Source organism: Thunnus thynnus, chromosome 21 (assembly GCF_963924715.1).
Source record: "Thunnus thynnus chromosome 21, fThuThy2.1, whole genome shotgun sequence".
Classification (NCBI taxonomy): domain Eukaryota; kingdom Metazoa; phylum Chordata; class Actinopteri; order Scombriformes; family Scombridae; genus Thunnus; species Thunnus thynnus.
The window spans coordinates 9,966,832-10,035,606 of record NC_089537.1 but is presented as its reverse complement, the minus strand read 5'-3'; the positions used below and the strand labels follow the sequence as shown (position 1 = coordinate 10,035,606).

At 38.4% G+C, this 68,775-nt stretch overlaps 1 long non-coding RNA gene across 1 annotated transcript; it reads left to right on the top strand.

Moving 5' to 3' along the window:
• The first annotated feature begins 49,887 nt into the window (after positions 1–49,887).
• Positions 49,888–51,673, top strand: LOC137173294 (uncharacterized). Its single transcript, XR_010925145.1, has 2 exons — positions 49,888–50,003; positions 51,135–51,673. It is a non-coding gene; the product is annotated as an uncharacterized lncRNA (long non-coding RNA).
• The last annotated feature ends 17,102 nt before the right edge of the window (positions 51,674–68,775 follow it).

Here is a 68,775-nt window from a genome sequence, read left to right as displayed (position 1 = left end):
AAGCCTTAGCCCCAGGTTCCCTGCTTCTAGCCCAAGCCTCAGCCCCAGGTTCCCTGCTTCTAGCCCAAGCCGCAGCCCCAGGTTCCCAGCTTCCAGCCCAAGCCTCAGCCCCAGGTTCCCAGCTTCCAGCCCAAGCCTCAGCCCCAGGTTCCCTGCTTCTAGCCCAAGCCTCAGCCCCAGGTTCCCAGCTTCCAGCCCAAGCCTCAGCCCCAGGTTCCCAGCTTCTAGCCCAAGCCGCAGCCCCTGGTTCCTAGCTTCCAGCCCAAGCCTCAGCCCCAGGTTCCTAGCTTCCAGCCCAAGCCTCAGCCCCAGGTTCCCAGCTACCGGCCCAAGCCTCAGCCCCAGGTTCCCAGCTACCAGCCCAAGCTCCAATTTCCCAGCTACCATTACTAGTTTTCCCTGGCCTGCTTTAATAAATGCCTTGTCCTAATGTGCCCCTGTGTCCTTGCCTCTGTGTGTCTGCACTTGGGTTCACCTGCTTTGTCCCCAAGTAATAATACAGTTAAAAATTCATACTAGAATGTGACCCAAAAGCGATATCCCATGATCTAAAAGGTGGATGTGTTATTAATAGCGCTCATTATGGCCTGCATGTTCTTGGGGAGACATTTTCATCTGTTCACAGTGAAAAAGCCCTCAACTGGTCCTGAATTTCATCAGCTTATATATCCCAAGGGTATGTAGTCAAAACAAACATCTACCCGGAGGAGAAAAAATTCCCCCCAAGCCAGCGTTTTACCACCAGCTGTCATTTTGACCTAGAGTGTAAATTACACTGCATTATAATAGTTGAAAAGGAATAATGGAAAAAATGCCATTTAAAAGGCTGTAATGAAAGTCTCAGTGAGCTCGGTCTAATTACGTCAAAAACCTCTTTCCATGCAATGTTTAATTGAGACAAAACACTCATCACCAAGATGAGTGTTTTCCTCTTCTTTCCTCTCTGTTTTGCAGGGATGAGAACTTGCTCATTATTGGTCCATTCAATGCAAGGGTGTTATAGTGTCAAATGAGATTTGTCTCACCATTACAAGAAGTAATTGGTCAAGGCTCTCTCTGTAATTTACTCTCAGCCAGCGCTACATTGCTTTATGGTGAATAATTGCTCCTGTCTGGCTCCCTACTGTTATGGGCGACATGAGTGTGGAGCCCCTGCAGCTGAAGAGACAATGATCCACAATCCACAGGGCTCGTCTGCTCTAATCTATGGTGATGTCTTGTTTGGAGGAAAATATCTTCTAGTTGTTAAAGCCGGTAGGGAGGCTTTCAAATATATGAGAAGAGTGTGAGAAAACGAGTAAATATTTGATGAAGTGATGAAAGGATTTATGCTTCTTTCTGTGTTGTGTCAGGTTATTATCTCCCCACAAAACTTAGCTCTCTCCTGGGAAGTTTGTGCTTATGAGGCCTGCTCCCTTTAACCACATGAACAGCCTCTTGGTGATAAACACTGAAGGTAAATGATTCCATAATCTCATTTAATGGCCATAATGTGTTCACAAGACAAGCTCACAGCACTATGGATAATACAGGCACACAGGCATTTTAATAATCCAGAGATGTGGTGCTTTTTTTTTTCTCCTGGAGCACCTACTTAAATAACCTCACTGTATACTGATGAGCTGATGTGAGTCTTGCCTTTAATATGAAAGTTGAAAAATATAGGAGGCGGAAATTCTGAGCGTTTCATGCAGTTTTAGATCAGCTTTAATCACCTTAATGTTCCTCAGTGTTTCTGTGTCTAATTGTATGTAATGTTATGTATTAAATCACATTTTCAGTCAGTCTTTCATTACAACTGAGAAAGTGATCCATAGTCTTTCATATGTAAATGTAACATTAACATACGCTACATTGTATGTATTATTATGTATAGAGAAAAAACAGCATATTGAAAATTATTCCTGTGACTCCATGATTTTCTTAATGTTTGGATGAAAAAAGCAGCTGCTGATCCACTGCAATAATATTAATATAACTTTATTTGTACAGCAACTTTTATGCACAGATGCAGCCAAAAAAGCTTTACAAAACAGGATAAAAACATATGTTCACAAATTATTTTGGGACCAGCGTTCTGTTTCTGTAATTATATATGAATTCAGGAAAATTCCAGTTAATAAAATACATCTGAGATGGCAAAAAAATGCCAAAAGAATCATAAATTATTTGAGTGCAGGCATGCTTAATATAAGACAGACCAGATGCAGTTAATTCTGTACACTTAAGGAGAAAAACTGCTGAAATACCTACAAAAACGAGATATAATTCACTACACAACACTACACTATCATATGTCATCAGTTAATATTACAAGCAACATATCAATTTGGATTAATAGTGGCCAACATTTCATTAGGGGTTGTTCCCTTTCAGGTGACAGACTTTATTGCACTGGAAGATCGCAGAGCACAGTGTTGATAAATAACATGGAAAAAGCCTCTTCGACTACAGTACATGCAGTATTGTCGACTATAAAATCTTTTCTTGTGATTCTGGGGCTTTGATACTCCTCTGTTCATAGCAGAAGAGCAGCCACAAACATCTGAAGAAAAACTGAGATGAAACAACAGACTTCAGTCCTGTTCAGTTGGGGATTTCACTGGAAAAAAAACAGTAACTTAGGGTGTGATCACACTCTGTTTTCTTTGCTGATACCTTTGTTAGTTTTCTGTAAATTGCTTGTTCTTTAGACAGTTTTGAAGGCCTGTCAGACTTTTGCAGCCAGGAGACTGTGGTTAAATTTGTTAAGATATAGGCTTTCCAAGCACCTTTGGCCAACTTTCTCCTTATACTTAAAGCAGCTATAATCAATATTTTTTATAATGGCAAGGTCTAATGTCAGAGGTGTTGCTTGTAATGATGAACCTACAGAGAATTATCATCCGACTGTTTTGGATCACTCTCACCGCTTTCATAGCGTCGTTTTCCGCCGCAGCAGGCAGCTGTTTTGAGAGAAAAAGCTCTAAAGATCGACTTCTAAGCAACAAACAGACACAGTTAGCAACTAGCTGGTGAACATAGTGGAGCATTTAGCAGCTAAAGAGCCAGATATTTCCTTCAGGATATGTTAGAGATCAAAAACATAGCTAAAAGAGAGTGAATATTGGACTTATAATCATCGGCGGACAAAAACACAACTCCAAATGAATTATAATGTTGCTTCATAACTGCTGGATGTGTAAATAAGCGACTGTTTGCTAATAAATTCAACATATCAGCTCAACAAAGGTAATAATGTGTCACTATTCTGTTCTTTTCTTGGTCTGGTATGACTAGTGACCTGTGGTGGCTAATGTTAACACACTGTAGAGAGCCATTACTGAGTAAATGACATTACTAAGTCAGTTTTCTGACTTTCTGACTACTGTTACACTAAGTTTTGGCATTTACCACTATCCTGTAACTGCCACTTGTAGTCACAGTTGAGAAGAAGTTATACTGTTGCTCTAAGTCTTCACTGAATCATCTCCTGACTTGAAATAAACTATGTTGCAGTAAGTTGGCACCATTGTTCCCACCTGAAAAAAGTAACTTTATAAAAACTCTAACATTCAAACAGTCCAAACATGGCAGACACAACCCTCCAAGTATTCAGCCTTATATGACTGACTTGTTAAATTCTATTTTGAATGTAACATGAGTTTCTTCACAGAAGGACAGAGATCTCTACCTCTTCTGGCTCCCGGCCACGGAGGAAACAGGCCCCTCATGGTATATTGATGGCCTTGGCTCAGATCGAGAGTCCTTCACTGTCTGCTAGCGGTGTCCTGGTTATACATGCCTCACAAATTTTAAGCTTAGGGGTAGGATTTAAATAAAAATGTCATAAATGATTTAGCGATAAAAATGTTCCTGTCCTTATGACGCGCGCCCTTCTCTGTGTGAAATAATTAGGCAAGGCTTTCCACAACGAGGTTTACCTCCGTTATGACCTTGCTGCATCTCAGAAACACTATACTAAAGATTCACCTGGAGCAGCAACTGGAAGGTGTGATCTCTGGGAATTTATATTTCAAAAACACATAAACTTAACAACAACTGCAATGATAACACGACAAAGCAAACTAACTACAGAAATATTAGTGATGGGTTCTGTACCACATAATGACAGACCCTGCTACTTTTAAGGAGTCCGCCTTAATTCCACTCACAATGACAATAAACTACAAGCATATATGCTATTTTAGAGTCTCCAAACCAGCTACGGATGAACTTTTTTGTATAATCAAAAAGTTAAATGTGAAGGGCACAAACTGCTTGCATGGCTTCTGAGCTGTGATTGACAGTTTTGGCTGGCACCTTAGTGTTGAAAAAGTTATTTTTGCAGTTGTAACCACGGGCAGCGGACACCTGCTTGAGACGTGGCATTCAACGTCAAGAGAAAAAACTGTCTCTCAGCTCATCTGTCTGGGTCTTACTGGTAAATGTTGGAAAACTCTCACTTCAAATCTTTGAATCTGAGGATGTCAAAGAATTTGCAAATAGCAGATTTGCTAATTGTCTAAATGTGGCATCAAATTATGCTGCAGTATTGTTCTCGGGGATAATTAACCTAAATTATGTTAATATAAGTCTTCCTCTGATTTTCAAGAGATTCAATTACAGATACAGCTAATTGGGCAAAGATCTGCCCTTATAATATGTTGAACAAATCTTGTAACCCTGAACAGAGTAACAGGTTATGCTTTCCATCTAAAAGCCATCAATTAAATAATACATTTCATATTATTAAATGAGTAGCATTGTGAAATACAGCAATGCAAGTATTATTATTATTGCATGCTGAAAATGCAAATCCAGAGCGGCGGAGCTGTCCGTCTCACCACATCCGTTAATCTCTGTGACACTTTGACACGTTTATGAGCAACATATCTGTTCACACGCTTGACTTGTTCATGGTGGCTGCAGGCCATGCTTTAATACCACTTCAAGATCAGGTGCTTGTGGAGCTGGATGAGCAACGGTGAATTTCCCTGATGGAGCAGGAGGAGGGAGAGTGGCATGTGAGGAGGGCCATGACAGCAAGAGGGGCAGTGTAATTTGCTCATGTCCATTCATTACCTTCATTAAAGTTTGAGGGGCAGACACATGCTCCCTGTCTGATTTATTCTGTCAATCACTGCAATGATAGGACAGTCAATTACGCTCCCTCCTCCAATCAGATTCAGGTTCACGCTTTCATTACGCTGCATATCAAAATATGCAGAAGAGATGCACCACGGACTGCATGCTGCATTGCAGACGACGTATTCTAGGCTCATCTCTATTTAATTTCTCTGTTGAATCACCATCCGATATTCAGTCTCTAATTCGTTAACTGAAGGTGACACCGACATAAGAAACCATTTTAATGACAAAATATTTGCACAATCCATATTTATATTAGATGATATGAGTTTCTTTAAAAAAACAACAACAAAAAACCCTCCACCACAATGAATGCTTATTTGTAACACTAGTAAAAGTCCATCATTATCTGTATTTCTCCTTCATGCACAAGTTATAAAAGCCATTTCTGTGTCTGTATGCTCAAGAAGTTAACTTTCATTACTTTGTTCACTAAATGTTAGAAAAGTATGTATAACTTTGTACACGTCTCAAGTATTTGTCGAGATGATTGAGAGGTACAGTGCAGTGGTATCCCTGTGCAGTTCAGGGAACAGACAAAGGAGCACTGATACTAGTAGAGAACAAGTTGTCCCCCACTTGTGTATTAACAAACGAGACCTCCAAATGATTAACAACAAAATATAATTGGTCGCTGGTCCATGCACTCCAGAGCGACATAAAGAAACGTTCTCTGAACTGAAAAACATTAACGGAATCATTTGTCTGTGCGTTACAAAAAACGTTACAAATCACTGTTGCAAAAATGTATATGTTATGTGACAACACCACAGTTAAAGGGAAACTTCGGGATTTTTCAACCTGGACCCTATTTTCCCATCATATTGTGTCTAAGTGACTAATGGGCAAGCTGTCCAAGCTGCAATGTAATCCGACGGGGAAATAGCGCCCCTGACAGGCTCAGATTGTTATTAAGTGTCTGACAACATTATGAAAAGGACCATACAGAGAAATAAAACTTTTTTCTTTACCTTTTGCTTGATCCAGTCTGTTTGTTATTGTGTCTAACCAAGACTTGCTGAAGGAGATGTCTGGCTCTGAAATCCTGCAAGAGTTGAGTTGTTGCAGGAAGACAGTTAAATATTCAGCCATGACTTTGAAAATCTTTTAGATAACACTAAGCTACGTTTTCTGTACTTCAACACAACAAACTCTTCCTGGTACTCCTCTCTCCAACTCTCACTCACATTTCCACTGTTGTCTTCCTGCAACAACTAAACTCTTGAGAGATTTCAGAGCAAGACTTCTCCTTGAGCAAGACCTGTAGGTATTCATCCTCTGGGGACCATAAATGTCGGTCCAAATATTCATGGCAATCCATCTAATAATCGTTGAGATATTTTAGTCTGGACCAACGTGGTGCACCAACCAAACAACATTGCCATCCCTTAAACCATGTTGCTATCTTGGCTAAAAACAATGACAGTCAGAGTAAATTAGCAATACAGGACAAGAGCATCACCAAATATTTGAAACACTGCACATGTTAATTATAAACTACCTGAGGAACATTGGGGTTTAATATATTGACTCCACGTCCTGTCAAATAAACCTGTGATGGTTTATTATTCCTGCCCCTAACATCAAACATGAAGAACTTTCTCCCCATGTTCTTATCCATTCTGTTTCAACAGGAGATAAACCGAATAAAGGATGCATGTTGCTCTCAAAATACTATTTCACCGTAAATTTAAAAGAACAGAGAAAAGTAAATGGCGCTAGACTATATTTTAAAGCAGTTATAGTAGTTGCCAGAAGGCACTAAACACCACAGACTTCCACCTCAAAAATTAGCACTGCAGTGAATCAACACCTCTGTGACAGCCTCAGAATCTCATTTTTTTGTCCTCCTCCTGTTTGATGGGTATTTATAGACTATGAAAGACTTCTCAGTTCTGCTCAGTGTCAGACAGAAACCAGCTAATTAGAAGTTACAGTGCAACCTCAAATGAGGGATGAAGGACAACTTTTTGTTGCATTAACAGAGTGCTGTGGAGTGCTGTCTGTCCGTTTGAACTGAACCCTCTTCTGCAGGGTAGTGATATCAAAATTTAAGTTGCAGTCTTCAAGGATATAAACATTTTTGTTATTATTGCCAAGCTGTAAGGTAAAGAGTAGGAGTAATGTTTTACAAACAGGAATCTGTGTTCTAGATGCACGCCTGCAGGTATGATGGCCTCGAGGCTGGGCTGGATATCAGGTTGTGGAGGGGAGAGCTTGATTGGAATTAAGGCTCTGTTGGTGGAAGACCCAGCAGTGATGGCCACAGGAGGCTAATTGCTCTTTGGCATTTAGCACATTGTCAGTCGTGGTGAACGGACACATTTCTCCATGTGCTTTGACTTCCAGGTTTTCATGAAAGAGCAAGCACAGCATGAGAAGAATCAATGTTTCCATACATCCCAATCAGTGCAATTAACAGACATGGGCACACACTATATTTTTGATCTTATTAATCATCCTTCGTTGTCATTGCCAGGGGATTATCTCCAACAATTTGCTAGTTTCCTTGAACATCAGTAGGATCTCAAAAATTGATTTCAAAAATTTTTTTTTAATCTGAAAATTTGGTAATTTTTAATTTTTTTTTTTACTTTCCAGAGCTCCGGCAATGTTTATAGAGTCAAGAAATCAGTTTTACTTTTTTTTACTTTAAATTTGTGTTCTTTCTAACTCATGCAGGTCAGGATGAGCAAAGAGCTTCTCTGTACAAGATTAAATATCTCACAAAGAGATTCACCGTGAAGACATTAGTCATGTTTATGATGCCTTTTACATCTTTATGTTAAGAGTGCAAATATAGTGATCTGTAAACAATAAAGGTCTCCATGGAAAAAGTGTATTCTTTTATGTTTCTCTCCTCAATAAACTAAACTAGAGCTGAAATGAGTAGACAGTCAACTGAATAGTGAAATGAATCATCAACTATTTTAATAATCAATTAATTGATTCAGTCATTTATCACTATGAACCACCAAAAACTCTCTGGTTCCAGGTTCTCTCTGATTTTTGCACATTTTATATCTTTGGTTTTTGGACTGTTAATCAGACAAAACAAGCTATTTAGGCTCTGGGAAATTGCAATGGTTAATGGGCATTTTCTGACATTTAATAGATGAACAAATAAAGTCCTTGACGGATATGAATATACAGTAAAGGATATGGCTGGTGATTTTCTATATTTTTCCTGTTGTCAACAAATCTTATCTGCAGAGCCAAAGCAACAATGACTTTATCTACTTACAAGTATTGTGTGTGTATCCAAAGCCTGATATATCTTATTCCTCTGTGCCGTAGACCTCTGTTGTCCAAAAACTCACAGCTGCACTGGGTAACAAGTTCATTGTCCCCAAAGATTATGGCCACCTTAGTTTTTTTTTAGCAATGGCTTCAAAGACTAATAACAGATCATGTTTTCAGTCTCAGGAGAGTAGTTCTGTGTAATGCAGAACCCACTGCACATACGAAGCAACACATTTCCATTTACAGAGCTTCACTAGCTTGTTGTGCACCATATTACAACCTTTTGACTTTGCACTACATTGTACAATGTAAAGAACTTTAGTGAAAACGGGATCGCTGATATTAGTCTTTGGAGCTCTTTCTAAGCAATCTAACTGCAGCTCAACAGTTCACCCTTGTTCTATGAGTTTCAGGTGGTTTCCTAGGTCTGGTGGACCTTCTCAAAGCTGGTGTCTCAGTTCTTGAGGAACTTGAAGGAGGCTCAGCGTGGTGCAAGTCTGGTGTCACATCAACTCGCTTTCCAGACTCAGTCTCCTGGGCTTGTTCCTCAATGTCCTCCAGAGTCTTCAACAGACTCTTTCTGTTTCTCCTGAGCACTTGTCCGTTCTCCATCTTTACAGCAAATGACCTGGAACCTACTTCGCTGAGGACAGTTGCCTTCCTATTCCAGGAGTCAGGATCCTCGATTCTCACGACATCCAGGTTCCTGTCTCCTTGCTGCTTTGTCATAGTTCATTTTCTGTTTGAGTTTGAGTTTCATCGTCTTATTAGTCAGTTCTTTGTTGCTGTTGTTGTTGTGTTTTTTTGAAATGTGCCATAGTGTGGTGCGCAGCTTGCGACACATGAGGAGCTCAGCAGGGGATGCTCCACACTCCAGAGATGCTGCCCTGGAGTGTAGCAAAGCCTGATAAGGGTCATTTTTACTGTCACTTGCCTTTTTCAACAGTCTTTTTAGAATCTGGACCCTTATTTCAGCCTGTCCATTAGCCTGTGGATACAGTGGGCTAGAGGTAATGTGTTGAAATCTATACTGCTTAGCAAACTCCCTGAATTCCCCACAATTGTATTGGGGACTGTTGTCACCGACCACACATTGTGGGATTCCTTGTCTGGCCCCTTTCATATGTGTGATGACACACTCTGCTGATGTACTGGGGAGCTGAGCTACCTCAGTGTAGTTTGAATAATGATCTATTTCCAAAAAATAGTCCTTGCCATTCAGATGGAAAAGATCAGTTTTTGCCATGGTGCAGTTGGTTGGTCTGCAATCAGCATTGGCTCTTTTGTTTGTTTATAGTAGTGTTTTTCTCTATCAGTTTCTCAATATCCATGTTGATACCCGTAACCGACCAATATACTGCTCTTCTTGCTCTCCTATGACATTTTTACATGCCAAGATGTCCCTCATGAATACGACAAAGCATGTCCTGGCGCATGGATTGAGGGATGACAATCCTGTTTTGTCTCTGTACAAGGCCATTAGCCACACTCTGATCTACTCGTACAGAGTAGAAATGTGGGCAGCTTCCTTTTGACCAACTACTGTGGATATGTTAGGCCACTTTCTGTGGTATAGAGTCTTTTGTAGTTTCCTGCACAATTTGCTGTAACATGACATCAAACACAGGGAGTGAAGTAGTCACCATGTCGACGTGTGTTTGAACATCATTGGTTGTAGAGCTGACCAGCATGTTACTGCTCGGTGCTGGTGACCTAGACAAAGCATCCGCCAGCAATATGTATTTTCCTGGTATGTAGATTAACTCAAAATCATATTGCTGTAGCTTCATCATCATGCGCTGAATTCTAGGGGACATATCGTTGAGGTTCTTTTTCTTGATTGAAATCAGCGACCTGTGATCAGTCTCAGCTGTAAAGGTCGGCAAACCATAGACATAACTATGAAACTTTCCAGACCCATAAGCCCAAAGTCTCTTTTTCTATTTGAGCATAGCATTTTTAAGTCTCTTTTGATGCGTCAGTGGAGATCTTTGTTGGGTTTGAAGGATCAAAGAACATGAGGACTGGCTCAGTAGTTAGTTTCCTTCAGTTTTTCCCCATTCTTTCTCAGCAGTCCACTCAAACACCTTGTTGTGCTGAAACAACTCTCTGAGGCATACTGTCTTGGAGGAAAGATTAGGTATGGATTTACTAAGGCTGTTTTTTATTCCCATGGCTCACAGGATTCCTTTTTTGTCAGTGGCAGGAGGCATGTCCAGGCTTGCACTTTTGAATGATCAGGTTCCACCCCCTCTCCTGAGGGCTTATCTCCCAAGAAGGTCATTTATGTGACACCAAACAGGCATTTTTTTGTTCAGTTTCTGTCCACTCTCTTGGACTCTCTGTAAGGGTTTTTTCAGTCTTTCATCACATTGTTGACCTGTTGTTCCCCAGACCACCAAGTCATCTATATATACTGTGGTGCTTTCTGGGTCTAGCTTCAGGTGCCAGAACCCCTGTGCATCCACTACAGGCTTGGCATCACTCTTGAGCTGGACTTTGTAAGTGTATGGTAATGTCCCATGTCCTTTGAAAACAGAAGGATTTTTTACAATGTCTGTCATTCTCTCCCACTGTGGGTGGTTTGGTTGCTGTTTTTTTTGTCCATCGTTCTCACTGTTCATCTGATAGATCCTCTTAACCAATCCTTGGTCCTCAGAAGCTTTCCTTGATAGCATCAACTTTTGGGCCATATGTGGTATTGAACTGGCACATGTGTCTGAGATATGGCATGGCAAAATGCATGTGGGCCAAATCATAACCACATGTGTTTTGCCATACCTTCAAAATTGGAGGGAATTTCACTTCAGGATCACCTCTGAAATTTAGGTACCTGGCCCAGATAAGAACTGACAGCTGGGGACCACATGTGGTGTGGTAATAATAGCAATCATGTGAACTGACATGCAAGTACTGATGGCAAAGTGGCTTCACCTGGCTGGTGACAGACAGCGGAAGGAAACAAAGACAAAAAAAAGCTGATGAAACCGACAATTAAGAGACTATACACTTTGTTCTTGTTGGTCTTTTTATTTGCATCCCATTGACGCTCCAAGTTCTCAAAGGCTTTTATCAGGAATGTCATTGACAGTGGGTTGGCTCACAGATCTGTGTTGAAAGGATTTTGTAAATAAATCACAAAAAAAGACCCATGTTTTTTTTTTTTTTACATTTGTATTAGTAGCCTATAAAAGGGGTCACAAAATACCACATTTGCCAAATTGGCAGTAAAATACTTTTATTAACCAAGGCTTAATAGACTACTACTTTTAATAACCTTTGTTTTATTAGGGAAAATCATATAGAAACAGGTAAATTGCCAATTTGACATATTAAATTGACATTTAAATTTTTTGAATTTCTGGACTGTTTGCCTTTGGATTCAAAGTATAGACCGTCTGGTAAAATTCTGGGATAATACTCATGGCTTTGTTATGGTTCAGTTAAGGCTATTATAGTCTTGGGCCAGATTTGGCCCATCATTCACTTCCTAATGTGGGCCAGATCACAGGATTGGTGTAGTTTAGATTAATTTCTGGGCAAAGTATGGATTTTGGTCTGTCATCCATTTGTAGGCCACATAAGGCCTTTGGTACACAGATATTCCACATTAGGCCCAAGTATGGGCCTTATTCTTCTGCCACAGTTTTGGCCATGTTATGTTTCAGTTGAGTTATGACAAACCAGATTTGTGGGCCAGATCACAGGTGTGGTGTAGTTTAGGTTAAATTGTGGAATAAATATGGATTTTGGTCTGTCAGCCATATGTGGGTCACATAAGGGCCATAAAGCATTAACAGAACTCTGCCATACAGATATTCCATATCAGGCCCAGCTATGAGCTATATCAACTATTTGTATTTGGCTTACTCCTGCTAGAAGTCTGGCTTTGTTATGATTCAGTTATAGCTGTCATACCATTGGGCCGGATATGGCCTGTCATTCACTTCCAAATATGGGCCACATCTTTGCTGTTTATTTGGTCCACATCCATGCCAAAAGACATTTGCTATGAGGGTTGTCTCCTGGGAGTGATTCATGTCCATTAAACACGATGACAAACAAGAGGTTGTATTGCTTCCCTTTCATTGTCATCTTAAGTCTGCATCCTCCATTTGTTTCAATTAACTGTCCATTCTATGCCTTAGCGGTGTGTGTTTTTCTGTGAATCTTTTAGGCTTCTCTCTAAGTGCCTTGATATCATTCTCATTAATTAAGTTAGCTTTAGCTCCTGCTTCAATCTCAAATGGCACAATTGTCCCATTGACCAACAGTGGTGCAATCCATTTGTCACTTCTCACAGTACTTATAGCCTGACCACTGTCCCTAATCTTTAAGGACTGTGCACAGTCATCTTCATCACATGACACCATCTTGATGGAAAATGTTTCACTCAAATCGGTCATCTGTCATCTCTTTCACTGTGTGCACCAAAATGTCCCTTCTTCTTATCTTTAGAGACACATTTTTACAAAAAACTTTGCACATGTTTTCCCATAAGCAGGTCATTGTTTCGGTTGGTGCTTTTCACCTCATCTCTTGGAAGTGAACATCTCTTTTCCTTGTTTTGATATTTGCTGCTGTTGTCCTTTCACCAACAAGGCGTTCGTCGCCTCACTTTCTTGGCTCGCTGTATGCTGTATTGAAGAAGACTTGAAACTAGCAATTGAGACCATAAAGACATCAGGAAAATGTTTACTGAGGTAATAAATCGAGTGAGAAGTAGGGTCATTTTCTCATAGACTTCTACACAATCAGGCTTGTTTTTGCAACCAGTCGCCCCCTGCCGGCCATTAGAGAGAATGCAGGCATTTCCTCATTGACTTCACTTTTCAGACCCAGAGCTACCCGCTTGTGTACACCTGATGGTTCTCTGAGCTTCCTCGTACTTCCTGTATCAACATGCAATAGTCAGATGTTATACTGCCACCTACAGGGAACACATGTTTTAACACCTATCAATACAACTATGACTGGGATCATTATTGGTAACTGCAAGGAGCCTACACTGCCAAAGATTAGGTAACAAATTGAAAGGTATGTGTCTATAATGATACTATACATGTCAAATGATAAAAGATGAAATAATACACATTTTCTCCACCTTCAGTGACAATTCAGCAATGCAAAACCTTGCCTGGTGTGTACCCTCAAGCCTCCAGAGAGCTCTGTGCAGCGATACACACTGAATATAATAAATACATGATATGCTAAACAAAAACAGTTTTGGTATCAGAACAACATTATGCATTCTACATGTGTTATTCTCATGCTGTGCACAACTCATGGCCATAAATGTGATATTCTCAAGTCATACATCATGTACGGACTGTGATATTGTATGGAGACAGTGAGAATAAGCTTTTTACATTTGTATATTTTACTATGATAGAATATGCAAGGTTTTATTTTGCTCCAATAAATGCACAAAGAAGTATTGACTCTTGAATCTTAAAATCTGATTTTATTCTGCTTCAATCTTCAACAGCCTTCAGCCACTATTTCAACTATTGTTGCTGTATTTCATCACAGAAACTGCCAATTAATGTTAGAGCTGTGTACTCTTAAAACCTCTCTTTTCGTTTTTTTACTCCAAATGCCATAAAACACGCAATCATTGTAAAACAAGATTGCAAGTTTGGAATGAAGTCCAAATTTCCAGAGATGACATGATGGACACCAGGAAGAGTTATTGTCTTTTTCTGTATTTTTCTGTATTTTGTCTGCAGCCTTTTCGTGCAAGGATGTGATCATGGATTCAAGGATTTTTGATGCAGGTAGCATTGGACGCTCTTGAAGATAGGCTGCAAATCTTTTTTTTTTTCATTAAAAAAGCGTTTATCACAAATCTTAATGGTTTTCTATACAGAAAATACTTACTGTATGATCATGATGATGAAAGAGAACTTTTCTTGAGTTACAAATAGTTTCGCTGGGTTTTAATAAGGCTGAGCTGGAAGACGCATAGCATCTCATTATGTGTGAAGAGGACTAGATGAGTTAAGTTGGATGTCAGCCTGTTCTCTCAGAGACAAAAGTTCAAACGTTGCTATCTTTAATTAATGGATTATGTTGTTTGGATTGTATAGTGCCAAGGCCAGGAGATATAAATGCTCCTCTATAAAAAATGGCTTTTGCATCACATCACATGCGGCTGTGGCTCAGGAGGTAGAGCGGGTTGTCCACCAATCAGAGAGATCGGTAAGAGCACTATATAAATGCAGTCCATTTACCATTATCAGAAAAAAATGTTTTAAAAAGTTCATAAAACAGTCTCCTAGAAACAGATAAATGACAGAAAAAGGGATATGATGTTTTTAGTTGCCACTAATACTGGTCTACTTTGGCTCAGTGTCACATTAGTGGTCATACAGTTATAGATTATAAAATAAATTGTGCAACCTTGGGTTACTAATTAAATTTCTTTCCTTGTAATATATTTATATATATATATATATATATATATATATATATGTATATATTCAAGTTCCTTTTCTGTTGGTTCTCTGAAAAGCCAAGGGATCCATTTTCTACATTATAATGACTGGACTTTTTTTTTTTTTAAGTAACTAGAATTAGCCTGTTTTTTTTCTTAATTTTTCTCTAAATATAAAATTTCTGATTAGCTTAACTGTCAATAAAGATAAAGCCAGGGGTCATATTGTGACACTTTTATATAAACTGAAAAAGAGTGAAACACTGTCATGTAATCATTAGCAATCACATTAAAATGTATCAAAACATTTCCCTTGTGATCATTAATGCCTTCCTTGGTCAAGTATCTTGTTTCATTAAGCCGTGTCCACCCGCCACATTTTCCAGCTCATTAGCAGCTTGCTACTTCAACCTGCTACTTAAGCTTGCAGTAAGCGTTGCACAATGGCCTCATGGGAGAATGGGTGACCAGTCCAGCTCTGCAAACGAGATGTTGTTGCTTACAGCTGAATACCAATTAGCACATAGGTACATCCCTTCCATTTTAAAACTGTAATGTGAGTAAAGACTGTAGGAAACCACAAACACCTTTAAGACAATGCATACTGTTATAACTCAAGTACCTTTAAGAGATAAATATGAATATTTGTGTTAAAAGAACAGCTCTCAAAAGTTTAGGAGTGAGACCCACTTGCATACACTTAAATATCTACACTATTCCTGCCTTCTTCCAAGCTGATGAACCTCAGGCAAGGCTATGAGATTCAACATTTTATGCCTCTCAAAGAGCACATTAGAAGCAACCAATTAGTAAAGAAAGGAGATGGCAATGATTTCCATCAAGACTGGGCTGGGAGAGCTTTAAAAGAAAAGAAGACGCAGCGCAGTCAATTAACATGCATTTACTGATGTAATGACAGCATCACCCCACTAAACCCACACATGCTCATCCATTCAGTCAAGGCCCACCGCTCTCTATTGATCTGACCACCAGAGAATGTTGTGCATTATAGGACTGCACTTTCACTCTTATTTATCTCAGCTGAATGGATGTATTGCAGTAACAAATTGTGGGAAAATAAAGAGAATAGGAATGTGTAGGAGGTGATGCTGGGGTCTATATACCTGTCTGTATATGCCTGTATAAATGAATGGGTTGACATATACATGGGAATTGCTTTAAATTGTATAAAGAAAATTACATCAGCCCTACAAAGCAGAAAATATGTGGTGAAAATTAAGGCAAGGCAATAATCTGACTTTCTGGCATCTGTATTAATAATAATAATAATAACATAATAAAACTATTATGTTATGTGTTGAGAGTAGAGAGCTGTTTAGACTTGAACAAATTAGAAAATTCCCACACGCTGTCACTTACTGCTGGAATATTGATTTAAAGATGTTTTGGTCCGTTCAACTTTCATCATGTTTATCTGCTTGAATGTTTACCAGTGGATGTACATTTGAGCATGTTTGATTTAATAAACAGATTAAATGAACTGCAGAGCTGATATTTCAATTTCGAGTCTCATAGCATAATGATTTCAGAATGGTTGATAGAAAGAAGAGAGGAAGGATATTCGCATGAGTTCTATAAGCTACTTTGCATCTATGTAAAACACTGTGTTTGTGACTAAAATATTAGGTATGTCCTCAGATATCCTTTTACTCTCTTCTCTCTGTTCACTCTCTTATATTCGGCAGTTGTAGCTACTGAATTTCGGGCTGGAAGAGCACACTAGCATTTCTTTTTCTTCTATCAGAAATGTTTCTCGTGAGGAGTCAGTATGAGACGTGGCTTCATGATTTAACAGAACAAATGTGGACAGACTGGATAAAATGTAAAGAATAGAAATAAAATATGTATTCACTTGCATGCAGAAGAAAATGAGGTGGTAGAAAATAATGTGAAGAGTCTTTGGGGAAAGAAGTAATTAATGTGAGCAGAGCAGACAGAATTACAAACAAAGTGGTGGCATCTAGAGTCTTTAAATTAAGTTGGGCGACGATCGGGATGGAGCTCAGGTGTGTTTAGTGATTGTTGAAAAGCAACAGCTGAGCTCCCTGATCAAGGCCAGAGCTGCAGTGAACTCCCATGCTGTCTTGTCCTTGACGGCGCTGGAAAATGATCAACAACACAAGTGCACCTAGCTGTTAGGTTAATAACGCCTGATGTTGCCAAAGGAGAGTTTACAAGTGTAACCACTTGGTGTGTCGCCAAGTTTCGCAGGTGTATGTAAGTGTCTTGGTTGTAAGAGGAGAATGGCGTACGATGAAGCAGTGAAGTACACAATGACATTACTTAATCCTTCCCATAATAACTCACGCTAATATCTGAATACCTTTATGTCGTATTTCCTTTCAGTTAAAACAATAACCTTGCATATGTTATTTCATTTACAGCACAACATTTTTCATTTTGTTACAGGGATCACTGAACTTGTTGAACCTCTCAAGCATGAAACAAAATTGCACAACCAGGACCAATTACAACTTGAAATGATACAAAATTCCTATTATTGACAAATTTATAGTCAATTTTCACAGAAATCTTAATATGGCTAACTAAATCATTCAATATGGCAGCCAAATTTAGCTAGGGCAATTAGGTTCAAACCCAGTGAACTTCAACCACAATTTTTAAATGTTGAGACCCAACAACAACAACAAAAAAAATAACTAGAGCTTTGAATGAAACAGCCTGTACCTTTTCATAGAAATAGCCAAGGGAATATGAACTCTTTATGTGTCTTCAGCTCTGTTTCATGAGTTTTTGTGAGTGCACTCGAGCTCCTACCACCACCCTAAGTGAGGAAAACTGTCCACCCTGGCTGCCAAGAGGATGGAGAAGATGAAGAAGGTTGTATCTGATGAGTAGTGGAGATGAGGACTGAAGATGATGAAGGCGGTGAGATGATGGTGATGATGGAGCTGGAGACCAGAAGGCAGTGGGATGACAGCGTCTCCAGTAGCACAGTGGTATAGTCTCGACAAAAAAACAACCGACAGATAATATCCTTACATACTACATATGTCAATAACTATACATTTTAGCAACATGTCTCTTATGCATTTTAGCGTAGAACTTAATCTCATCTATGCAGCTTAATGGACTAGTTTACCGAGAACACAAGTCAGAACAGAAGAACAGAAAATATATAAAACATAGATTGTTTCTGCCTATAGGTGAATAAACCAACCATTAACTTAAAGGACCAGTGTGCAGGATTTAGTGGCATCTTCCAAGCATGTAGGAGAACCTATGGTGGCCGCAAAACTCGCAAATAAAACAATAGGTCCTCTCTAGAGCCAGTGTTTGGTTTGTCTGTTCTGGGCTACTGTAGAAACATGGCAGTTCAACATGGCGGGCTCCATGGAAGAGAATCCGCTCCCTATATAGATATAAAGGGCTCATTCTAAGTTAACGAAAACACATCGATTCTTAGTTTCAGGTGATTATACACTAATTAATACATATGAATATTATATTCCACTTCTGCCAAGTCCGTTCCTCTTGATGCCGCTAAATTCTACACACTGCACCTTTAAAATGTTTTCTAAATGCACAGTATTCAACAATTTCTAGTGAAACCATAACATTGGTAGGTTCATCAGATTATCAGCATCCCGACTGTTTTTTAAAAAAAACATATAATAAAGCAAGGTTAGCAACAACCAGAATGCTAATTCGTTGTTCAGCTAGCAGCTAACCCATCATAAATTTAGATACTCACGCCACTCGGATGGGGTCAGCAGCTCCATGACTGTTGTATAACTTCTCTTTCAGCTTTCAAGAATCTCTCCTCATTTATCGTTGCTAGTTTTCTACTTTGAACAAAGTGGTTTGACTATTCCAATTTTCTGCACAAGAGCTATCTGCTGGCGCTACTATTGTGCTTGTGTCTGTCTCTCTCTAGATATGTGTTCTCACTTCCCTCTTTAAATTACACCACTAGGCAGCACCAATTTACCATAATAACTGAGGGAGTAGTTATTCTAATATTGTCATACCTGCTCAGACTTCCTGGCTACACAAGCATGTAAAATCCAGGCTCTTGCTGTTAATATCAGGCACCACACTTCTTTGGAAAAGTCTGAATTTCTGGTTTCCATGGCTACTAATATTTATCCTGCTGATAATAAAACACTAATCCTGAAATTATGGGTTTGAATACCAACAGTCGGCACGAAGCAGAACGAAATGGAAATCATATAAAGCTGGCTAAATGTGATTCAGCCTGAATCAATACAGGCTCAAGGTCAGCCCTCTGTTGGGTATTGTTGTGAATGAAAAATGTCAATGTGCATATAGCGTGTTATTCAGAAACAAGGCATCCAACAGATTTGAATGGATCGATGGATTACATCACACAGTGAAAGATGTCATGTCTGACTGAGCTCAGTGACACTCCAGGTGTTACTGCAGTATGAGCAACAGGAGGATATGATCTTTGCACCTCACAGGTGACCCGCCAGTCTCTAAAGTACTCTTGCACTGAGGGGTCTTTGATGCTTCCTGCGCCAGAGCTGACATCACTGGATTTTAGTGACAAATTCATTGCATGAGATCAAAGGCTGTGAAAATAATGCAACATGAACAGGATGCATGATGTTTGTGAGTGGCGTGTCCTCACAGGGAATAAACCTAAAAAAATCTGGCAGATTTATCAAAAAATTCAGACACACAGATGTAGAAATGTTTCAAGGGACATGGAAGATGGTTTACTGAAAAGACAATACATTATCACTTTATTTAAAGAAAATCTACATTTTTCACATTTGATATAAATGTATATATATTATTTTGGGAGGTTATGAGCTTAAATTTTAGCTTTAATTATAAGGAAAAGATAAATAAGTGAACTAAGTGAACTAACCTTCAAAAAATACTAAGGAAAAGAAAATAATTGCAAGATACAAATGCAGACCATAATAATAGAGCATTCTTCACTGAAATCCCCAGAACAGTTATTGTGGACATTGTAGTGAGATTGTTTTTTTTAACCATTGTACTGTTTCCAGGTAAAGAATGAACTTTCAATCTAAAATTTTAAGGCAACAAGGACAAGTAGTCCTTGAAATGCTCAAAAAAGGAAGAAGTCTCTTTAGTAATTTTTAATCATAAAGCCTGTGTCATCATGGAATTATAAATTCCATGACGACACGGGCAAACCCATCTGCTACGGAAGATCATGTGACGCAATCGAAAGATTTCATCTTTGATTCACTCAATGGGTTCTCTAAATAAAACGGCAAAATATATGTGTCCTCCAAAATGACACATAAGTGATCTGACGCCACTATCGATAGAACAATTTGTCACTGCCTTTGGTTTGCAACCAAACTCTCTTGGAAAAATAGATCAGTTTCATGATCTTATGAGTTTTGGTTAGCTTTAGGCACATTTACAACTTGGTTAGGTTTATGGAAACATTGTGGGTTAAGGTTAGAATTTCTATTTCATTAAAGCTGCATTAACAGATTTTTTTTGGCCACTTGGGGGCAGCAGAGACAAGTTGCAAACACAACACTAACATATCATCACCTTTTGGGTTGATATGTTGGACTTGTTTGCAAACAGTTGCTTATTAACACATCTGGCAGTTATGGAGCAACATTATCATTGACTTTGAGTCGTGTTTCTGTCCATCTGGTGAATATAAGTCCAATATTCACTCTCTTTTAGCTGCGTTTTTGGTCTCTATCAGCTCCTGCGGGAAATATCTGGCTCTTTAGCTGCTAAACCCTCCACTACGAGCGACACCTCTGACATTACACATTGTCATTTGATTCATTGTTATTTTGAAAGATATCGATTACAGCTGCTTTAAGGTTAGGTGACCTATGTCATCATGGTTACAATAACAACCACGTTCGCTTTTTTTTGGCCATTAATCCATTATAGACACATGTGGCATCATTAAAAGCAGAAAACTAAGTAAATTATTGGCAGTTTAGCTGAAAAATCAATGTTTCCAGTGTTCAGGAGGAAAAATATGACATTTTGGGTTTTTTTTTGTTTTTTTTATAGAAGATTCCTCATTTCATATCAGAAGTTTTAAATTGGAAGTGGTTGTTATAGAACAAGCTGCTTGTTAGTGCTTATCACAATGACACCGTGAACCTGTTGTGTACTGAGAGGAATGTCTCTAAACTCAGCTTCCTGTGGAAGTATTGATGTGTTTCCATAGAAACCCTGAGCTACTTTCCGCTAAAATAAAAAACATTTCTGAGAACAGACACACAACATTAATGTGTCCTTGTAGATTTAACACAAACGGTTGTAACGCTCACAAAGGCTCAAGGACTCCATACCGTGTACTTGACAGTGGAGATAAATGTAGACACTTTGGTCAGCGTAATCACTGCTGGCATCATCATCAAGACAGAGATTTATTAGGTGATTTTCTCCCACATAGGTAATAGTGTTTAAACTGTCAAAGTTAACACTTCACATGCTGTTCAAAATTATAGCACTTTTAATTTTTTATTTTTTTTTAATCACCTCAATTGCATTTCTGTTTTTATCTTGCCTGGCACCTTTCCTGTCTTTTGGGGCATAAGAAGTGTCTGCAGGAAGTGTAACATATGGTGTAAATTGAGGGTAAACCACACTGAACCAGGAACACTGAACAGGCTGCAGCAAGCCTCCACATTTAAAGTACAGGTTCACAGTTTTAAAACAACAGTCAGGAGCCCAAAAGAACATCAAAACAGGTTTTTCTTGCCATAATCATTCCTCCTGTTCATACTGGCCATTAGAAGATAAATAATGTAAGTGATGGGGGCCACAATCCACAGTCCTCCTCCTGTGCAAAAATGCATTTAAAAGTTTATCTGAAGCTAATATGAAGCTTCAGTTCTAAATGAGTCAAATCAAGTAGATATCTTTCAATATTACAGTCTTTTCAGTGCCAAAGTCCCTCTTTTTGTTACTATACTTCCACCACAGCTCAACAGGGAAACATAAAGAGGGAATTTGATGCTAAAAAAGACTGTAAATGTGGCAGATATCCACTTGATGTGACTAACCCAGACTGGTGAAGCCTCATATAAGCTTTAGATAAACTTTTAAATACATTTTTGCACAAAAAAATGTGTGCACACACTGTAGATTTTGGCCCCTTTCACTTACATTGAAAGCAAATTGAAGGGGATCTTTTAATTGCCAGTATGAACAGGAGGAATGATTACAGCAAGGAAAACCTCTTTCAGTGTTCATATGGACACCTGACTGTTGTTTTAAGACAGACTTGAAAAAAGTTGAACGTGCAATTTAAGATAATTATTAGAATAATAATTAGACTGCTGTTGAACTTGTTTCAGTCAAGTAGAGAGAACAAAAAAACAGTCAAACAATCTAATCTAATTAAGTGACTAAATTTTAAATTTATTTACAGAGATATAATTTCAAATATAAACTCGACATGACTATTATTTCATCATAAAAGAAAACGTTCAACCTGGAATTCTTCACCCGTTATCTCTAACATTCCCATTACTTAAGAAACTTTATTCATTCAATATGACTTCTCGTCTAATTTACTTATCCAAATATAATTTGGCTAATACTTGTATCAAATGCAACAGGTTAAACAGCAATTAGGTTACTTCAAGTAAAATGAATGCAGTCTTTTCATGCACATTTAAATGTTAACAGATTAACTACACTATACCAGTCAACAGGGAGCAATGTGGTCACATGGCGATAAATGTATAATGTATTGAATTCTATTATTTCATCCCTAGATCATCATACAGCTATCAAAATTATATCATTCTTTTTACAATTTTACAAGAAGCAACATGGTATGGTTCATATACTGATTATACAGTTAATTTCACAATTATTAAAGCTTGGCTGACATACGAAGAAAAGCAGTGAGATATCACTCAGGAATGTGACCTGGAATTCATGACGGTGGTCTGTGGAGGTAAGGACACCAAAAGGGAGTTTTCTGCTTTTAGTTCAGGCAATAATTTAATTATTTTGTCAACCATCTGGCTTTCCAAGAGTTTTTGACACCGTGTTTGGTCTGTGGTCAGTGTCATGCTGCCAGACCCCCACTTGGGTGAGGTGAAAAGGGGTCAGGTCACCTCTTGGGAGTCTCTGGGATTCACTCACCTCCTCACTTTTATCCAATGGAATTAAAGAAAAATAGTCAAAATGTCCTAAACTACTGTACAGAGATTATAGGATATTTCAAATATGATTGATTCTGTCATTAAATGTCATTTAAAACTACTATGTGCAGCATTTTTGTGATTTAATCAACTGTCAAATTATTCTGATGGTATACGATTTGTTGCACAGGTCACACACATCATAACTTACTGGGACACTTGAATATAACAGAACCATTGTTAATGTTATCAGTTACATCTGTGATTTTCTTGCTACATGATGAGTCAAAATATCTGCTATAAAAAAAAGGGCCTGGTCTAATTGCAAATCGGTGCAGTCTGCGTGTCAGAAAATTCCACACATAGTGGCTTTAATGGTCTGAATATAAAATTGTATATGTGTTTGCAAGTGTCCTTGAGAACAGAAGTGTTCTCCGTAGAATAATGTCTCTGTCTTTCTTTGTTCACTTTGTCTTTTTTGCTCAGGTTGATTTAAAGAACAGGATGGGAACGATGTTGAGTGTGTCTCACAACATTTTCATCCATAATTCTGTCTCATTTTGGACATACTGACATATTTGCGGGTCAATGACTCTGTAAATTGCACATTAAATGTTGTGAATGTGTAGTAGCCTACATCAGTGAGCGAGGGAGAGAAAAGAGGTGGAAGTTATTATTGAAAGTCTTAACAGCTCAGGCAGTACATGTCTGTACTTCTAGTGGGGATCAAATACATATAGGTCTCATTATCTTCACAGATCTCCTCACGCTCATCTCCAGTCTCGGTAAATGCCTCAGCGGACTCAGTAATGCCTACATTCAGTCATAAAGCAGGAGATTCAGACCCGCTGATTGTGCTGAGATCAAACTGTAGATGACGTTAACCGTTGCAGTCGTAGAAATGCTCATGCAATACCTTGAATCTGCTGTGAGCTATGTTGCTTTCTCTCATCACCTTCTACACAGCAGCATAATTGCTGGACAAAAGAAGCATATATGCTGTCATTGTACACTGTTTGGTACTCTCTGTCTTCCTGTTTATTTCCCACCTGTCATCCCAAAATGGCCATGCTGATTAAATTTTGATTATGCAAGTTGGTCAAACAATTGAAAAAGGAAAACTTTCTGAAATATTAATGACAAAGTTGTGTTTGCCTTGCAAGCACGTAAATCTTTATGTCCTTGTACCAATCCTTATTCTGATTCCCTCTTCATACACGAGACCAAAAGGCCAATAATCTGACCTCCACCTGAATATTTTATGCTTGTTTGTGCTTCCTCTTCCAGGGCTTTGAAGGAAGTTGTTGGGGAAGAACGCCCCTCATACATTATTCATGAGGCATGCTCCCCATTGATTCATCCCCTGTTTAATCTCAGCGGTGGCACGATATTTTCCCACGTCAAAGTCACCATCACTATTCCCGCTGCTTGGGCTGTCTCACAGAATTACCTGCTCAACCCTCCACCGGCTGAGGTGAGTTCAGGGGTACGGTGACAGTTTTCTGAAGCAAAGCAATTTCAGATTTGTATAAAATGAGGAAGGATGTTGTTACTTCTGCTTACTTTTGACACTTGAGAGTGTTTCTATTTTAATTGAACATACAATATGTGACTTCATACACCTTTTCATTCTGGGAAATATCATATTATTTAATTTCTAACTTTTTTTGGACCTAAATGAATAATTTGAATTTAAAATAAAATAGGATAGCTTAATTTTTAGTCATACTTTCACTCAAATATTTGACAGAATGAATGAATGAATTTATTTTCCCACATCTTAATCCAGTCCTTAATCTACATACAGTATATGTAATTTTATATTGAGATATTGATATGTATCATGATACTGCACATTTTTCTGGAAAATCGATTGAGAATTTCAACATTATGACACAAAAATACAATACAATATATATAAATATATATATAAATCCAATATTGCCATAAAACACTGATTTGAAACATCACACCCCGAAACAGTTTATAGTAGGGATAATAGGGATAAATGACATGGTATAAACAATATGTACGGAAAAAAAAACATGCAAAGTAACAGACAAAACAGACACAAAACTGTCAAACTAAAGACATTCTGTAAAATTCTCATCGCTCAACTTTAACAATGTTGGGGCAATTTATTTTACACTGCTAGAATCTTATTTTTGGCAACCTGTCAAATTGAACCGTAACGTGCATCTAGAGGAAAATACAAATATTATTTTATGACTCTAAAACCTGGTTTGAATGTGAAATACAACAGAACAAAACATCACCATTGTGCTTTAAGGAAATGTACTTTTTGCTCTCAGTGCTCCTTCCCACCCTGACAGAGACACTGACACAGCCTCGCAGTCGACCACGACAGTGCGGTGGTCACATATTCAGCAGCGAATGCAGTCATAGCAGCAGCTTCGACCGCCTACAGCTTGGCTAATTGGCAAAGGCTCTGCGCCTTGAATATTTCATATCAGACATTAGTTATAAGAGCAAAATGAGTTTCTATTTGCCTATAATGACCCCCAAAAGGTTAAGGATTGGCTTACAACTGAGGCACTCTCTGCAGCGAGGGAGTACTCACACAGCTAATGACATTCACAAGTCCATCAGCAGCTTGGTGCAGTGGTCACAGTCAGACCACAGTTGGTGGTTAGAGGAGGAAACGCTACACAGCAAAATTTTATTGACTAAATCGGTCAAATGAGTGAAACCTGTTCTCTGTAATTTATCATATTTACTGTGGTTCTCAGTCACCATATTATTGAGGCAGTCAGTAATGGTGAGGAAGTGTTCAGAGCTTTTACTGTAGTAGTGGTGATACCACAATGTCAAAATACTCTGTTATGAGTGAAATTCTTGATTAAAGTTTCATTTTAGTGATAGTACATCAGTATTATCAACAAAATATACTAAAATATCAATGGTAAAAGTACTTACTATACAGAACGGTCCTTTTCTGAGTATTATATAATTACAGTAGATGGTTATTACTCATTTCTGGTAAGCAGCATTTTTATGTTGGAGCTAAGGTTAACCCTTAAATTTCCTGTGTAATTTTCAGGTATTTAATGGTTAATTTTTAGGACACTTGACAGAAAGGATGGTGCAATTTGTGACAGTTGTAGTTGGTTTAGTTGGTAAGTGCCCACTCATTATATTTGGATTCATATGTAGTTGTTAATTGGCAGAAAGTCTTAATAAATTAGACTTTACAATTCTTAAACTGACAGAAAAATAAATTATTGTGTAGTTTTGTGTGCCAAACTAGATATTATCATATTAGATTATATATATAATCACCATTTCCTTCTCTACCAAATTACATTACCCTTTTGAGCAGTTGCACAGAACCTACTTCCATGAAATTGTTGAAAAAACGTCCTAGAAATTAGTAGGAAACTAAGGGATCCATAACATAAAGTGTTACCGATATTATTCATAGATGCTAAATCATTATAGCTCATTATGAATCCACATATAAACCAAGGTTTATTCAGGTTTTTTTCTTAATAAAAACTATATTTAAGCAGAGTACACAAGTGAACCACTGATAATGTTGTATACTCATTCAGACAATCAAATAAGCAAACATATAAAAGTTTATTGAGTTTTCAATGATTCTCAAATAAGTCACACATGGTGCACACTTTACATTTATTATAAACAGGAAATTTGAAAGTGCTCTCATGTTCCCTTAATATTCTGTTGACCTAAATTAAGCAAACATTGTGAGGCTAACAGCTGTAATATAAATATAATTGTTGCTATCAGTGTCACAATGAAATATAAGTACAGAGCATGTTGAGGGTTTCCACTAACAGAGTGTACAATTGTGGTAGGCTGAAGGTTACAGGTGACATCTTTATTGCAGGGCTTTGTTTAAAACTCATTTGTGATTGGACATCAATCCCTCTCAATCTCACGTCTGTTCTCTCTGATTTCAGACACTTCTCCCGATCCACAAGTGCAAGACAAGTCCAAACACTTTGTGCGTCATTCACATCCAAATATAGTTTACTCAGAAATAAAAAAAAAAAGAGTATCCTGTCAATGTTGCCTCTGGCATTTCAAAGGAGATGAAAGAGCTGCGTGGCAGAAATGTCAATGTTTACTAAATATTTCATCTATTCAACGTGACCACCGCCAATACCGACCAATAGTCATGTAGCGGGTGTAATCTCTCCAGAGTAAAATACATGACCAAATTAGCAGATTGATTTCCATATCAAAAGCCGTTGTAGTTTTGCTGCTCAGGATTGGGTGGGGTTGGAAACCAGAAGGGAAACAAAGGAAAGGCAAATCCTTGGGTTGTTCCTGTGCGATTGATATGCAGTGTGATTTCGCTGTGATGTGTTGTCGCCACTTCACCTCCAACATGTGACATCCTGTAAAATTTGTGCTTTGGGGCAATGAAACAGATTTTATATTAAATGTAATGCGTTAGATATCACACCCTTTTTCTAACTCTTGTTTATGTGTTGATGAAGCATTTTTTAACTGTGTTTGCCACAGAATTAGGTGCTTAAGACCTCTTTTACTGTGTTTCTTGTCATTATTATATTAACATAGTTTTGGTGTTTTCATATCATGTGATTTTCTGTCATGTATATACGCTTATGATGTTGGATGTCTATGTTAAATATACAAAACTTACAAAACTTGAGGTGAATGTATATAAAAATACCATCTTCAAGTTACAGGCCAGGGCTTAAGCCTGCTTTGAACACTCAGTTTCAAAGTTACCTCTACTTTCCCATCGAACTGATGTTCATAGTCTTTGTTGTTAAGGTTGTTCACGTTGCCCATTTGCATATTTCAGATCAGATTTGGGTTCGAACATGTATGGATGTATTTGAGAAGTTTATATTTCGAGTAAAGAACGAGAAAAAGAAGCAGAACCCAACTACTATTGTTTCTTTACGTAGCCTCTGTAGCCAGCAGGAGCTAACCAATCAGAACAGAGTGGGCTCATCAGGAGGGGGGTCTTAAAGAGACAGGAGCTAAAACAGTCTGTTTCAGACGAAGGCTGAACTGAGGGGCCGCATAAAGAAGCAGTATAAGATAAATTAGTAGTTTTTTGAACTGTAAATTATTAAAAGATATTCCAGTAGAGCCCCAAAATATAAATATAGACCTGGAAATGTGCATGATACGTCCTCTTGTTTGTTTTATTCCCTGTTGACAATGATCCTGATGAACTTGTCCAACATTATGTTGCCATGAGCTGATCATGACAGATTCTAGTCATCGACTTACAACAACACGGAAAAATAGACGCTTAAGACGTCCGCTCAATGGAGAATTTAATATCTGTCAGTGGAGATGGTAATCAACTGAGCTCAGTTCAATATAATGGTGTGCGGTCACTTAGTGAAAGCTTTATAAATACTTAATAAGTGGGATGAGGGACATATTTATCATAGGTCACGAAACATTAGCGACACAGTATTGATTCTTAATGGTCTTGTAGCCTGAGTGACGTTCAGATGCTGTCAAAACAGTAATTGTTTTGTCCAACACCTCCCACAAAAAGAAACTGGGAATTCAATAGATATCGATTTGACTTTATAATGTATAATAACTTCCAAATTTGTCACTGAGAGGAGGCATTAACTTACACAGTGGCAGTACTGAAAGTACAGTTTTAAGTTTTTTGGAGTTTACTGAAGCAGTTCTCTTTGCAAATCTGTCAGTAGATTCCTTCAACTCACATTCGTCTGGAATAGTTTAATAATTTAAAAAAATTACTGAGATGGATACTGTATCACTCTCATGTCTGGACTAGCTTTGTCTGGCTGTTTCCCCCCTGAACTATTCCTGTACTTCAAAGCATCTTTAGTTAAATCTACTGATATATTTGGGCTTAAATAACACAGTCTTTATATCGCTATCATTAGCTTTCTATCTGTAGATTGTAAAACAAGAGCACTCTCCTTCTCTTCAGCTTCATGCAAGATCTGACATGTTTTTATTAGATCAGTAACACTCCTGCAACATCACTTCTCACTTTTCAGCTAAAGACATCATAATCATTTCAGGGATATGTCAAATATTGCCAGCGGTGTTCTGTAACGAGGGAGAAAGACTTCCTCTTTCCCCCGGCATGCTGCAGCAGTAATGTGTGTGTATGTGTGTGCATGTGTTCAGAGTATCTGATCTGTCATTGATTGCTGACGTGTGGTGGAAGCAGGGGACAGAGTCAGGCTAAAGTATAAGAAGCTGAGCTATAGTCTGAGCACAGGCTGTCAGTGAACACAGCTGACCTTATAGTAGGGAGACCTGCAGAGAAAGTGAAGCAGCCTCTCCAGTGCTTTGCTCACGATCTTGATAGTAGCCGGGAGGTTTATTTTAGTTTGTTTTTCATGTCAGGAACCACCCAGGGATGCGACTCAGCCTGGTTGTTTTTAATTGCACTCACCACCTTGGTTAAGCTTTAATTACTTTAGTGTGAAGCTCATTGTGCTGCTTCATCTTTTAGCAGAGGTGCTGGATTCAAAGATATGCTAATGCTTTCGTGTGGTTTAAAATAAAACCTGGGGTACTCTTCTCAGCCTCATGAATAAAAACACATGCTAAATGGCCTAGTTATCCCTCAGATTTGCGACAATAGCAATGAATTTTAAGACACTGTAGCCATGGGAGCGTGTGGTGAAACAAGTTACAGCGTTACTACTTTCTTGTTACTACTGTATCCGGCAACCTGTGCTTTAATTGTCCCTCATACACATGCAGAAGCTGCCACGTATGGAACCTCTCCACTGTGCTCTCCAAAGATGAACCATCTCAAATTTCATAATCCCACTGTTTGCATGTATGAGCATGCCCCAGGCCAAGCACCAGAGAGCCAGCGCTCGCCTGATCTCATTGATTGTTCATGAGTCTCTCAAAGAAAAAAAAAAGCAATTTGTTTTCCTTTTTTGATACTCTGGAACGTGATGAACGAAGTGTGTTGAGAAATGAGATAAATCAAGTTTTGATTAGAACGGATGGAATTATGATTCATGAAAGAGTGTCATCGAGTATGAAAACTGTAGATCATCATGTTTCATCGCATGCTGAAATACTGTAGGCTGCACTTTTGACAAGTAACATGCAAAACCAAAGCTTGTATACATGTATTTGATAGTCTGGTGGATTTATAGAGCAGAACTGAATATAGCTGAAATCCATAACTTGCCACAGTGTTGACCAAAAGATGACAAAGGCTTTACTAATAAGATTCAAAGATATACAAAACCAAAGCAAATCTATGTGTGTACATCTATGTCAAACGTTGAGGATAGTGAGGCAGAGCTTCGCCTCAGTGAGCATCAGTTCCTTTGAGGAGAGGGAAAGCAAAACATATGAAACAGAGCGAGAAAGGTCATCGGCAGAATAAATTTAAAGGCGTATTGTGCAATTCTTTATTTTATTACGACAATCATAGTAGCACCCTTAAAGCCTACAACACCACAATAAGATGAAACTTAAGACGGCTCTTGCAATAATTTTGACTAAATTAGTTTAGTTAACATTTTAGAACCATAGAATAGAGAAGGAAAGTCTGATACAGAGGTAGACCATTGTCTCATTACTACAGTGCGACAGAGTTTTGTTACTTACAACAACTGGCAGATATATGAATATGAATATTATATAGAATAAATAATTGTAAATATTACATTTTTCAAACTCAGCACCTAGAATTTTAGATTTAAGAGCAGCTTAATGACAGAAAATCTCGTTTTTACTGACTTCCAGTGGTTTAACGTCTCATTTTGCTGCAGTGATGTCGACGTGTACTTGAGGGTGTGTCAGTACATTGTGACATCACTGTTGGGGGTCGTTAAAGGAGCAACTGAGCACACTTCTGACCACAAACAACTAACTACTATTAAGCATGGCATTAAGTTACTCTTTAACTAAATTGTTTTAATTACTGAACTGTAACTTAAGCAGATCAGCAGACAGTCATATGAATTAGTTTTTAGTTTTTATTTATTTCTTTTTCACAAATAACAACACACACACAAACCAAAACCTAAATGCGTTAAAGAAGCAAAAAGGATTGTACTGGTCATCTATAAAAAAACCCAACATCTAAAATTGAAGTTCATCATAATTCTTGTAACAGTTGTGTGAAACGAATTTGAAATGTACTGACAAAGACTGTCGTTGTGCTAATAGAGGAAGCAGATCAGGAAATTCTCATACTGGTTGTTAGCATTTTCATTCAAACAAACTATTTAGATTTAATATATGATCAAATGAAAATGCTGCAAAATGTCACTATTAATTTGATCATGCACCATTTTATAATCAGTGTTTACTACGTACAGGGACTCAGATTCTAACATCCAGAATGAGTAGTGGATAACGACTTGTTGTTTGTTGTTTTTGTTGTGTTCCAGTCTGCCATGAACACGGAGAAGAGTTCATGCAGAGCAACCTGAGCGAGTGCTGATTGCGTCCAGTGAGACTGAAAAACCTGAAAGTAAATGAGGCAGGGCTGCGCGGCTCTTTTACTTTTTTTTTTTGAGACATGTTCACTACTTATTTAGTGGTGAAAGGTGAAAAATGGTCTAAAATCACCTCATGTACCAACACTTCTTTGAAAAGAGCTTAATAAGAGGTGTATCTGCTTGTTCTAAAGCTTCATTCAAGTTATATCACACCCATATTCGCACCCAAAGATGCCATTTTTATGGCTAAAGCATCAAATGAAAAGGTGTGGATGTCTCAGTAATCATTTAATACACTTTTTAAATGAAACGTAGCTGATATATCTGAAAACCGGCGGGATGTTAAATAGAATTTTAAATTAAATTCTGTTGTTGTGAATCACTTGGAAAGACTTTTATGTTTATTCAGTTTCAGATTTTATTAAACTACCATTTATTTCCACCCAGAAAACTATGGAAAATGCTCAAATACTCAGTAATTTCCTTTTTAATCTTGTTTAAACAACTACACTTCATCTTTGCTGCCCTTCCCCGGAGAGACACTTTGTATCCCACGTATCCTTTTTGATGTCAAGACGCTGGTCAACACTTTGTTTCTCTGCCTTGTTATCTTGACATGTGTTTAATTACCGATATCACATTCACACTCCTGTGTGCATTTGTTGGCTTTCTCTCCATGTGGTGGTGAGTAGGTGGAGAACGCAAATGTCACCGGCGATATGGTGAAGCTCAGATAGCACTATACACACAGGGAGAGGCTTATACATATGCTGTGATACAACACTGACTGAATACAACAAGAAACAAAAAGCCATAACATTTCTTTATTCTTACAAAGACTCAGATGAAAAATAGGCATAACTTTGACCATACACTAATGTCATGGTGCACTTTGTCTTCGGCTGTGACTGAAAAAAAACCCAGAATGACGTATTTTGTGCTGCCCCACACACCTTTAAAGCACCTTTCACCTGCCAATTTCTTCTCTGGTTTTCTGGTCTGGGGCTGTTAACACACACAGGCACAGCGATGCACCTGGGGGAGCAGAGATGGGATGGGAGTAATAAGGCTTCAGGGGCTAGTGTTGACCTCAAGCTAGAGATTCAGAACATGTGAAATGAGAAAGGAAGCCCCACACTTGTAGGTGAAAGCAGGGCTGCCAGAGCACAAAACAGACTTTGTCAAAAACACTTGAGGTTCTTTTTTCTCTTTCCTTTTTCTCTACTCTTTAGATTAGGTGCATTTCCATCAGCTGTTTTTATTTGTATTTTCAATTTGTGCATAAAAAACCAAAGTGAAAATGCTGAAAATTAGAAAAAAATCAATAGTGATAACAAGGAACATTTTCCAACAATCTTTCCTCAAAGGCATTCACAGTGTTGCACCTGGTTGTGCACATGAAAAGTGACAGAAGTAAAAAAAAAAAAAAGGAAAAAGAGATTTTGAGAGAGAAGTTCAAATCAATGCACGAAGTGGGCATGAAAGTCAGTTCTAAAAAGTTACTGAAATGTTCTAAAAAGTTACTGAAATGTTCAGATGTTGGAAAGGTTTGAGCCTTTCAGATGCTGCTCACACACGTCTGACAAGCACGAGGTTGATGGATAATTCTGGCCTCATGTTTTAGCGTGAATGAGGAAAAAAGAGATTTTGGAGTAAAAGAAAGTTGTCTTATTAAGTTTACTGCCTCACAGCTTCCAACTAAGTTTGACCACAACACACTCTGTAAGCACTCATTTTAAATATGAGTAGACGATAACACAAATCAACTGTTGTCATTAAGCTGAATATTAAAAAAAATAGTGACTTGACTCCAGATGTCTGATAACAGACAAGCAGGAGAGGTCAACAACTGGATGTGTGTATCCCAATCCTTACCAGATGTTGCCTGTGATCATATACTCTAATATAAAGATGGATGCAGTGAGGTGTGACGTCACCTGTTGGTTTGCATTGAAACCGGTTTGAAGCTCAATGGTCGGTGCCATCCTTTCCATTTGGAGCCAGAACCCTCCAGTCCAGTTAAAAGCTACTATAAGTCCTCAAATCTTACTAACAGAGCAATAATTTCCAAAATGATCACCAGCACACTTATGAGAGGGCCTGAATTTAGCAGTTGAGACCATAATGACTCGTTAAAAAAACTGCATCTAGCTGCCATCGGTGGCGTTGCAGTTTGAGGTGCTTCCGTATTGGCTTCATCCTCAAACTGTGGTAGTTTGCAAAAAGATGAGAGAGAAGACGAAGAAATCTGGCTTTTCTTTTTGTTTTGGCATTCCAGCGTAGACATGAAAATTACCTGAAAATATGGACGCACGTAATTTTCACCTGTAAAAACACCATTTTCAGATTTAGCTGCCTTAGTGTGGACATTGTCAGATATAATTATTTTATACATGTACTCCACCTCTTTTAAACACCTTACATCTTCAGCTTTCTTTGTGGTTACACAGTCGCCCTGCTGTATCCCTCCTCTCTCTTTGGCCATGATAAACCTCCCGATGCCACGACAAGACAGAGACAGCTGTTCTCCCGTGTACAAATAATTAAAACCAGCTGAATGTGCTGCGGATCGACACTCGTGGCCATTTTGTTGAAGTAGCAGTGTGTTGGTGTGGTGACATGGTTTTTCAAGCACACTTTCTTCCTGCTTTACTTTACTCCATTGAGCTTTATGGTTCATTCACATCATTTGAGCATTCATAATGTCGGTGACATCTGCATTGTGTGAGCTGAAGCTAAATTTAGAGTGTTAATTAATCGAGCTCTCGCTCCTGCTCTGGTTGTTTTTGCAGTTTGATTTGTTTGTTTTACCCGGTGTAGACGCATCCCTCGTGCTCTGCCAGCGATCCTATACGTGAAAATATCTGCATGTGTGACATATAGGGTAATTATGTGTATCTGCCCACTCAATTGTGACATTATTTGGATGCTGATTTTGTATCTTTACAGATACCATACAGATACCCCCCATTCAATTTAAGGCATAATTGATTTGAGTAAAGGCACGAGAGCAAACCTGAGTGTATGAACGGTTGGTTTGCGTTGCGTTCTTCAGTTGGCAGTTACACTCAGAGTAAAGCTACTGAAGACCAGCAAAATCACCGTTTGTTTTCATTTATTCTTGCAGGTGGGTAAATGTCACCTAAGCACCCTCAGATTTTCATCAGTAGTCTACCCTTTATAGTTAATTTGTTTATATAGTTTGTATTGTGCTTCGTTATATTGTTTGAGTGAACTGTAACGTTAGCTAACTGCATACGAGTGGATGCAACCGTCACTAATGCTAGCGTAGTTCATCAGGGATTAAAGCTGTTATTACTCTAATTTTGACAATCTAACCTGTGACAACACATTAGCTAAGGTTGTAGGGACTATAGTTGTTGGTAGCTGTTGTTGATTTTGTTTTAATATGTTGAATTGTAATTTTATGGGTTATTGTTTGTCGGACGATTGAGCTAAGCTAACGTCAGCAGTGCATGTGTGTCGCTGAACTGCTGCGTCTCGCATGCTTGCAGCGTCCATACAGGAAGCGTGTCTGCTCCGGCGCTTCTGCCACTGGCAGCCCTATCTTTCTATCGTGCTTCCTGTCTATTTCTGCTGAGAACAGCGCGCGTCACGCAGAGAAAATAGGCGAGACCTTGAATCTCTAGATGACGCGAGAGCTTAATTTGTAATATCATTTAATTTATTGTAATCTTTGGGTTCATATATTGTTTTCTTTGAAATATACTAGTCATAAGAACTGTAGATCAATTAATGAGTTTTAATACCTTTTTGTGATTTTTATACAATACTGTGATTGTTGCCCTATATTGTTCGAAGCCAGATCAGTTGGCAGTTACACCCAGAGTAAAGCTACTGAAGACCAGCAAATCACTGTTTGTTTTCATTTATTCTTGCAGAATAAAACCATCCCTCTTTTTTAAAAGAATATGTTCATCTTGAGTCCAGTGTGATTCGTGGGTGCTAATACAGCTTTATTAGATTTAAAATAGAGTCATAATGTCTAATGCTTTTGCTTTTATCATCTTTGGTGCATAATGAGAGCAATAATAACTATTACTTATTATTAAAGACTCCTACTCATTTTCATTCATTAAATAAGTGAACTTAAATATTATTAAAGACCTCAAAAATGTTTTTCTTCTTGTTCTGTCAGTTGGATGTTTGAGCTTCACTGTGCAGAACAATGTATGTCCACAGTTTGTTTTAACATTCATCTGCTGAAGAGAGAAAGTTTCTTTGTGCTCAATGAAAATCTGAGTTTAAGGATTATTCTTAATGATCATGATTTGTGAGATCACAACTAATTTGACTTTTTTGTGGAAAAAAACATGTCTGAAACATGTTATTATTCCAAGCAGAGCCTTTTTATGTCTTTATACATGACTGGAGGGGATCTTTAATTTTTTGATGCCTTTTTGCTTGTTTATTTTTCCACCTTAGTATGTGGGTGTTTTGATTAATTGTTGCTTAGCAACATTGTGTCCCAGCCATCTGCTGATATTCTGTCTGTATCTCATATCCCATCAAAGCCTGGACAAACTAAACAATCTTAAGACCAAATATTTCACTTCAACTTCACTGCCATAGTCTGATATTTGTTTGTCTGCATGTTTCAGCTCTTTGATTTAGTTTTACAGCCCCCAAATCTACTGTTTCAATTCAGTCTCATTATTTCTAGACACAGCAGGCAACTGTCTTCAGTGACAAAGCTCTGATAAACTCATCGTACTGCTACCTACCCAGCACCAAACAGCAAACAAAGTAAGCAACTAGCTGGTGAACACTGTGCAGCAATAAAAGCATTAAAGAGCCACATATTTCCCTTGAGAATTGGTGGAGACCAAAACAGAGCAAGAAAGTAAATATTGGACTTAGACAAACACCACTCCACATATATGTCCATGTCTGCTGGATGTGTAAATTGGCAACTGTTAATGCTGCTAATATGTAAGCCATAACAACTTAATACGGTGACATTATGTCAGTTCTGTATTCACAGCTTGTTGTTACCATGGTAGCTTTTAAACCTGCAGGTTTAAAAGCATCATGTGATTTCATTAATGAAACATTTGAAGCGACAGACATGAAATACACCAAGTGGATGTGCATAGATCTCATCAGTCAGTAGTAAGTAGTGTATTTTGACAGCAACAGCACAATACTACCCATTTACTCAAGAGAGAAAGTGGAAATGTCAGGTTTTGTGTTGCTGCAGTTTGAACACTGGACACAGTTAAGATACATTATATATGATGGGCAGTGCATCAACTCTGTTACTATTGAATTAATGCTGTCACACCCTTGTCATATGCAGTTTGTTGGCAGTTTAATTGTTTTTCAATTAATTCATAATGTATCCCTTTCCTCTTTCTGCTCTTATGATCGCACAAAGTTGCAAGATGTGCTTTGTCACTACTTGATCTCTTTTTTTCCTCCCAGGAGACACCGAGCAGATCGAGCAATGTCTGTCTCCCGTCTCCGTGTGAACGTTAGTAGCATCTGTTCCATCTCTGCTGGTTTATTGGTTGATGAATAAACAAACAGTCACCAGATTTATCTTGGCTGTGTAATATCAATGACAAATCTGGCAACCCCAGAGGCGCTTGTTATCATCTGTCAACAGTGAATTGTTCTGGAGATCACTCATCCAACATCCTGTCCTTTACACTTCTGTGCACCTCCTGTACTGTAAGTTAACCACATGAAACCAGACATTGTTTTTCAAAGGAGTTTTGTACTCTGAAGAAGATTTGACAGCGTAGGAGGTGATATGTTGCTTTCCAGAAGTTACTGGAGCTAAATTTGGAGATGATAAATGATGTTGATGTTGATGACAGTTATGGTTGTTTACAGTATGATATCATGTAGTTTGGTTATTGTATTCCACTCATGGCTTTACTCAACACATGTTGCCCTCAGGGTTTTATATTTCTTGTGCCAAAGTGAAACAGGCAGAGTGTGTGATGGAAAATACCTCAATAACAATGAAAATCCAAGTTTCACAACCATTGGAAGAACACACCGTGCCTTATATGGATTAGAAACACTGAGATTAGGTTAGATTAGATGATTTACACAATCTTTGAAGGCTAATCTTTGATTCATAACCAGGTTGATACAGCATTACACTGCTGTTAGTATAATGGATTTTGGGAAAAGTGAAATTTACATTACTTAACTTGTTGCATCAACTTGCGAATTTATTTAGTAAAATGTGTATTTTTAACACAAACATGCCTTTTCATCATACAGTACGTTTTTTGAAGAGAATATAGAAAAAACAAAACAAAAGCAAAGTTGCCAGATAGGACTGACGAAAAGCAGCCTAAAACTCGCCCAATTGTCATGAAAGTAGCCCAATTTTTACATTTAGGTTAGTGTAATTACTGTAGGCAGACCACAGTTACAATAATAATATTTATATTAAGAAGTTAAAAGTTTAGGTTTTAGATTTTAAGATTTAGATTTTTTATCAATTGACTGTGCATTGACAATATGACACCATATCAATTAAATGTGGGTTTAATTGGGTTACATTGAACATCAGTACTCTAAGGTATTAAGATATCAGCCTCATCTAATAGTATGTTTTAGTGTCGTTACATCAACCGTTTTGTACAGTGGTACAATGTCGGTGTCAATTTGAGATGTTTTGAAACAAAAGTCTCAAAGGACGTTTATTGTCAGCCAGGTCAGATAAACATCCGTCCCCCTCCGGTCTCCACACACTTATTGGAAAGGTTATTTATGGACTGAGCAGATCTACTTTCACTCGTCTCTTCATCTTCCACTGAATCCTCCAGAGACTCGGGTGTTTCACTGTTCTGACAGTTTTGTCCTGTTAATAGATGTTCATTAAAATCCAATTGCCATGTTTTGATGTGTTTTTTGTTTCCTGCATCTAACAAGCACAATTAAAATGTATTCAGTGATTCAACGCTATTGTCTCTGCGGACCTTTAAAGCGTTTTGGCCAAAAATACTAATTAGTGTCAGATTTTCACTGTAGATTAATGTACTCTTTTTTTTTCCCACACACAGACAATCTCTGGTCTCTCTAATGAGGCCTGTCGAGTTCTGGAGGAGGAGAGAGGAGAGGAAGTACAGGTGGCAGCTCTCTAATTATGTCCCTAGTGGATGACTACATTACCCAGGTACCCCAGGCCTCTGACAGGTGGGTGGATTGGAGATGGACCATCACTGAGATGAATGACAATCCTAATGAATCATTTCCTTAGTTATTCCATTAGGGAAGGGAGTGGGCCACTGTTGGGCCATCGTTAATTACAGTAGCACTTTTTATTGCGGTTTTATCTGCATGATGCACTTTTGTTTTCTCTGCCAGTAAATTTAGTTGAAATTAGTGGGAATGTATGGAAGCCGAGAACTGCCGTGCTTGCATTTTTTTTTTTTTTTAATGTGTTATCTTGAGGTCACGATTTAATTATTTTGTTTTCTTGAGAAAACAAGCTTTGTTGTCTTCAGATTACGAGATAATCACGAGAAAACAAAAAGTCGTTTCCTCTTATTAGTTACAATGTTTATCAGAGATCAGGACTGCCATCTCAACATGCATAGACGGCGTCTTTACAACTGTAGCAACTAATTTAAGCTGAAAATGTCAGATTAAGGAGTACCAATTATTATTAACAGCATCTTTATTAATGACATCTGTGTCGCAGCCAAATGCCGGTTTGATTAACTCCTGGTCATATGATTGGATGCTTCATGTAGTGAGTATCTAACAATACCTTTCAAGCATTTTCATTATATTAGACTTAATTAGAGAAAGGAAAATGGGGTGGAGAGAGGGAATAAGAACCAACATATGACAAATTTGAACTCACATCCTTAAGAGCCACCTGAAGGCTTCTTGTGCTCGATCTAAATAGTTGAGCTATCCATGTGAGGGAGACATAGAGAGGACAAGACATGAATGAACAAATAAGAATAAGCTTCACCCTGGATAAATCTCATTATAAAATTTTCTAGAGAAATTCGTCAGACAGTCAGACAAATTAACTGGTGATCTTGAGATAATGCCATTATAAAAAATATTAGCAGCCATTCTCGGCTTCTGTAGAAAGGCGTTCAAATGTTTTTACTAAAAGGCTAAAAGTTTTTTTTTTTTTTTTTAAAGCCCTCCCTAATTTACTGTTCTCCTGGGGGCATTTCACTGAAATTAACAAACTGATAACGTCTGTACTGGTGATTTGATTTGTACAATATCTGTGTGGGCCCGCTAACACAAGCTAGATCATTTCCTTTATACTGTATAATGAGGGACAAAAGAGCACTGAGGCTGAAATTGCTCTCTATTTACTAAATAGAATTTACCCTCTCGCCATTTTATTTGAGTATGTGAATTCTGAGTATGTTAATGTATCCACTATGGTGCCCTCAAAAGTGTTGACAATAGAACAAAATAAGTAGCGTCTATGACATGTACACTACTTTCTGCTAACAATCCCACAAGGCAATGCATGAGCATTACCATAACAGTCACTGACAGTCTAATAATCATGATTAGTGAGTGTCCGAAGCCTCAATTCAGTGCTCACTATTGAGTAAACTTTTTAGTATCTATTATCTAGGGGATAGTGAATGAGTTAACAAGTGAGTGGTTTCGGACACAGAGCCACTGATGACTCAGCAGGTGTTGAAATAGCATAAATAAAAGGAAAGCTCTGGTGAAAATCAGTGCTAATGTTAGCAAGCTAAGCTAACTAGTTTCCACTTTCCGAGTCGAATACAAATTTAAAAAGCACAATGTGTCCTCTCATATGTTGAATGTTGTGACAGATGGTTTAAATTGTTAACATTGGATAGACTGAAAAAGGGTTAAAAAAAAACCCATCTTGTGTCAACATCTGTAGGCTACAGGGCAATGACGTGTTCCCATCAGTAGCATCTCCGAGCAACGCTGGTTATCAAATGTCAGTTAACCTCTGCCGTGGGAGATGCCCACTCAGAGGCCTGAAGCTTAGACAATACAAATATGTGCAAAAAATGTTTTATTCTCTCTTGGAAAGATGGTAAAATGAGACCAATAGCTGCAGTATCATCATAGTTTATATTTTCTTACACAAAAACGAAAGGAGAATTAAAATGTGAATTAGACTTTAGTTAAATATTGCTTGGCTAATGTCAACTCTGAATATATTTCCTCACTTATGGATTGCGATCTCACCCTATTCCTATCCCTGGACTATCCTCTTGTTTGAGTAAACAGTAGTTGTCATTTCGAAACGGTCACGTGAGTGGGCCCGAAGCCTCCTTGGCAGTGATTTGTGTGGAGAGAGTCGGGTCCCATCTGTTCCCTGTCCACGGGGGACGTTGGGTTAGCCAGCTAGTCTCCACCACCACCAGCACCACCCTCCCCCTTCCTCTTCTCCACTCCTCCTTAACACCCAGAGAGAGGATAATGAGAACAGGGAGAGGGTGCACCGCACATCACCGGGCAGCATGCGTGTCTGAGCTCCCGACTCGTCACGTCTCGTCCACTCACTTCTGTCATATAGACTCTGGGCCTCAGCTGGTTGCATGTGATCAGAGCGACCAGGAGGCATTCTTCAAATGCAAGATGAGCTATTTGACATATGTTGCAGTGACTTTGATGCTGATGGCAGTGGCTGATAATGGCCAAAATGCTTGCTCTTCAATCACAATGCACTTAAATAGTCGGCCACTGACAATCTCATCCTGCTGATGCAAGGGTAACAGATCAGAACACATTCATATGAGTCATTTTGGAAAGCAGTGACAAAGAAATTTCGAATCTTTTGTTGGTTGGATGACTAAAAATTACATTTCACCTCCATTGCAATGGAGCTGGAGCAGAGACAGATATCTCAAAGCCTCTGCACATAAAACCAACACCACTGTACCTGCATAATTTGGTACAACTTAGCCAGGTTTGAGACTGTGTGATCCACTGCTTTGGAAACTGTCCTGGATGTTTTGCATAGAATAACTGAAGGAGGCGTGTGTGCTGCTTTTTATAGTTAACTGGAAGTCTTTTTCCATGTAAAACTGGTAAAATTAGTGAAAGATCATCATTTTGCTTAAATGTTAATGAAAATGTTTTGCTTCAAGTCATTGCAGACTTTTCTCTGTATTAAACCAAGACCACGATCTTTCCCTTACCTTAACCAAGTACTGAAAGAGTCTAAACATGACCATTAAAAAATTAACAATGCTGTAGTTTCTATTATCAGATATTGTACAGCAAGATCTGATATTATGGTAGGAAAAAAAGCACTATATTGCACTATATTCACATAAATGAGATTTATGCTTTATCAGAAGCGTTTTCTAATAGTATGTTTTGATTTTACATGAATGGCTTGAGAGATGAAGACTAACCAGTTGGTTTGGCAAAAGTCTGGTTAACATCCTCATCTCCAATAAAGAGCGGTGCACAGTCACTTTCCTGAGCTATTAAATGAGAAACACTGGGGACGACAAGGTTCCAAATGGGGCCAGTTACCACTAAGGTCAAGTGAGAAAATATATTTATATTTTATCTTTCTGTAGTTTTGGTGAAGTTACCCTTTAATTTGACAACAAAGGAGCATACAGGATCATTCATCGCCATCTGTCTGTTTACCTTTCAAAATACAAAAAACAAATCTTCTGTTTGAACCTTTAAAGGTTTAATAAAGATATTGACAACGCTAATTATAGTTTGATAGCCAGAATAAGCATATCTTGTAGCTCGCTTACAGTTTTCTTTCACTTTTAATCATTCACTGACACAAATGCAGAGAAGCTAGGGCACAGCTTGAAATATTTAATTGAATTATTTAACTAAATCTTGCAGACAATACTGCTCTTGAATTTATTTATTTTTTTGTTATTTTCATCCACTCACTCACAGAGCCAATGAATCAGAGTGAGATGTCACATTCACTTCTCTGTAAGTGTTATAATTTTTCTCTGTAAAATGAATCAGTCAATTGTTTTTCCCCTGAGAGAAGCTTGGACAAGCCTTTCGGTAAACACTGTCTGAGTTGTGACTAAGAGGCCACCACGATTTGTGTTTTGCCCCTCCCAGATGACGTGTTTCATTACCTCCCCGCGCCTCTCGGCCTGTGGAGCTCTGACAAATGCTGATTCTTTATTTGGAGTTGGACATGAGCATTAAGTCATTTATTTCAGCTTGTTAAAACAAACACTTTGCGACACCTCTCGTCGTCTGGCGCGGCTGCAGCCTGGCGTGATCCAGCCCGGAGACCGGAGGCTTCACATTTCACGACTCAACAGTGTGACCAGATGTTCCAGTGACCGTCTCGCATTCGCAGTGTAACAGATGAGCTCGGGCATCACACTCTCTGCTGGCCAGACGATGCTGAGACACACTCTGGGACACACCCACACATGCACACGAGCAGAGGAAAACTCCTGACGGGCTCTCACTGTCTGAAAATGAAATTCCCTTCACCCCGCCTGCAGAACACAATGTGCAGAAATCTGCATGTGTGAATGGAAGTGTGTTCCTCTTGTATGCCTTCTGAATACTCAATAATATTGTATTCATGACAAGATTTCATTTCATTTCACCTTCTGCATGAGTGTTACACAAAATGTTTTCAATATCTCATTCTGTTATGCTCCACATTCATGTTTTCATGTGTTTGGTTGATTGCGTGACTTCCTGTAATCACATTAAACAAAAAGCCAAAATAGCCAGGAAACCACCCCAAATTGTTCCTTGAGGGCAGACTGAACACGGCTGGGTGAACACGGCCCTTTTGGGATGCTTGTCAGACTATCATTAGAATATTGATTCAGACAGAAAATGGACTCAGGTCAGCCTGGCACTGAGACTTCTTGCAGGATATTATTTCACTAAGAAAACTGTGAGGATTTGAGTGTGTTAATTTGCTCCAGCTCACACACTCAGATACCAGAAAAAAAAAGGAATAATCATGCAACATCTCCCCCGCTATCTCATCTGATATCCATTCATTTATATATTGTCAACTATCATGTCACTATATATTCTATAAGGCCAGCTTTCTAACTAAAAAATTATTGAACTATTTTGTTTCATTGGCTCAAGCGCTGTGTCATCACAGCCACCGGATTGGCTCAAAAATGTGTCGTCATACTGTACACAAGCAATGAAAGAGAGAGGGGGGCGTTTAAAGAGTCACAACATCAGCTTCAGCAGTTTTCCTTCTTTTTTACTTTTCTCCCTCTGTGCATCAGTACAACAAAACTGCTAAAAAAGAAAGGCAAGTAGCAAGAGCTCCATGTTGAAAGCTGCTGAGGAGACATGCATTGCTCGTATTATGTCACCTGACTGTTCTACTTGCATGAGTGTAATCTCTGATCTTTATAATTTTTTTCTTGCCTGTTCCGTTCCTTGATTTTTTTTTTGCTTTTTCATGGACTGTTACGGTTGAACAAAAAACAAGTAAACTGCCTTTTACCTTACCTAGTCTGCCTCTGTGTCACGCTTCACAGAACAAGCAGAACTGTCACACATTCTCTCTTACCTTGTTACTACAAATTGGAGAAAAATATACATAATCTGTTATTCAAGACATAATAAGATGTTTTTGAGTTTGTGCACACAAGGTCACATATAAATATATACACACACACACACACACACACACATATATACATATATATATATATATGTATACATGTATAGTTTGTATGGAAGAAGTTCGTATGGCACAAAACTGGAACTGGAACAAAGTATGTTTGTCCACAATGAGGAAAATGTATCTTTGGCTCCAACACTCACAGCATCAATTATACAAAAAAAAGTAGGGGTGTGCCTGAATTTAAATACGTTATTCGGCAAAGCACAAATAGTGGGTTTTTTTTTAATGAATATTTGTTTCATACAAATATTTTAAAAATTGTTTGTTTTCGTGAAGAAAAATGAACCTTGTCAAATTCCAGCGCACAGGTCAGTTACATACTACCTCAGTCTCTCTCCTCTGCTCCGCTGGTGCGTCTATCAGTAGTAGTCTCAATGAGGGGAGTCACATCCACCTGCTACATGACGCACATTTCCTAATTTGGACATCACTCCCGGAGTTGAGGGTGTTCCCCAGAGATAAAGCTGAGCTACTGACACAAGCAAAGTGCTCCCAAGGGACTCTCCATAACCTGTTGTTCCCCTTCTCCAATCTGCAAAGTTAGATTGTAAAAAATAGGCAATAAATGAAAAGTGCAAAGCAATAATCACCTTTGAAGTTCTTCCCTACACATTACATGGAGCGCTGTCTCTGTGTTATGGGTGTATAAATAAGTAGAGGTCTGTCTGCAATGACGCGATGAGTAAAGATTTAGTTCGAGACCCAGTGTGGGGACTTCCCTCGTAAGGTAGTATATTCATGAAACTTATTGTAACACTTTGATTTTCTAACATTGAAACTGTAATAAAAACAAAAACAGGATTTTTAAGCCTCTTTCCACTTTTATTTGAATACAAATACGAATACAAATAATTTTGCTGCCTCAACAAATACAGATACAAATACAAATACTGGGCTCTCTGCATATCCCTACACTAAAGACCGAGTGATCTGCCTATACATGGCCATATTATGTGTTTCTGATTTTTTTATTAGCTGAAATTATGCTTTTCTTCTCATTAAAATGCAAGAAATTGTGGAGTTTGATTATTTAAATTATAAGTTAGCAAGTAATTCCTGCTGGGTTAAATTAGCTGCTCCACACAGCACTTAAACATCCAGACTGTGGATGTCAGATAGAAGATGTTCATTAATGTTATTTTTTTAACATTTAACAGCCTCTGACATAATTAATCAGACTAGTGTTTAGAGACTGAATAACACAGACTACCTTCACCTGTTGGATGATCACTGTCAGTTTAAATGTGTTCAATTCCACCAACACATAAATAAGACACCAGATTTGTCTATAGAGCACTGTATAGGCTGAAAATAGTAAAATAATATGAATTAAATTCCCTTTCATCTACACTGCAACACTCTTCCTACAGTACATACTGCATACTACTGTCTTCCCACAGTACATTATAAATATCTCTTACGTTTGCTCTAATGACTTTGTATTGGCTGAAACCTCAGAATTAAGTGGTGTGCTGCCATTTTTAAATGGGATTTTCTTCATTGTGTAACAGTAAAATCTGTCCTTTACAGTATCTAATGAGACATGTAAAAGCCTGCTGCTCACATTTTAATTACGCTTCATGATTCTCGCCTGTAATATTAATAGTACACTCCGTAGAAAGTGTCTGGAGTTATGTAAATTGCAGCATTAAAAGCGGTGTTGAAAATTCTCCATGTTCACTATCCTTGTGCCTTTCTCCTTTACGTGAGAAGTTCATGAATTATGCAACCAGTTCAGTGTGAAAAAAGTGTAAATTTGTTTTTTCTGCGAGTGTGAGTGCTGCTCAGGGTTAATTCATTTACACTCATTCATTTTTCACCACCACCTCCCACCTGGTTGTCACACACACACACACACACCTGCAACTAACTACACGACTCACCTACACACACACACACACACACTCACACACACACAATATAGGATGTAAACAAGCCCAGAGGTCAGAGGGGCAGTGGAGACGCAGGAGAAATGGAGGAGTGAAGCTTTGACTCACTCTCCACCTCCAGTCTCGCTGCGTCCTGCTGCTCCTTCGTACCTGATGGGGACACCTGACTGTTTGATGTGTGTGACAGCGGTACCGAGAACACCACACCCTGCAGTTCTGATCTGGTCTAATCATGGACCGACCGCCGCGCTCTCCTGCTGATCCGCATCCTGTCACCTGTAGGGGAAAAGGTCAATCCAGGTAACATCACAGCTCACGGGGCAGGTAACTCACGATTATTTGTACCTTCCCGAACAAACATGGCTGCATCAACACTCCGCCCACTTTTCTCCCTGTGCATGTTTCGAGTCCACGCCTTCATACGGAGCCGGAAGCTACAGGCTTGAAGCCAAGCGGCAGCCAAGTGGCTGAGTGTTGAAGCCAGCGCTGAAATGCCTTTAGATCAAGTTCCTTTAAAGGTGACAGGAAGCTCCTCTGTACTTAGAGAGAAGGAAAGCACTTTTTAAAAATCAAGCTGTCACAGACTGCAGATTCTGCAAAATAAATAAATCCCACCTAAAAGCATGTAACAGTGGTTTTAGGGTGGTTTTTAGACATTTTTAGCATTTATTATTTAACAGTTGTATATTCCTATTTCATTCATGCTACCTCTTCTCTAATGAATTACATTCATATGTTTTTCATGAGAAAAACACATTTTGGGGCAAAGTATGCTTATGATTATGTTTTTTTAATTCAACAATGTATCTGACAGAATTTCATATTTGAAATGTTGATGTCTTTAAAATGTTACAGTAATTACCATCATTTTTAAGTTAATTTAAAGTTCCCCTCCAGACATGTTTTAAAATGTATGTAAAAAAAAAAAAACTCTCCAGGTGCGATGTGTCCTTCTTCACTGAAAATCACACTCTCACTGTACTTTGGAGGCTTTCCATATCACACTTGTGTAAGTTAAATACTGGATCACGATTGGCTCCAAACTAGTTGTGATGTCACAAATTATGCTCGTAGGAACACGCCTTAAAGTCAGATTTAAGGTGAGCGTAGAGAAACAAAAAGCCCTCTAGTTTCAAACTCTGCACATACATCATTCTGCACAGTGAAGCTCAAACATCCAACGACAGGAACAAGAAGAAAAATACATTTTTAGTAGAGTAAGTTTGGGAATGATAATGATCATGTCTATTGTGCCCATGACCACCCTGTCCTCCAGCCTTTTCTTTCCTGCACTGAACATATTCATCAAGAGTAAGTCACAATTACAGAGAAGTTACATATGAACTTGCATCTATCCAAACATCTTTTAGCCACTTACCCAGGTCAGAGTTTCAGTGGAAAATAGGACCAACCCAGCAGATCAATGCCCTTTTCCTCTGCAGCTCTTGTTGGGGATTTCGGGGAGCCTCCAGGACAGCTGGAAGATAATATGGTGTGTCGTGGGACCGCTTTAACGTCATGTCACTGTTTGTCATGCCTGGAATGCCTCCACAGGAGGGACACTGGAAATCCGAACAGATGCTTCGACATTAAGGTCCTTTCAAAATGCTGAACTCTTCAACTTATCATGCAAAGTTGAGGTAAACTGATGAGCACTGGGGCAAACAGAGGAACACTTACAGCATCACAGTCTGATAGACTGCCTGCATTATGCACCTAACCAGCAGTCAGTTTGGAAAAAGCAAGGTTTGATCTGGTAATGTTAATTATTTGATATTTAATATTTAGTTGGTTAAAATCTCTGGATAAATCCATATTTGGCTAATGCCCTGATGTGACTGATGTCCAAAGGCATCTTTAAAGTAGAAACTTGTTTTCAAGGTTGAAAAATTCAGCAACTTTTGTGTTTTTAGTGCAATATGCCATGTGAACTATTTTATTTTAAAGAGAACAAAAAGGAAATATTCTAGTATTTTTCTTCCCTAAAATCAACTTACCTTGTCTCTACCTTTTCCTCTGATACACTGCAATCATTTACAATTCAACTCTATTGTTGTTCGATGTGAAGATAAATGTCCTTATAATCAGAGTTAACAGCACAATTGTTGTACTGTTGTACTGAAGAAGGTGCTCATGCTTTTAATCCACTTTTGAATGCAGGTTCTGTTGTTAAATAAATTAAAGTGTCTTTTTCTTACTTTTGCACTCTTTTATGACAAAAGAAATTTAAGTTAAGCACTTTGGCACCTGTACTACAACAATCGAGAGAACAATATGACTCTGTATGTGAAGAGAGTTTTAAATTAAACTCAGCTCAGGATATGAGAAATGCTACGTTGAGAGAAATATCTTTTCAGAGTTTACACAATGTTTTATGGTGAAGTTTGGGGATGATAATACAACCTTTAGTAATACCATTGTAGGTAATATGACCAGTGTGTGGTAGGAAACAAGCCACTTAGAAAATGTATTTAAAAAAACAAATTTTGCAGAGACCTGTGGCTATTATTCATTTCAGGCCATTTGTGTGAAATGTTATCTCAGTGATGTCTGCACATCTAACTACAGAATATCTTGAACAAATACCACATAAAGATTTAGAGGTTTTATGATTCCTTAGGCTAAGTTTTGGACAAAAGGTCAAACCATTAACAGGATATGTAAAGCAATATCTCAATAATTCCACTTCTACAAGATGAAACATGCTCTACTGAAAAAAGTCAAACAAACCCTCATTTACATAAAACCTAAATAATAAGGTAGATTATGAAGCATTAAATATGGAGTTAGGATCGCCTGGTGAAGGAAATTAAAAAAAGGTGTTTTTAATGATGAACTATCACGCTTTAATCCCCGAGGTCTCTGAGAGGGGAGTGTGAAAGCATGGAGATTGAGAGCGAAGTGGTAAAATGATCTGTGGACAGAAGGGGCAGCTGGGTGACGCTAACGCAGATGAGATGAGTCTGGTGTGGTCGAGGCTATCGATACCGCCGCTCTCCCCTAGGAAATGGTATGAGAGGTTTAATTCACAGAGCCCTCTCACGACAGAGAGGGGCAGAGGCGATAAGAGCCAGAGAAAATGAGACACCTCGAAAAATTTGAATCTGTCTGCACTAACAGGGACAGTTTTGGAATATAGATATGGTGCTTTTATGGTACATACCGATGCTGAAGTGGGCATATGTATTGATCCTGGTTCATCCATGTAAAGAAACCAACTGTCATATCTTGTTTTTCTGATCATTTAAGAAGTATGAAAGGAGCTTGTTTGTGTTTGAAGTCTAACTGAAATTTCATTTAATCATCCCTGTTTGCAGTCAAAAAATAATTTCAAAATGTTTTAATTGTATTGGTAATAATTTTTTATTATTAAAATTAAGAAAAATGGGTCTTTGTTTTATTGATATTAGCTTACAGGCTAATGGTGTTACACCGTACAGAATAGAGACAAAGTAAACAAACTGCTGTAGCTACAAGTCATGGACAGACAGTGCGTTGCTAACAGGGATTTTGCAGAGCAATGACCAAACCAGCATCTAACGGGTCCGAGGTGACCGAATTTTCAGGTATGTTTACATGTTGTTCAATGTGCTGCAGCTGAGCAGCTAATTAACAATCTAGCCTGCTAACTGACATTAGCGGTGCAGTTACCTGCATTCTTTCTAATGGCCAGCAGGGGTGGGGGGACTCTACTGGCCGCAAAAAGAAATCCGATTGTATCTATGAGAAAATGACCCTACTTCTAACTTGATTTATTACCTCAGTAAACATTTTCCTGATGTGTTTATGGTCTCAATCACTAGTTTAAAGTCTTCTTCAATACAGCATGGTGTTCATTTTGTAAATTATGGTCCCATTTACAGTAAAATAGACAATAAAGCAGGATGTGCTTTAGGACATAGCTACCCTGTGATTGACGCTACCACAGCAACAACATTGGTTATGTACGTTACGTATCGTAACCTCAGATCCACAGAGTATAGGCATTGCTATTTTAGTGTGTTTTCAGTTCATGAAAGTTAATTGTAACATTTTGGTTGATTGAGGAAGTCTTGTTCAGCGTTGGGTTGTACTAAAAGGCCTTCTACGGAGTTGGATGTTCATTTTTTTTGGGTAAGTACATTTTGTTTTAAGCCTGGTTTTCGCCAGCCAAATTTGGAATTAGCATTATCACAGTTTACCATAGACTATAAATGCACCATGCTAACCAAGCTAACAGTTAGTGTTATGGTCAGCTCCACCCTCTCATCCAAATATGGTCACTTCTAGCTCCAAAAATCCAAGATGGCAACAGTCAAAATGCCAAACTCAAGACTTCAAAATGGGAGTCCTCAAACCAATGGGTGATGTCACAGTGGCTACGTCCATTATTTTTTTACAGTCTATGCGTCCAACAAGCTAACCTGCAGGACAAGACGTCTTCATGTTTGTAGCTTACATAAGAAGGAGACTTTAACAGGAAAGCTAATGGGGGTTATTGTTCAGAGTCTGTGGGTCTTGTGTCGTGGAGCAGGATGCTATCAGGCTCAGTGTGACCATCTCCTCTACCTATGATTGAACGCTACATTATCGCTTCATTCAAGATTTGATTTTCTGTATTGAAGGGCTCCAGCTACGTAGGCAAAAACTTAACGGTATTTCATTGAATTAGTGTAAAATCAAGGGGCAACATCATAAAATTAAAGACTTTAATTATTTTGGTTTCTGATTTTTGTAGAAGACTATAAAATGCAATTTAATTTCAGTCAGACTTTAAGGCTTGAGTGCATCTTCGGTTCACCTTAAAGTGAACTGACCACCTCTTAAAGAAACTAATAGTAATGACTATGGAATAAGCTTTGATTTCTCTTCTCTACTGTAAGAAAAATTGTAAACCATGACTTTGAAACATATTTAAGTCACAAAAGTCTGCTGTTGGATGACTTTTATAATGAACACAATATGTGGGTAAACATATTTGATGTGTAATAAATTCATAAAATGTGTTTATTGCCATCAAACAGCCAAGCTTATCGATGCCTGTTTGATGATCTCCACCGAGGTCTGTTTAATGATCTCCACAGCTCTCTTCCTGCTATGAGCCGTCTGTCAAAATTCAATTAATTTGTCAGAGGTTATTTGCCTGTCAGTGCACTGCATTGTAATAAAGCTGAAGGGCTTTGATAAGATCTCGCTTTAATTGACAGCAGGCAAGTGATAAACCCAGCTTTATTTATTTCCACCTTTTTATTTTGTCTCCTACAGTCAAGGATTCTCCAGTGCAGATTATTCGGAGTATTAAGGCTGCATCCCTCGAGCCCTGCTGAAATTGTATCGAGAATTTTCCAGCAAGAGCTCTTATTTGAACTCCCCACTAGGTTTTGGAAAAGGACAGTGGCATCCCAACGCTGGGACTGGTCTTCCCTCGTATATGCTGTCTCTGTCATGCTGGTATTCTGAGCTGACACGTCTCTTTTCCATCAAAGCAGCACATCTGGGCCTCCTGGAGCTGTAGTCAAATGTCATCCAGAACCCCCCACGGAGTGATGCCAGCCCTGTGTTGGGTTACACCACCAGACATTGAAGCATTTGAGTGTCATTCTTGTGTCGCTGCCCACTGTGATGCCCATAGGTTACTCTCTAGCCCTTTCAAAGAATTGTTATATAACGTTTAAACAGGTTATCATGATGCAAATGGGGTTTTCTGTCAGTTTTGAGAGTAGCGGAACATCTTACACCGGTAAGATGTGTGTTTATGATGTGTATTTGAGCATTAAAAGCACAAATTGGCCTGACAAAAGAAATTTGCAATCGTCGTCGTCTTTGTACAGAGCGATAACTGCTTATCATCATCTTGATTGCAAATTAGTAGGCAACAGATGTCTTACGATTTAATTGGCAGGTGGATATTACATAGCACTAAAACTGGCTCCACCTTGGGACACACACACACACACAAACACACACACACACACACACATATTACGCATATACCACCACCTTCTCTTCACTTTCTTGGAAAAAAATGATGATGTTATAGTTGTTTTTTTTTTTCTTTTTAATAGACTTTCCTCTAAACATTTCATTTCACTTTTGAAACATTTCATATTTTTGACGCTTCTTGACTCTAACAATTATTCAGATTAAGGGAACGAGGGACCTTTACACGTCAAGGTCTCTCCAGTACTCATGATGAGTGCCACCCAGCCTTTAAGATCCCCTCCAGACATGTTTTAAGATATATAAAAATACTCTGCTTGAAATTATAACATGTCTGATATGGTTTATCCATAAAAATAAGCCCAATTACCTCATTAAAATCCTTAAAATTACATCTCCGTCATTAAAAAAATCCAGAATCTACGAATATGTACATTTTTTTCATTTCAGAAGTTGAACATACTTCACTGAAAAGTCTTCAAGGCTTCAAGTTTCCACATCATACTTGTGTAAGTCGCACACTGGACCACGATTGGCTCCAAACTAGTTGTGATGTCACAACGTACAACCCTTAAACTTTGATTTTTGATGAGAACAGAAAAACTCTCTGTTTGTATTATGTCCTCTGTGGGTTTGGAGGAGCTAGTTAGTTATCAGGATTTAAAACTAATAACAGAAAGCATGCGTTACAAACAGGGAGGAGAGGAGGTTGACAGACGTAGACGCTATCGAGTTTCAGTAAGGGAACTTTAGGATCCAGTGTTTATGACGAAAAGCCAAGATATCTGTTCCGCTGCTGCATTTTTTGACCATTCTTGTTTTAATTTTAGCAAAACAGTAAATTGTTGGAATACTTATTACTATATATGGTAAAGTACTGTACATGTACTGTACTGTGTGCTTATTCTGTTTCATTTCTGTTGTGAATTTCCTTCCTAACACTTTTACATGAGAAGGAATACGAAGAAAGGAGCTGTTTTCATTCAATAAAATGTCACTAGGTTATTGAAGATGCAGGTTGCAATTTGCAGGTTGGTGTTACTGTTGAAGGGATTCTTGCAATCAAAGGAATACCCTCGAAACATTACGAAGAGCTTCCATAAATAACCTGGAAGCAGCCAGACACAAACATCACCCACACGCTTTCCCAGAGGTACAGCTATTCTGAGAAGCCTTCCTTTCTGTCTTTCTGTCTTCTCACCAGCCACAACAGTGGTGGGTCCAGTAGAGATTTATTCCAGGTAACTCATTTCTCTGAAGCTCTGAAGAAACAGTCAACGTGAAGCCCTTTTACACCCAGATGGATACTGAGCTATGTGTTCTCGAGCAAGACTGGTAAATGCCTCAGGATAAAAATATACACAAGCCCCTTGATCCCCTCAATGTTTCATTCACCTCTGCACTGTGTCTTTTTTTTTTTTTTTTCCGCCCATAAAAACTTGATTGAGTAGTTCTCAGACTAGCCTTGACAGGTTAAGTAGGGCACGAGACGCGGCTCTCTGCAGGTCCAAGCCCGCTGCTAACTCACATTACCAGATACATCTGTTTGAAGACTTTTCTTTAAAGGCCGATAAGTCATGTTGTCACGGCTGCTTTTCCCCTGGTAGAGTCTCATTTTCGTACACGGAACATCATGGAGGACTTTGGATTTGTCTGCAAAACTGCTTGTTTTTTCTCTCTTGCCCAAATCGACTCTGGCATGTTTGCTTATTGAATGCCACATTTTGTGATTCATGGTAATTTAATATATTATGAAATCCCACGCAGGGCTGTGGTGTTTCCACTTGGCTAATCATCTAATCATTTAATGCAGGAAGCGCTTGTTGTGTTTAGATGTTGGATGAAAACTGTTGCATAAACTGCTGTATTATACTTGTGTTTGTCATTTAAATTTTGAAATTTTTCTAGACTTTCTATGACCAGAAGCACATACTTTATTAGCTCCATTAATTTTTGTGTCATAATGAGGTACTGTTCAAAAGATTTTACTCAAGATAATTAGTGATATCTTCACTGACATTTTAGTTGATTAAAATGAGTGGAGTAAGAAACAGAAAATACATTATTTTCAATAAAATGAGGAGATCTTGTACACAGATTAATTCATTTCACGAGTAAATGTACTTATTTTGCTGTGTAAGCTACAAACATGCATTCACTAGATTAGATTCCTGCTGAGAAAAAATAAACTCATCCTGGAGGTGCTGTGGAAACTCAGAACAGAACAAATTTCAGTAATATGTTTGCAGATTAAAATATATTATTCATGATTTATCCCAAACTAGCAAAAAAAAAAAAAAAAAGGTCATTAGTGAAGTCACCACCACAGCCATGGTGGTAATAATAACTTGCTCAGGGTCACAGGCAACAAGCACAAAGTCACTGACGGATGGAGGAATTAGTTAAGCATTAATGCAGGGACACTACAACCAGATCCCTAACTGGTCTGAGGGGGAAAGAGCGCTCCATCCTATCAGCTTGCATAATCTGGGCAAAGTGGGTTTAGACCTGATTGCCTGGAGGATAAAAAGGAGACAGGTGTTGGAGGTGTGTGTCTATGTGTGTGTTGGGTTCTGGGGGCAGTTGTTATTTAAGGCGAGAGTAAATGCCAAAGTGGCCCTAAAGGTGCCTAATTAAGCCATCCGCCGGCTGTGAAGAGAGCTTAGTGGTCAAACCATTATATCTTTGTCTTTCACTTCATCTCCTCCTTTGGCGAGGGACCAGGCCTGTAATCATTAACGAAATGTTATGGATGAGTCCTTGAGGAAATCCTCCGCAATGTTCACATGAACATCAATCATGTATTGACTGAGTTTGTCCAAAGAGGGGAGGCTCCAGCATGTGAGCGGAATACCAGAAGTTTTGGACTCTGTCTTAACTTTATAACAAGCTGTCCGAAGTGTCTGTGCTATTAAAGGCTTTCTATGTGATGCTGTACCTGTCACTTTCCTCTCCACATCAAACTCAACCGATGACATCAAAAAAGGCTCAGAGCCTGGAAGGAAACTGACAGTGTTTGTTACACCAGACATGCTTTTAGTCTCCACCTGAAGCTCGTGTTTTATCCAACTGAATGAGTGATGTCTGAAATATGTCATGCCTATCTGTCTCCCTCTAGCTTTCATGGATGAGGACTTGCAGCTAATTAGCATGTGCGTAGGTTGAGTCACTCATTTATTTCTCCTTTATTCCTCTACAGACCCAATTCACTCCATAGACTGTTTAAGACAAGCATAATGGTACCTGCATGTGTTTTTACCTCCCTATTTAAAAGGGGACATATGATGCTTTTTGTGATTTTCTGTTATTTGTATACTCTTATAATGTTGAATGTCTATGTTAAACATGGTCTAAGGTCCAAAACTTGAGCCTACTCTGAATGCTTCATTTGCAAAGTTACCTCTACTTCCTCCTTGTGATAATGCCAGATTGTTCAAAAACCCTGTCCGTTCTGTAGCCTTTGTCCACTCCCATATTTCATATTGGATTCGGGCTCAAACATGTTCTGATGTATTTGAGAAGTTTCCATTTCAAGTAAAGAATGAGAAAAAGAAATTAAATCCTACTACTACTGTTTGTTTACATGCAGCTTGAAACTAACCAATCAGAGCAGGGAAGGGGGGCTTAAAGAGACGGGGCGCTAAAACAGCCTGTTTCAGACAGAGGCTGAACTGTGGGGCCTGTAAAGAGCCAGTATGAGACAAATAAGGAGGTTTTTTTTTTTTTTTTACTTAAAATCATGCAAAGATATTCCAGTAGCGCTCCACAATATAAATATAGACCTGGAAATATGCCTGATATGTCCCCTTTAAAACATTTCAAGGATATTCTTTGTTCAAGAAAGGAAAAGTTGATTGATGAGGATGTTTCTAACATCACAGAGGGTGTTTTCTCTAGTTTTTATGTTTCCAAGTTTTTCAGCACTAGGTTTAGACTCTAACCATCAGTAAACTGATGAAACCCTAAAATTTGTCTGTATGATGTAGTTTCATGCAATAGATCTGGCCCCCAACCTTGACTCCCACCACTGTATTCACCACTGGCTACGTGAATCACCACATCAAAGGAAGTATAATAAGCTCTCCAAAAATGATGGCAAGCAATTAATCCTCCATGGAATGTCAGATCAGAAAATAGGAGCTGAATACTAAATCAAAAGAGTTTGAACTGAGAGGTTACCTGTTTTCAAAATCATGCAAGGTCAAGCTGGCCTTAGTGGACTGAAGTGTGTGTGTGTCTGTTCAACTACCCATACCCATACATAGGTTGTAATACACATTTCCATAAAACGAAACAAAAAAGAGCTCTTCGTGGTCCAGACAGAATTTGTTTGCCTCTAAAAGTTCAAATGAACTTGATCACGTGATTTCAAACATGTTCTGGTGTAATGAGGAGTTCTGCTACTGTGCAAATTAAGTTCCTGCTTATTCATGCAAGCCTGGCTCTGGGCCAACTCCTGTCTGACTCATCTAATCATTTCTGTAAACTATTTAGCACAGAGCAAGTCATTCATTAAAGCGGTCACCATCATCTTTGATTGTTCATCACTCCTGATGAGAGATTAATTTTATGTAAATAACTAAAGTTGTCTGAACAAGAGTGACAACCATCTGGTTTAATGAGATTACTGTTGTAATATTAATCACAGTTGGAGATTTATAAATTAATAAAAATGACGAAGAGATGTGAAGAAGCCAAAAAAAAAAAGTCAGTCCCGATTACTTCTACTGTACCATCTATCTTCTGTACTTGATTTACTGCAGGAATGCATGCTTCTCTATTTATAGGACAATTATTTCAATCAAGACAAAAGTCCAGAAAGTCAGTAAAACCTGATTTTTAAGTGTTTTTCTAATATGTACAGTACAGTACAATTATTTTCAAATTCTCCATTTCCAAATATGACAGAGACTGTGGTTTATATTTGGTGGTGCGCATTATTAATTTTATTTCATTTGACACATGCATTGGTGCCACTGTTTGGCCAAGATGATTACAGTTTCTTACCACTAATTTACAACAGTGAATTTTCAACAAGTGAAATTAAGTTAAAGGCCCAATATGTAACTTTTCTGCATTAAAATGTCTAAAAATGACTAGACCTATGTTATATATTTTGTTGAGCTGTGTACTTACATTATCCCAAATGTTTCCAACAATGTTCAAACCCAGAGAAATCCATAATTTTAATCAAGGTAGCAGTCCGTTTCATTTAGTCGTCAGTCAATGGCGTCATAACCCCTTTACACATGCGTCAACATTGTGGTTGTCTTCCAGAAGCTGTCATAAATTGACTTTTTGTCCAGTTATAAGCCACATTTTTATGATACACTCTTTATATCTTGGTTGTTTTTAACTATATATTTTAACAGGATGAAGGATTTTAGCCATCAGACGTCTGGATCTTAAGTTATCAGAGAAACAAGCGGTGCACACGTTAGCAACAGCTCGACTCTCAGCCTCTCCCGGACGTCCTGTGTCCGTCAAATGGCGTTGAAGAAACACTGATTTTTTACGTGAAACTGCTTTATTCCGTGTTTTTACCAGTTTTTATCATTGTGTCTGCTTGTTTTGGAGAGGAGGAGATGTCTGCAGATAATTCAGCTCCTGGTAAAAACCTCCTGAGCGATGAACACTGAGAAGAACCGGGAGAAGTTGACTGACAGCAATGGTGGTTGTTTAACAATGAAGACAACAACTCCCATGATCCCACGCTACTTCACAACATCATCAAACTCCGTCTTTTGTTATTGTTTTGATTAAGAGACCCCTAGCAGCAGAAAATTGCATATTGCGCATTTAAAAGAGAAACCTATACCTGAATTATGTTATTTATTTATCAACATTATAAGGAAACATTTTGGTAATACTTCACAAAATTGTGATTAGTTACTAAGGAAAGAGTGAGGAGCTGATCAGGAACAACTTGATAATTTACTAATCATTAATAGAGAGCCAAAGTGACACTGGACAGACAAATTACCTCATCACGACAATTACTGCTGATAGAGTGTCAGATCAGAAAACGTTTCTATGTGACACTCTGGAGTGAATAGATCAATCACGTGTTTTATCGTTTAATTTGGACTTGGTTTTATGTATATATATGTATAGATACTCAGCACTTGGTTAAGGTTGGGTAAGGATCGTAGCCTTGATTAAATACCGAAAAAGTCAAAAGTGGTTTGAAGCACGAGATGGGGCGTGTTTACTTTTTTTTTTTTTTTTTTACATTTAACGGAAAACAATCTTTCCCTAACATTAAAGTGGCTATAATCAATATTATATATAATTGATATTTTAATAACAATGAATCAAATGACAATGTGTAATATCACTTGTTGTGATGAACCTACACAGAATCATCACCCAAGTCTGCAGCTCCTCTTAGCTTTATGGAGTTTTATAGCAAGTTTTAGCTCATTGTTTAGCTTGTTATTCAGAGAAAATGAGTGTAAATGAATGATAATGTTGCTCCATAACTAATGGATGTGTAACTAAGCAACTGTTTGCTAACAGGATGCTTTTATGTCAGTGTTGTGTTCACTACTTATTTCCGCTGCCCCCAAGTGGCCAAAAAATCAGCTAATGCAGGTTTAACCAAAGGTCTTTTGTTGTCTAAACGTAACCACACACAGGATTTAGGAGTCCTGCACAAGTGTGGTACAAAAAAAGTAGCACTTCCTTTACTAGAAAAAATACTGCCACTAAAGATTATCCAAGGAGCATTTCTGTTTTCCACAATACACTGTATATTAGTAGCATATAGAGACTGGATGTCAGCAATGACGCAGTATTAGTGGCTTCATTTTCAACTGTCATCTTTCTTTCTACAGCTCACTGTTTGAAGAAAGGAAAAGGAAGTTTTTTATCTTCAGTATCCTTTTGCCCTCTCTCTATCACACACTTTTGCAGCCAGTTTCCACGTAAGTCTCTCCTCTCTAAAATAGAGCTGCAGAGCCCAGGAGAGCGGATGCTGAAGTGACGGCATGTCATCGCTGTCCCATATCAGTGACTCACTGAGGCCTGTGTGCCCCGGCCTGTCACTGGCCTGTCGCTCTCTCTTGTCGGGCCGGTTGGCAGCACGACGCCTCACCACCTCTGCGTCGTTAACACCAGCTTCAAAAATCCCCACTGCACCTCACCCGAAGAAAAGTTTCACAGGAGGAAGCACTTCTAACATGCCTGTCTCCCTCCTTGTGTCACTCTGCAGCATCTCTTCAACACACACCATAAAAGAAGCCCAAATACACTGTAAAAACATAATGTAGTGTTCATGCTAGTCTCACTGGCAGGCATGAATGGTTTTGACTGCTGGTTATTATGGTTTACAGCTTCAGTCTTCCCCTGTGCCAGAGGGAAGGGTAATTACAGATGTCTGAGAAATGGATTTCCCTAAACTGCCGGAAACACTACGTTATGTCACTAAAAGGAGATCTAGTTAGTGCCAGATTTGCAGGCTGTCAGGAAAATAAGGAGGGAAGTGATATAGTGCAGAAATGCAACTTAAACCGAACAAAGAAAAGCCTTATGTGGCATGGCAGTTGCTGCGGGGCACTCGGTCCCCAATACGAAGCAAAATATTTTAAATTATAATTTGTGGGTTAATAAAATGCTGCAAGAGAGGGTGTGGGTGGTTGTATTTCTTTTGTTGCTGATCTTTAATGATAGAAATGTTCAAGATACAGAGGGCTAATATTTTATAGAGCATACATTAAGGCTTGTCTGAAGAAATAGGGAGTAGCAAAAGTCTTTTATATAAATAATTATGCTCCAAGACCTTTATCTGGTTTTGTAAGTACCAATGAACCAGTAAAACTATACTTTCCCTTGTGTTTCTAGGTAGAGGAGTCTCTAGTAAACAAAGTCACAAGGGGACCAAATTACAAAGTCTTAGAGTTCGAGTTTAACTTGTTGTGATAAATTAAACCCCGTAATGAATGAAAATTTAGAAAAAAAAGCTTGTATGAAACCCTTCAGTCCGCCACTGCAGGCTTCCTTCATCTAACCTGAAATTCATTATACAGTAGGTAGCTCACTCTCCATCACAACCACTCAGCAGTAAAGGTGAAACTCATTAACTTTAGTGAGAACCTTCCCACCTTGTTGGAGAGGGGTCTTGGACAGGACTGATGACTAGACGCCATAGACGTAGACGTCAACCTGTTCAGAAAACGGAAAAACTTTCCAGCAATGTTAAATTTAGAAAGGCTCCAAGACGTCTGATTCCATTAAAATGAGACTCTGGTAATGAAGACAGTTTTTGTGGTTAATCATCAGATACTTTCACCTGTCAGATCCTAAAAACAAAACTGATTTTGAAAGTATAAAGTTTATGAGATGCGTGAGAAATTGGCTATTTGCTAAGCCACTGCTTAGTTACTGTTGCTACACCACACCAACTGAAATGACAACTGTTGCTAGAAGATCAGCTGTAGTGATCTTGTTAATTAAGCTAACGTTAGTTCATATTTTATTTTTTTGTATTTTATTACTTTATTTGACAGGGACAGTGCATATTAATAACATTTCTGAAAATATGCCAGAGTTAGCCAGAAAGGCTAATTTTCGTCTGTAGTCCCTGGGCAGGCAAAAAGTTGGAAGCACAAACGTTACGAATAAAAGCATTGAAAATACAATCAACAATAAAAGTGGTGATAATATGCAGATACAAACAGAGCTTGCATTACATAGAGACAAGAAAGATAGCTATTAAGACACACAAATTCAACAAAAACATGACAACAATCAACAAATCAACAAATAGCATGACAACACAATGTCAGGACTGGTGAAGTGTGGATATTACGTACAGAGCCTTTGATAAACAAGAGCAGCTCTTACACTAAGCATAATAATGACAAGTAAGACAACAAACAACACGAAAACATTTCACTGTTCTAGTGTTCACAAGTTTGATTTCTAATTAACCGGGCTCTTAATGTTGTGCAGAATGAATGGTAGTCTGCGGCTCTGACAGAAAAAGCAGATTGGTCAAAACTACTTTGCCTTCTTGGAGTAAGACGATCTCCTCTAGTTGTTTCTCTAGTAGTTCAGCTTGTTTTTAATGTGATGTAAATAGAGAGTGGTGGAGGAGCCATATTGTGTAATATCTTGAAAACAATGTTTTCCCAGCTTAAGAAGTTGTGCTTTTTCAAAATATTGCAATGATAGTATCTTCTTGTCAAGGGTTTTTTTTATTGTTTGTTTGTACAGGGATTCTATTATGGTTTTATTGATGTGTCCCCAACTTGTCAGACAGTACGTGATGTGTGGGAGGATCATTGTGTTCATGAACATTATAGCTGCATTAGTGGTCATGCAGTTCCTTGTGAATTTGAAATTGGCTAGATTGAATCTAAAATTCCTTGCAACTCTTTTTACAAGTTCCCACGAGTAGTTGGTTTAAAACAGTCTGTGGCTGACTTTAATCATTTCAGCTGACTCCTATTAAAATGAGAACCCTGTAAAATGGGATCTTAAAGGGTAACTACACCCTAAAACAAACTGTATGTAGTTCCTCTTTAAATATGCACTTCATGGCTATAGATATGCTGAAAGACCTTTAGTCTTAAATGGGGTATGTGATATGTTGCATTAAAGGATTTCTGGGACGAGTTTTTCCTTATTTGAATGAAGAGTCTAAAGATATAGGATGTTGTATACATGTACAGATTGTAAAGCCTTTGAGGTAAATTTGTGATTGGGCTATATAAATAAAAATTGACTTGACTTGACTTAAATACTTGCAAACATTTTACCTTAATGACAATGTAACATACTCATCAGTAATATTATTGGGTTTGTCCCATGGTGCTGAATATACTTGTTATATACAGAATACTTCCTTATACCTTAATATGAGTTCAGTATCAAGAGGTGTGCAGTTTTTTCAATAATTTAACAGAATAACACGCCCATCTTACTGTATATTGCATAAAATTGGACACCACAAGGTTTACATGGGTAATAATTGTTGCAGTGGTATTAAATTGGATTGTAGGCGCTCCGAAGGAAAACTTCAGCTTTTCTCCTCATGTTTATTGCCACAAATACATAATTACTGCAATTTTTTTTAAAGGTAAAAGCAAATTACGCTAAAACATATACTGTAATACTATTAGTAATGCTACAAGTAATACCTTAACACTAGTACTGTATTATCATTTAAAGTCCAAAAAATGCACACAGGTACAATACTCTGCTGAAGTGATTTTTGCCTTAAAGGACCAGGAATGGACTTCCTTAAAGGCCCTCAATGGTTTGTTCATTGTTAATACAACAGCTTTTTGTACAATTTACCTTTAAATTCCCTTTGAACAAACAAAATTCAGAGCTCCACATTACTTCCACTTTATCACTACTCCTGCTATCAGCTCAATATCAGAATACTAACCCAGAGAGTCTGAGTCAATACTCAACAAAGGTTATCCACTGGATTCTTTCCATAAAGGTCCGATCCATACTGCTGTATGAGCAGCCTGTTAAAACAGTTGCCCTACTGCTGGCTATGTTTACACAGCGATTTATTGAATTGAAGCTATTTTTATGACTCTAAAATTTATTCCCTGTTTTGATACAAAGGCGCTGACAGTGATAGCTTCCCGTGCGTTTGGAGATTCTAATAATAAATATCATTTTATATTTGTAGAGTTTGTGAAACTATATTTTTATATTTGATTCAGATAACAATTGCACACCACTTTAATAAAGCATATATGTAATTTATCCTACACCTGCTTCTCCTGTGTACACGTATTCCTTAAAGGTCATGGTAAGAAAAAACAGAGGTTGTTGTTGCTGTACTGCAGAGGTGGGAGTTTAGGCAGGCATGGACACACCACTGGGACTGTGATTGATGGAGACCCCTTTGAATGACTGGGTAGCTGGCTCTTACTGGCAGCAATCTGCCAGCGCTGCAGCCTCATCAACACAAGCCCACATCCTACACTCACGGATCTACTCTCTTTCACATACTCCCAGTGCCAAAGTGACAGCCACGCTCAACGCTCTGATATCCTGTTAATACTTCATGGCGCTAACAACTAAATCTAAATTTTCCCACGTCTACTTCTACTCTAATTTTAACCCTCATAAAAAAAAGAATCCATATCTGTCTCTGCTGCATGTATGGGCATCTGGTCAGCTTGTCAAGACAGAGGACATGCTGCAACATGCAGGGGTAGCACGTACCCTCAGTGGTCAGAGCTCTCTGTGTGATTCACTGACACTTAAAGTGGAAGATGGGCTGTTCAGCAATGCTCCTGTTACATGAGGAAGAAAAACAAAACAGACATTTGAGATATCCTTCAGTGCTGCAACAACTGGAACAGAGAATTATTTGTTGATTGTTGCATTGTTTCATATGGTGCAAAAGACATATCAGTTCACAACTACCTCACCACAGATGGTATTAGATAGTTTAGATTAAAGAGGACATATTATGCACATATGCACAGGTCTATATTTATGTTCTGGGGCTCTATTGGTATATCTTTGCATGATTTACAGTTTAAAAAACTCCTTATTTAACTCATTCTGACACTTTATACAGCCCCTCAGTTCAGCCTCTGTCTCAAACATGCTGTTTTAGCTCCTGTCTCTTTAAGGCCCTCCTCCCGGGGAGCCCACTCTGTTCTGATTGGCTGGCTCTTGGAAGCTGCCCCTTGGGAAACTTATACCGGCTTTTTCTCAATCTTTACTCAAAATTTCAACTTCTCAAATATATCCATACATGTTTAGAGCAGATAACACGAACAACACATGGAAAAACTTTAGCAACAAAGGCTACGGAACAGACAGCCGTTTATGGGCATGCACGACGAGCGGCAGTTTTTTAAAAAACGAACCGTTCACAGCAGGTTGAAGCCCTGGCTTTTGACCGCTCCCTCATGTCACGGACCACTCTGTAGGTCGTACATTGGTTTTTGCCAAGTTATGGCATCATAAGCAGTGTTAGGCGGTGATGCATTACAGTAATGTGATTAAATAATGAGTACGGGATTACAATTTGAAATTCAAAACAGTTACTAATCCCAGTAATATCCCAGTAGTAATGACTTGTTTGTCATCTTCTCCGTAGTTTGATGGGCACATGTGGTGGTGGCGCCACTAAAGGAGGAGAAATTCAACTTCAAGTAACTCCAAAGTCGTATAATTTGTATGTTGTGTCTTCTTAGCTGGCTTGCTAATGTAAGCCACTGGCTCACTGAGAGGACTGGACTTCATTCATGTCCTTGGCTAAAGTTAAGCTAGCTGTTAATGAACAGAAAAAACCTCCAAACTGGCTGCTTGTTAAATCACAACTTCAAATTGTTTTTCTACAGGTGTGAAACACAGAAGATGCAATATGTCTGTGTGGAGGCTTGCAAGTTATGGAACTGGGCTGAGTAACAAAAGTAAAGCAATGAGTAATTACTTTTGTTGTTGAGTAATTATTAATGTGATTACTTTTTAAGGAGCAGTATATAACATGTAAGTAATTACATTTTTCAAGTAACTTGCTCAACATTGATCATAAGAAGTAGCGTTGCGAGAGTCAAATTAAAATTATTCTTTTCAGAATATTTGTTTGCAATATATTTCCTTCTGTTTACAATATTATTGCTACTCGTATTGTGTGTGGGGTTTTTTTTTCTAGCCCTTTATACAGTTCTCCAATTTTTCCTCCTTATGAAGCTAAAGTTTGAAAAATCATCTTTTTTCAGACTGTCAGACAGTATCATATTTATTCTGTATCAGCTTGTTCCAGCTCATCATTGAAGCTTTAATGATGTTTACACAGTGACGTATTCAAAACGTCTGTTTTTGACTCTGTGTTTTTTATGGCCCCACCATTTTAGATGTCTTATGCGTCATACATTATGCATATTACAGATTCCCTCAAAATTCAGCCTGACATTTGGTATTTTTGGAAAGTCTCGGATCTTCACTAGAATGTAAAATAAAGTTGGTTTGTTTTTTGTTGTTGATTTGAGCAAAGTTTGGCTTTGTCTTTTTGTTTCCTGATTAAAACGTTTTATAGAAACACCACCAAAAGTAGGAGGCTATTCCAAAGTGTCATGTCGAGAGGAGAATGACCCACTGTCATATTATTACCAGTGTCATACTGAGCTTTGTTTGGAACACCACTGACCTTTGCTCAGTAGACATGGGGGCTGAACCTGACAACGTGCTGCTCTTGTTCCAGAAACCAATGATGATTCACAACCCAAGCAGGCATGGAGCTCTAGCTGCACAAATTCTGGCCCGTCACCGTGAGAGACCATTGTGGCTTCTACATTTTCCGTAGCCAATTTAGCAAAACCGATTGTGTGTACTAAGAAAAGGGAGGACAATTCAGTGTGACTATATTTCCTGTGTAATGGCACAGCTGATGTCTGGTAAATACAATAAACCTAATGAGGTGAGGAAAAACAATGCAATGAACGAAGGCAGTTCAGTGTCACTACATGATATGGAGAAATAAAAACAAATACAGCTACTGTCAGGAATAACAAGCAATAGTTTTGCAACAACCTTTTGTTTTAGACAGTGACGAATCTTCATCAAGAATAAATACATACGCTCCATTGATCAGGGTGCTACTGCTAGTCACACATACACACACACAGTCACTATAGAAAGGACACAATTTTAGGTCAATATGAGAACTTGTTCCTGTACATGATCAAAAATATGTGGGTGCCTGAATTTTACAGTCATATGTGATTGTTGAGCCTCTTCTACCAAAACCATGAGCATTAATCAAGCGCCAATGCGGGGAACACCTTAAAGTGCAATACCACCGATGGCCACATGCTGGCACCAAAAAATCCCTGGCTCCAGTAGACTCCCATTCAAAAAGCATGAACTTCTCCCTAGAAATACTAAGTCAATAATTTTTTTTCAATGACTTGGTTTTGATCGTTAAATTTAGGCCTTCTAATAAGTGTGCTGGTGGTCATTTTGGAAATGATTGTTCTGTTAATAAGATTTAAAGACTTATAGTAGGCTTTGATGTCTGCCACTCGCTACATCGATCTTTATATACAGTCTATGGCATTAATATATTTCTGTAACAGCCTCCACTCTTCTTGGAAGGTTTTCCACGAGATTTTGGAACCTGGCTGCAAGGATTTAATCCCACTGGGCTCCTTGGTGTTCCAGTTCATCCCAAAGGTGTTTGATGGGGTTGAGATCAGGGCTCTGAAGTTCTTTCACACCAGAACCCTTTCTTTATGGACCTGGCTTTGTGCACAAGCACATTATTGAAACAGGAAAGGGATATTATCTAAAATGTCAGTAGTTTTTTCCCTCATTGGAACTGAGATGTAAAGCCAAAACCATGAAAACAACCCTAGATCAAAAATATACAGTGTATTTGAATTCTGCTACTGTAGATCAGTGGATTAAACCATTTAAAAATGTATTTTAATCAACTCATGTCCAACTGCATGTGCCACTGTTTAACAACATCATGATATTATTGCTGATAGACTCTGTGGAACAATTTCAGATTGACGGTCAAACATGAATACAATTATTTTATCATTTTAACCACACAAATGTCATTTCACAAAGGGATTCTTGAATGCAATCTGTATTTTTACAGCAGCCTTTGGCATTTTATTAATTTGCATAGATTAAATTCCCTCCCACAGAATTAAAAACTTCCGTGATTTTGTTTACAACTCTCACAGTGGAATACCCTGCAGCACTGTGATGCAACACGACCCGTCGCTGACACAGAAGTAATATTTAAGAAGAGCTTCCTGAGAAAAATAACGAGGTGTCTCCTATGCTAAGCGAGCAAAGACAGGAATGTTATGCAGAGTCTTAAATAGCTAATAGTTGCCCATTCACAAAATATACCATACTACTATGTGCTACTGCTAATCTACTACTATAGGCGACTGTGTTGTAAGTTTATAAATGCATGCAACAGACAAGAACAGCGAGCAGAGTTAGAACAGACTGGAAGAGAGCTGTCATGAATCTTTCTGTTTAACAAAGCTAAAAGATTTGTAAATCTGGCGCAGAGTGATTTCCTGCCTGCTGCCATCCACCTGTCAGCCATTTTGACACCTAAGCTTCTAATATCCCTCAATTTCCCTCAATTTATCTCCTTCAGTGACTATTTTGGACTGGCTGCTCATGTTCGGATGTTCAAACAGTCCTTTTTTTTTTCTTCCCTCTGACACCTTTTCATTGACTCACTGACTCATGCTGCTTGCTGACAGACAGATCTTTACATGAGAGACTTGAGGTATGCTGTGAATGAATATGGATGGAGCCGTCCATCTGTCCATCTGTCATTAGGCTTCACTGACACTGAATGCTGACAGAGCTCAGCGAGAGGCTGAAAAGAATCCGAAAATGAGCATGATGTGAATGGGGCTCTAATATTTTCCAAGGAGCCCAGAGGAAAAGCAGCCAGCCTGGAGGACTAGTTTCAGTAACATTTGTGCGAACGTGTCACGTTTGAAATATTAGCTTTGAGCTATCTGTCAACACGAGGAGTGTGACTTCTGAGATGAACAGATGAGGAGGAAGAGGTTTATGTGTGCTGAGAAGGGGGGGGGGACAAGTTGAACGCAGAGATACAGAAGTAAACACATCCCAGCATGCAATGGGCAGAGGGCAGGAAAACATCCTGGATAGCAGGTTGCCAGTTAGAAGACAAAATGTACAAACGCTCACATTCAGACCAGTGGGCAATTAGGAGTCTCCTCTCCACCTGACATGGATGTCTTCGGCTGTGTGGCGAGCGGGAAACAGCGTGAAGCAAAACCCACACAGTGACAAGGAGGACTAATTAACGTAAATCAAATTAAAACTGACAACTTAAGATGTAAATAAGTAACTGCAATATAGAGTATTTTCTTCTGGAGGGAGGAAAGGATGGACTACAATGACAGAATATCAAACCACTGAGTAGGATTCAGTATAATGTTGTGATGTGTTGGCACATTTTTGTTTGTGAGTTTCTCAGCTCGTTCATTTCTTAGCATGTTGATGTGCTGGTTTGTTTGTGTTTGGTTGTCAGTGTCTTGCAGCAGAAGTGTTTCATTTGTCAGTGGCACAGGTACTCTGACTGAAATCACATCCTCTGCTCAGTTTAGCATTAACATTCTTTAGTCATGTAACTTTAGTTTTGTGTGTTGCACTTCCTGTCTGTTAATTCATCTTCATTCAGAAAGCAAAAGTGAAGTAGCTACCACCTTAAAGAATAGGTGAAAAAATGTTCAGTAATGTCCTAAAACAATTGTCAGGTGCCCAAATGAATATTGACACAGTCTCCTTCTATGCAACAATATATTTAAAAGATTATTTGAAGCTAATATGAGGCTTTAGTCACCCAAATTAGTCAAATCTAGTCAATATCTTTCAAAGTTACAATCTTTTTAGTGCCAAATTCCGTTTTTGTTACCTTCCACTGCAGCTGTATATATTTTTTTTTTACCTAAAAAGACTGAAACTGTGGAAGGTATCCACTTTGTTTGACTAACTCAGACTTCTGAAGCCTCATATATACTGTATATACTGTCGATTTTGTCCCCCATCACTCACATTGTAAGCGCATTTGGAGGGGATCTTCTAATGGCCAGGAGGAACAGGAGGAATGATTACAGGGAGCAAAACCTGTTTCAATGTTCATATGGGCACCTGACTATTAACCATAACATTGGCATATTAGTGCCCGGTTACTTATGAAGTAAAAATCCTAGCAAACAGTAGAATATTTACTCTCCTTGTAACTCTGTTTTGGTCTCCACCAACTCTTGAGGGAATTTTCTGGCTTTTTAGATGATAAATCCTCCACTGTGTTCACCAACCAGGTGTTAATTATCAGCTTGTGGTGTGGTGATGTAGTGTACACTGGGTTTATCAGAACTTTTCCCGCAGAAAACAGCTGCCTGCTGCTGCTGGGAACAAGGTCGATAAGAGCGGTGAGACTGAATCAAAACAGTAATGAGGGACACTT